The sequence below is a fragment of the Neomonachus schauinslandi genome, chromosome 4 (genome assembly GCF_002201575.2).
Source record: "Neomonachus schauinslandi chromosome 4, ASM220157v2, whole genome shotgun sequence".
NCBI lineage: Eukaryota > Metazoa > Chordata > Mammalia > Carnivora > Phocidae > Neomonachus > Neomonachus schauinslandi.
The window spans coordinates 139,777,543-139,849,631 of record NC_058406.1 but is presented as its reverse complement, the minus strand read 5'-3'; the positions used below and the strand labels follow the sequence as shown (position 1 = coordinate 139,849,631).

General features: G+C 37.6%; 1 pseudogene; it reads left to right on the top strand.

Moving 5' to 3' along the window:
- The first annotated feature begins 47,856 nt into the window (after window positions 1-47,856).
- On the top strand, window positions 47,857-54,665 carry LOC110578850 (annotated as a pseudogene).
- Window positions 54,666-72,089: the final 17,424 nt, after the last annotated feature.

The window sequence follows — 72,089 nt, the reverse complement described above, 5'->3', positions numbered from 1 at the left end:
TAATGAAATCATATTCTGTAGTAGTCAATAGTCAGTTTCAGATTAAATGGTAATTAGTAGAAGAGATAACTGCTCATGAAGATTAAGATCTTCTGTCCCGCAGACATCAACCCATCTCCTATCATTTTCAGTATTTTGTCTTCATTCTTATGAGACTGGAAAGCTTTTTTTATTCAAAGGCTTGAATAGATAGGAATATTTGACAGGAAAAGAATAGGATCAATGGATTCCTAATTATAGAAAGATAAATGTGCAAAAATCTAGAGGCCTGAAAAAAGATATTTGGGAAAAGTGATTTTATTAAGTGATGACTCAAGAATAATTTAATGGTTAGTATTTGTTATATGCGTATTATATACCAGACATTATGAGAAGAACTTTACATGGACTATTATCATGTTTAATCTTTATATAAATCCAACTTTTATTTATTTTTTTAAAGATTTTTATTTATTTATTTGACAGAGAGAGACACAGCGAGAGAGGGAACACAAGTAGTGGGAGTGGGAGACGGAGAAGCAGGCTCCCCGCTGAGCAGGGAGCCCGATGTGGGGCTCGATCCCAGGACCCTGGGATCATGACCTGAGCCTAAGGCAGCCGCTTAACTGACTGAGCCAGCCAGGCAGCCCTAAATCCAACTTTTAAAGATGATCCCCTTTCAAAGTGAAGAAAAATAATCTTAGAAATGTGGAGGTTTGAACCAACAAATCCTTTGGGCTTTGCCTTCAAAATATCTCCAGAATTGGGCCACTTTTACCACATACATCACTGTTGTCTAAACCATCTTCATTTTCCACCTGACCATTGCAGTAGCTTTCAAACTGGTCTCTCTGTTTCTATTTTTGCCGTTTTATAAACCATTCTTCACATTGCATTCAGAAAAATATTTTTACAATTGATATAAGATCAGGTCACGCTTTTGCTCAAAACTCCCCAAAGATTTTCCATCTAAAATAAAATCTGAACTCTTTACCAAAGCCTACAAGGCACTACATGGTTCTATGCTTTAGAGGTGCCCCCATATTACAAAAGCACAAAAATAGATTTCTAAAAGGACATACAGGTAATCTTTATCACCGAAGAGCCATTTCTCAGCACCAGCACAACACAGTCCCATCCTAAACATACACCCTTAAAACTTACATGTTCAAGCCCCAGGGAAATGTCTTTCCACATTTTTTACCTATGTCTTCAAAATAAAAGGCAACTTGTATACTGTGAGTGCTGCAAATATTTGCGGATTGTGCCGTTGCCAACATCTGAGATTGACGTGACTTCAAAACGCAGTGGGAGAACTTTAAGACTCAGTAACTTCTCAAATCCTTTCTCTCAGATAGCGTGAATACAATAAATTCTTGCATAATGAAACACTACCTCCCAATAGTGCCCTGCATCTTTTTTCTGTTCCAATTTATGGTTCAGAAAAATGACATGTGGGACCTGAGGAACAATAATTGCATGTGGGTCCTGAGAGATATTTTGCAATATTAAACAATTTATATTTACTCCTATATTTGTATATAGAACTAAACATAATTTACAAAGCGTGATACTAGTTCTTTACATTGGCATTAGACACAAAATGTAAAATTGCAAAGTTTTCTTTCTTTGACAAAAATTTAATAAGATTTCATTAAAACTTTGAAAAGTAAAATTCAAATGTTAGCTTTATTTATGTAATATTAATTAAAAATTTTATATTCATAACCACAATTTTGAATTTTGCCTTTTAATGTTAATGGGTAATTCTAAACATTTTAGAAAAACTAGAACACTTTTGAAAAGATGAATGAAAATAATTTTAATTTTTATATTTATTATATTTTTGGATAAAATATAAATTCAAATTATGAGTACATTGAATACAATTAAATATTTTTTATTCTTTAGGTCTTTAAGAATGAGGACAAGTTGAAAGCATGGTAGAAATTCAAAAATACAAAACCGATCCCTCAAAATAAAAGGAAACTGAGAAGAAAAATGAAATAGGAAAACTCCAAAAAAGTAGACTGCTTAAATTTTTTTTTTTAAGATTTTATTTATTTATTTGTCAGAGAGAGACAGATCACAAGCAGGGAGAGCGGCAGGCAGAGGGAGAAGCAGGCTCCCCGCTGAACAGGGAGCCCGATGCGGGGCTCGACCCCAGGACCCTGGGATCATGACCTGAGCCGAAGGCAGCCGCTTAACCGACTGAGCCACCCAGGCGTCCCAGGACTGCTTATATTTTTAAAAACTAGAAACAATGAGTCAAGTATAACCTACATAAAATTTATAAAAACACATTACAAATTATTTAAGAAAGATTTAATTAATGATCAAAACAATAAAAAAAAGGAAAATTATTCTTATCAAATTCACATCTTATAAATGTCATTAATCTGTGCAACTTCATATTCTTTGCTAAATGAAGGTTTAATTACTAATTAAAACAAAGACAATATAGGTGAGCCTCCCTTTGTACTCTTGCTACGGTTTCATAAATGTTCATAAAAATGGGTTCATAAATGTTCATAAAGGCTAGTGAAATATTTGTTCTTTTTCTTCACTGAACTTATCATGGAATGGCATATTATATGACTATTTATTTGCTTATGGTATGTTTCCTGGTTGATTTTAAGTTCAACAAGAGCAAGAAATTTGTTTTCTTCATATTGCCATCTATTCACAAGTCCAAAACAATGTCTGTCACAAAGTTTGGGTTCAAGAAATTTTTGTTTAATGTAGAACAGTCTTAACTACTAGATATCCTGCATTCCTTGGAGAGAGCTGTGTAAACGTCTGGGAAGATTTTGGGGAAAAGGAAAACAAAGTTCAAATTCAAATTGTGATTTGAATATTAGCTGGTATTACAGCAAACATTTTAGCCTAACCTTCTAATGTTATTATTAAAACTCAGTGATCACTAACTGCTTATTTAGTTTTATCATTAACCTAGTCCTAACTATTTGCAAAATATTGTCTTGGGTGGCATGAATTTAAAGAGAAGTAAGACATGAGACACATTATTGTTGATTGTATTAGTGTCAAAATACTTGCTGTCCCTCCTTACTGGATCTATCTTGACAGGTGAAGTATACTTCCCAAAACACTGACCTTATGCTTGCTCAAGTGATGTGCTTTGGCCAATAAAACGTGGGTAGCTGTGACTTATGTCAATTCCGAGCAGAATCATTGAGTCATCCGATGGCTCCACTCTTACTCTTTTCCCTCTACCACTAATTGGCCTGTTCCAAATAAAGGCAGCTCTTTCAGCCTATATCCTGGAATGAAAATGACCTTAGGTAGAATTGAAGCTGAACTGCAAAAAGTATGTACCGTGAGCAAGAAATATCCCTTTGTTGTTTAAAGGCAGAGGTGTGCTAGAGTTGGCTTGTACTGGCTTGTGGGAAATGAATGTACTCATCTCCTCCCAATTCTGCATTTGGTGATGCCATATTAGTAGCTTAAAACTGGCCAAGGTAAGAGTACTTACATTATGGAAATTGTCAAATACTACACATCAAGACTTTTATTCCTGGAGAGCTTGTTGTTAAATATTTATCAATACCAATGTTTAGTCACTAATAGTTGAGGTTGTTTGTTACCACTTCACAACTTTGCCTAAGTTGTCTGATACATTGTTCTCAAACAGTTTATAACCTGTGGCAGATATTAATAGGCCAAAATAGAATAACATTATAGTAAGAGCTACCTTAAAGAGGCAAGAACAAGATTTTGTGGGTGTCAGAAACCGTGAATGCCCTGAGATTTTACCCTTCTTGCAAACTCACAAGTTAGCCTGCCAATTTCATGGATGTTGGCAGAGGACATGGGACTCCTGGATCAGAGACAAAGACTATTACTCATAGCAAAAAACGCAGCTTAAGCTTCATGCTCATGTCTGTTTCCCTTGTTCCCAAAGTCACAAGGGAAGTGGGACAGCCCAGGTAGATGCTGTACATGCAATGAGTTTTTGTCAGTGCTGAGGAAACCCAAATCTTTTAAATGCACTGCAAACAAACCTTCCCAACTTTTGTACTGAGGGAAACATTGTCTTTATTATATTTGACAATAAACAAACCTGCCTCCTCTAGAGGAAGACACCATTTCTATCTTCCAAGGCTGTTTGCTCTACAAAATTCTTGAAAGACCAACCAGAACAAAACCCATGAGTGGCTCTGCACACAAGTGCAAAAATATGAGAGACCCCTAGAGAATTGTCTCCCTGAATGGATACAATTCCTGAAGAGCACCTAACTTTGACAGGAAGGTTTTCATTGTCCCCCATTTTAGCGTATTTCTAGGGTCTCTCTTTAAGAATAACACATGGTATTTTTCTTCCCCCTCTTTTCTTTGCTTTTCTGTGTCCTGGACCTTTGTCAGATTATCAAACTGAACCAGTCATTGAACTTAGTGAAATAAAAATTGAGGTGTTAGGGCACCTGGGTGGCTCAGTCGTTAAGCATCTGCCTTCAGCTCAGGTCATGATCCCAGGGTCCTGGGATTGAGTCCCACATCGGGCTCCCTGCTCCGCGGGAAGCCTGCTTCTCCCTCTCCCACTCCCCCTGCTTGTGTTCCCTCTCGCAGTCTCTCTCTCTCTCTGTTGAAAAATAAATAAAATCTTTAAAAAAAAAATTGAGGTGTTAATAATGGACTCTGTGTGTGTGTGTGCGTGTGTGTGTGTGTGTGTTTATTGAGCGATAGTAAGGTTTATTGAATAATAGAGTACAAAGCTCCTGAAGAGGGAGGGGACCCAAGAGGTTTGCTCATGGATGGTGTTTTTGTTGTTTCTCTGAGTGACAGTATAAATAGGGCTAAGTAACTGCTCAGACTCTGCTGTCAGTCCCACCTGAGGAAAATCCCAGACTTTTCACTCACTAGCCGTTAAAACCATGGACAATTTTAAGTAAAATAATACCTGTGTAGTGGAAGAATCCTTGTCTAGTATTAACAGAGGCATCCTGGGATTTACTTACTTGCCCTGGGCTTCCCCCTTAGAGTCAACATAGAGATGGAGGATTCAGCCTGGATTTACAAGATATTGCTTAACTTTAAGTTTCCAAATGGCCAGTTAAAGTCTATAATAGAGACAATAACCTGACAGCCTGAAAACCAGCCTAGAGAAACTGTACTTTCACAGTGGAGGCCTTTGAGCACCACAAAAAGGCATTGAGTTGGGCCTATCCTCATCTCACACCACTAATGGAGAAAAGATGAAATCAAGGGGGAGGTTGAAAGGTTATATTGACTGAGATTAAATTCTGAATTTACTTCTTTTAAAATTAGAAGTGCCTGGAATTACTTTGATTGGGCATGTTTATATTTTTCCTCAATTAATGAACATAGGTGCTTACAGACTGATTTGTATTCAATTCTAGAAAAATAAATGAAACATTTTTGGAGCATCTGAGGGCATTTTGACTGGTAAATTTCAAATCTGCTACCCACATGAGGGGTTGGTATATTGCCCATAGAATGTGTTCAATTAGTATATTTATTGTTACTAACAGTATTATGCACGTACATTTACAAAGCCTTGGGAACAGCTGACAAGTATTTGAAATCTGGCTTAGGTGTACCCTGCTTAGTGCTTTCCTTTAGTGTTGCTTCAGACCTCTCACTCCCTTATTTAGTAACTAACACTCTCTAAAGTGTTAATTGACAGATTTACTCTTCCCAGGAATGTTTTCCAGTTGCATAAGACAATAAAACACAAAAGGCCTTCAGGACCCAGAAAGATTGCACATCTAATTATGGGGTGCAAAATCTGAGACTAGCCTTGGAGATATTTTGGGGTAGAGGAAAGGGCTTGCTTTTCTCAAATTATATGTCAGAAGTGTCTGCCTACTTTGTTGTTTTTTTTTTCCTCCCAAGCTGCACAGTTAAGTGCAGGATTCTCAAAGTGCCATATCAAAGGAGAGAGTAATAGTGGAGATTTATGTATTTATGTTTCTGCTGGCAGACTTTAAGGAGAATTATTTTGGCCAGGTTTCCAAATTTCCTCTCTACACTCCACCCTTTCACAGGCCTGAAATTATACCATTTGGTGTCGATCTTGTTCAACTGTGAGTAACAATAGACACAAATATATTACTTGTGTTTTTCATCATTGATGCTTTCCTGCCTTGAGATTCGTCCAATGAAACATATTGATACTTATACTGGTTCTGCAGGAACTCTCACAAATGATCATTCTACTTTCGTCGGCAAAATGTTTAGCCTTATTGTCGTAGTTCCAAAAGAGGAACACTGCTTCATCAATCTAATTCTTAAATGTTAATGTTTGGACCAATAGTCTTTAAAAAATAACTTATAATGTCTCTTTGAAAATTGGTCTTAGCTAACAACTTAATATTAGCTCATTTCCCCCCCATTAAATCATTTGCTATTTCCTATATCTTTAGGAGAGGATACATAAAAAGGTATCTGGATTTTGATAAGCATTTTTTAAAAACTGTTTTTATTCTATTGGTGAAAATGATTTAATTTCTGCTTGACTTTGATCCTTAATGATCAAGTCTCCATAGATACATTTTAATCTTTGTTTTTCTCCTTTTTCTAGAATTTTTTTTTTTTTTGTAGTTTACTTGAAGTGTTTTCAATTTCATTCTACTGCATTTGGGAAAATCACTTAATATTTAAAATTATATTCAATGCTTCCCTCTCTGAAGTGTCTGGAAATGGATTCTCCAAATTCTACATAAAGATAAATCCTTGGTGAAACCATTGGTGTGAAAGTTCTACACACCTTTTTTTTTTTAAAGAGTGAGATCATATATATATATATATATATATATATGATCTCATATATATATATGATCATATATATGATATATATATATATATATATACCTAAATATTGTTAAACAGTAAAATTCAACTGAGTACATTTGAAGATCTAATAGATCTAATTGGAAGGTCTAATTTATTCAGTGATTCATGAATTGGGCAACATACCATCCAGCAAATAGAAAGGAGCTCTAAGGAGCTGTACAAAATGGAAGCCTTTTATAGGCAGAAGGGGGTGGGAAAAGGAGTTTCTGGCACAAAGTGGATTGACTGTTTCAGGCAAGGTCACCTTCCTACTGGGGACAGCAGTGGTCTACCCAGCATATTACCTCACTAGTGCTGACCAGGTAATTCCAGACTGACTAGTTAAAGGTTACATTCCTGGGAGAGGCAGAAACTCAATTAAGTTAGGTAATAATTCTTTGTTTGCTGACATGGGGCTTAGGACAAGTGACTCCATTTGGAGCCTGTGGTCCTTTTTTGTTTTAACAATATATAGTGCCAAGCATATGGTGGTAACCGGTATATTTTTAAAAACTGCCCAGAATTTAAACTTCAAAAGCACTTCCTTTTGTTAAAATGAAAATCAAATGCCTTTATTCACAGGACTGCTTCTTAAGGGTGTGCAGGTTAGTGGGGGTTGTAATCCAAAGAGCTGGCACGTACATTTGCTTTGTTGCGCAGAAGCGGAGGCTGTATTTGCCCAGAAAGGGTGCTTCTCTTATGGTGCAGGCCTTCCATTTTCATATCTTGGTAAATTATAACCTGCCTCTCCCACTCATCTGTTCTTTCTGTTCTCTTGCCCATCTCTATTAATAATCTATACAACACTCTTAATAAAAGTTACTGAAAATAAAATCTTTTTCTCTTTCCTAAAACCTATTTTGGGCCTTGATTTCAAGTTAAGAGGACAACTTCATTTGCTCTGTTGGCTTGTTAAATTTCTGGTACCACCATTTTAAACCTTAATTTATTTTGTTCTGTGTGTATTTCCTGGTATTCTTAAATGTCTGAGAAAAGCATTACTATGTGTTTGTACAATTATAAATAAGATACATACTTAGAGCTATTTTATCCTTATAGATTAATAACTTTAAGCCCAAAATTATTTCGTATGATATAAGCTACATAGTTGCTCCCATTAATTCAACATCAGTTTCAGATTCAGATGTGGGAGGTATTTAAATAACAAACAAGAAGAGTTAGAGTGAAAGCATCTCAGAATGAGGAGGATGGTTACACTTCTATAGCATGCCTAGCTTGTATAGTCCCAGTGATGGGGAATTCTCTATTTTCAGAAAATTATGAAAGCTCGTAGCTTTCACATTTCAAATTGGTGATAAGTTGGTGAGGTCTAATGACTCTTTTATTTAAATAGTTGAAGGCAATCATTGTCATGCTCCTTAGTCCACGTTTCTCTAGGCTAATCATTCCAAATTTCTCTGTAAAATGTCTACTTTTGATCTGATCAACCTGCTCAATTTTCTTTACTTTACACACTTTTTAAATGTGTCACGCCCAAGAATGGATGCAGTTCCTTCAGATATAGTCTGACAACGGAGGTGAAGAGCAGGACTGTCTCTTTGCTAATTCTGGATATTAAGGGTTTTGACCCTCAGTTCATGTATAGGTTCATGGATTTCATAAATCTTTTACCAAATCTATAGCCTGATTATTAAATTGATCAAAGTTAGTAAATAAGGCCTCCCATGGAATATCTTCTTTCAGAAAAATAGAGAAAGAACTTAGATAATTATGTCAGAAAAGAGAAATATAAAATTAGTCTTGGAGGGAAGTAAAGAAAATTTGCAATATGAATTGCCTGTTTTATTTTAAAATAAGACCTTACAGAAAATTTGTTCAGTAAATTTGTTGTCTTCAAATTCTTTCTGTACAGATTCTGAACATTCATGTTTGTTCAGGGAGCCATGATTATGTTGAGTGGTGTGAGGTTTGGAGCCAGGTTTTTAAATATGTATCCCCTTGAGGACCTGAGGGAAGAGATTTAATTGCTACACTTTCCAAGATGGGGCTAATAGCATTTCCAGCAATACCCATATTTGTTGTGTAGATTACTCCACTGATGTGCATACCATGCTTTGAAGATAAAATGTAACAGACAGCCTGACTCTGGGGTAAAGTATATCTTTAATGACTGGTTTGTCAACATGTAATAAAAAAAAAAAATGGAGGTTATGTCTTGTGAGCTTACAGTTCAATATTGGTTTAAAATTGTCCGGGGAGAACAGAATTGGGTTTTCCAAGTTTTTCATTTAAATTCCTCATTTGTTGTTGTGAATCCCCTGGTGTCACAGATGCTTGCCTTCATAGGCAGAAACTCATTGACACAACAGAGTTTGGACTATAAGCGAAGTAAAAGATTTTAGACTCAGACCTAATAAAGGAGTATTATTACACACTCTTATCTGTTAGCATGATTTGATGGCAGCCAACAGAAATTAACCCCAGTTAACTTAAGCAAAGGCAACTTATTGGAAAGATATAGGACATTATTCTGAAGAACTAGACTTGAGAATGGGCAAGAACTGAGGCCCCACATCAGTGGGCTCGTGGCAGGAATTGTCTTGTCAGGTTGCTATTGACCCAATGGGATGCATTCTCTTCATTTTCAGAGTCTATGATCCTCTGCTCAAGATTCTGTTTGGTTAAGCTTGTTTATGGAAGAAGTAGGACTCTGATCACTATCCTCTAGATCAATGGTTCTCAAGTTTTTGTTCTTAAGAACTCTTTACACTCTTACAGATTATTGAGGACTCCAAAGAACTTTTGTTAACATGGGTTATATCTATTTATATTTATTGTATTATAAGCTAAAAGTGAGACATTTTAAAACATTCATTTATTACTTTGTTTAAAATATCAGTAATAGGCTTATTACATGTTAACACAGATAGCATACTCTTATGAAAAACAATTATATTGTCCCAAACAACAAACTGGTAATGTTTGGTTTGATAGAAAACAGATGAATTCTCATATCTATTCTGTATTCAGTCTTTTGCAGTATACTGTTTCAATTGAAGTATATGAAGAAAATTTGGTTTCTCACAAACAGTTAAAAAAACAGAGGAGTATTTTTAAAGCCTTTTCCAGTTAATTGTGGAAAAATTATGTAAAGCTGTATAGTAGAGACAATACTCTGAAAGCCTGAAGACTGATCTAGTGAAGCTATACCTCAGTGGAGACCTTTGAGGATCAGAAGAAGGCATTGGGATGGGAAACCTGCCCCTCATGCCCCTTCTGCATAAAGCTATATAAAGCATCCCCTTTTACCCATCACCATCTTTCTCACACCATTACTGGGAACAACATAAAACCAAAGTAAAGTTGAGAGTCTTGCACTGGCTGAGATTAAATTTTGAATTTACTTCCTTTAAAATCAGAAGTATCTGAAATTGAACATCGTCACATGGAGGGTTTTCCAGTCTTACATAGTGAACACATTTTAGTGTGTCCACTTCTCTTTCAATACCTTCTTCCATTAAAATGACATGGCAGATCTGGCATCTTTAGTTTGTTTAATATAGGACATCTTTTTTTTTTCTATGCTACCAGGAACTATACCAATAGCATACTGAGCACTTACCCATGGCCCTGACCAAGATGTTTAGTCCTACATTATGAAAGAATATCCCCCATATTGACAAACACCCTTATTCAGTTTTATATTCCATCTCTCTTGATCCAACATTCTCCAGATACACTCACTTTCTCAGTTCCTGCTGGAACATATTAGCCAGGTCTTATAGCCATTTCAGCATACACTCTCTCTCCACCCTCAGCAGGCCCTGCACTTCTCCAATCTGGTTATATATAACAATTCATTCTAATCTTTTCATCTGCTGTTTCTCTAATGCCTCTCAAATACCCAAAACATAGCACCAGCTTTCATATGCCCTTACAAGTCTTTACATTTTACCAAAGGTGACACTTAACAATTGCAGAGCTATAGCAAGCTGGTGACTGAACACTTCCCATGTTATCCAGGATGTGTCCTCATTGCCTTTCAGCAGGGAAGTGGTCCAACTCAAGAATCTCATCCTTAGAGGCTGCTTCTTAGGACCATATCCTAGAACACAGAGCCTGAGTCTGAGGATCTGATGTGATTTACTGTAGGAATATGCTCAGAATAAGGGGAAGGAAGGAAGCAGGATAGGGCAGGGGATAAAAAGCAAAGCAAAATTGTGGTTTCAGCTTCAGTATCCCCTAGGGGAGCTCTAGAGCAGAAATTGTGTCACAATGTCTCCTTTTTAAAAATATCTTTCTAGGCAAGGTGGCTCTAGTTTGGCTGAGGGCAATGCTCTGGAGAAGGAGACAGCCATGAGTTGTTATCATCCAGTAACAAAAATTAAAACAGTTATTGGCAACAATATTTACAAGTGCTTAGAAGGCACAATACTGCTGAAACCAATTATGGAGAGGAAAAACCTCTCTCTGGTTTTCTATGCATTACAATTTTTTGAAAAGTCATCATATTTGAGATCTCCTTCTGCTTCTCTATTTATTTTATTTCCCCCACTCTTCATCGCTGTTATGAACACTTCTACAAAAAAAACTGAGCAAACTAAATGTGTTATTTTATAAACATTCACAGTATTATTTTTTTGCACATCGGCCACTTTCACCAAAACATTGTTATCAACCCATACAAACACTTCCACTCTGGAAGAACTCCATGAGCTTTTATTAGTAACATTAAAGAAAGAAGAAAAAAATATTTAATAGACTTTTTCTCTCTCACTCTTCTAACCTACTCCTTTCTTCTTTTTTTCCTACTCTCTCTCCTCTCTTTTCTTTTTTCCTTCCCTTCACTCTCTTTTTCCTTTTCTTCCTTCCTTTATTCTTCTATCTTAACCTCTAACTTTTAGTCTTGCTTTTACTTGGTTCATTCTATGATGCAATGTGGCCATTTTCCATATATAAATGTTTTCCCCCCAGCTGTTTTCTTACCGGCACCATCTGTCTTTGCACCAGATAGGTATTTCTCTCATGATTTAAGAGCTCTTACCAGCATGCTATGAAACAGGTGAAATAACAGAAGAATTTCCAGATTTTCAACTTCTAACCACTTTCTTTGAATATCTCTACTGGAGAAAATGAATTCTTTTTTGGAGCATATGCTAACTATTATAATCGTAAATTTTTAGTCCAAGTCAAAAGGAAGGGATAAGAAGAAATAAGGTAATTAACTTTTATCATTTAGAAATATATTTTCTGTAATTAAATAGTATCAATACCTTATATTTTAATCCCATGGTACTGTACTGGTTTGCTACTCTGCCATAACAAAGCACCACAGACTGGGTTGTTGAAACAACAGAAATAAATTTAACCAAGGAGGTAATAGATCTATCTGTACACTGAGAACTGTAAAATATTGATGAAAAAAATTGAAGAAGACACAAATAAATGTAAATCTATTCCGTGCTAATGGATCGGAAGAATTAATATTGTTAAAATGTCCATACTACATTAAATGCAATCTATATCAAAATTCCAAAGATATTACTGTAGAACAAATAACCCTAAAATTTGTATGCAGCTTAAAATGACCCTGAAAAGCCAAAGCAATACTGAGAAAGAAGAACAAAGCTTGAGGCATATTTCTTGATTTCAAACTATATTACAAAGCTACAGTAACCAAAATAGTGTGGTGCTGGCATCAAAAAAACCCACATAGATCAATGGAGCAGAAGAAAGAGCCCAGAAAGGAACCCATGCATATATGGTTAATTAATTCTCAACAAAGGAGTCAAGAATATATAATAGAGAAAGAATAGTCTTTAATAAATAGTGTTGGGAAAACTGGATAGCCACATGCGGAATGATGAAATTGGAGCCCCATTTTACATCATACACAAAAATTAATTCAAAAGTTATTAAAGACTTGGATATAAGACCTGAAACCATAAAACATTTTTTAAAATTTTTTGTTTCATAAAACTTTTAGAAGAAAACATAGAGGGTCAGCTCCTTGACATTGATCCAAGCAATGATTTTTTTTGGATTTGACACCAGAAACAAAGGGGAACAAAAGCAAACATAAGCAAGTGGGACTACCTCAGACTACATATCTTCTGCACAGAAAAAGAAACCAGCAACAACATGAAAAGACAACCTGTATAATGGGAGAAAATATTTATAAACCACTAATTCAATAAGGGGGTTAATATCCAAAATATACAAGGAAATCATACAACTTGATAGCAAAAACCAAATAACCTAATTTTAAAAAGGGGCAAAGGATTTGAATAGACATACAAATGGCCAACAAGTATATGAAAAGGTGTTCCCAACATCACTGATCTTCAGAAGAATGCAAATCAAAGCCACAATGAGGTATTACCTCATACCTGTTATGATATCTAGTATAAAAAAAAGACAAATAATGATAAACGTAAGGATGTAGAGAAAAAGGACCTCTTGTGTGCTGGTGAAATGAAAACTGCTGCTACTACGTGGGTGCAACCAATGTAAATTGGTGCAGTATGAAGTTTCCTCAAGAAACTAAAAGTAAAACTGCCATATGATCCAGAATCCCACTTCTGGATATATAACCAAAGGAAATGAAACCATTATCTTGACAAGATATCTGTACTCCCATGTTCCTGGTAGCATTTTCACAACAGCCAAGGAAACAACCTAAGTGTTCACCAACAGATGAATGAATACGTAAAATTTGGTATATATACAATGGAATATTCTTTAACCTTAAAAAAGAAAGAAATCTTGGCTGTGCCCTTCTGAGAGGTAGGATGGGCCTTACCTACTCTTAGATCCCATTTTTCAGCATCATTTTGTCTTCTTGCTGCACCCACAGGGAAAGGGAGACCCAGCTTTCCATTTCCACCATCTTCCACTTGCTTCCATGGCTGCCCAAGTCTCTGAGGAAAGCCAAACAATATATCACTTTGCCATCTGTATTTTGGACACTTTCTCATAATGGAGTTCCCTGCTTTGAGAAAGCATTGCTTAAAAAAATAAAACAAACAAAAAAACACCAAAAACTAAACACAAACAATAAGTACAACAAGCAGCTAGGATGTTCAGGTCCCAGCCCACTTTGTAACAATTCACAGTAAGGTCTGAGGATCTAATGTATAACATGGTAAGCATAGTTAATACTGTATTGTATAATAGAAATTTTCTAAGGAGAACTTTCATGTTCTCACTAAAAAAAAAAAAAAAGTGAAACAAATTACTATGGACATTCATAGAAATAATGTTCACTTCCATTTGGAGAAGGCTTTGTGGAGAAGGTGACAGCCTGAGCTGAGTTTTGAAAAATGATCTTGAAGAGATCATTTTAGCCAGAGCAAACAATAGAAGTGAGGCTGTGGAGACAGGAAAAAAACAAAACAAAACAACATGATGTGTACTGAAATTGGCATTTAATCCAAGCAGGCTATAATCTAGGATATCTATAACGCCATGGAAATGACTAAAATCTTGAAGGAAGTGTGCAATGAAGGAGACAAAGGGAAGATGACATTGGCTAGGGAATGCCTACTCTTAAGATACAGGTCCAGTCGAGACACTAGACAATTATGTTCAGAGAGAACTAGTCTAGTTCCATTAAGGAAGGTCAAAGGAGTCATATGCCACAGAGAAATTAAAGAGGCTGAAGTAGGTGGAGGGCATTTGGGATTGCTTTGAGATTACTAGTGATCTCTGAGAACAAAGGAGAAGGAAGTCACATTGCATGGATTACATGGTAGAAAGAGGGAGTTATTTTTGTGACATTTGTGATGAAAGAAAGGCATGATAGGATGGTAATTTGAGGGGAGAACAGAATGAAGAAAACTTCCATAATAGTAAATCTTTCTGGCTGCAATCAGAGCCAATTTCTTCTTGTTCCACTGCTAGATGGAGCAGAATGGAAGTCAAAATCACTTTTTCTAAAGACCGTTTTAGAAAAGTTATTAACAGGCAAGATATCCTCTAGTCTGTTCCCCACTACTGCTATTTCAGTAGGAATGAATCTGTCAGAGAGCCGCAGTTGGAAAAATGTCAGTATTCACTGTTGACATAGGCATCATTGTTCATTTGAAATAAAATGTTTCCTGTACAAGGGTAATGTAAAGGCAGTTTGGATTGAAATAAAAAACAAACAAACAAACATATATTCTATTGTCCCTTAGGTTCAAGCTCTAAGAAGATAATGTTTTATTCCCTTTTATTAACAACAGTTCTAAGTTATTTCTTCTTACAAGTTTGCTCTTGAGGGACGCCTGGGTGGCTCAGTCGGTTAAGCGTCTGCCTTCGGCTCAGGTCATGATCCCAGGGTCCTGGGATCGAGTCCCGCATCGGGCTCCTTGCTCAGCAGGGAGCCTGCTTCTCCCTCTGCTTGCAGCTCCCCCTGCTTGTACTCTCGCTCACTCTCTCTCACCTATGCTCTCTCTCTAGCAAATAAATAAATAAAATCTTTAAAAAAAAACAAAACAAGTTTGCTCTTGAAAGATATATACTGAAGATTAATAGAAACACATGTAAAAAAATCAGTAACTCCTGATATTCTTGTGGGTATTTAATGAAAAGTCAGTTTGAAAATAAGTCTTTAAGATAATGACAATTGGATAGAGCAGTGTTTTAGAGTCCATGTTAAGTAGAGAAAATGGACAAAAAATAAGAATGTGCACCACAAAAATCTCAAAGGTAAGAACATTTATTAAGAATAGGAGTGACATATCTGAGGAAGATAAGGAAATTTTGGAAAAGAGAGGGCGCTAAGGAGGTAGGAAATTAGTAATTTCCTAAATAAAACACTAAACCTCATTTACTTATCTACTCTAAACACCGAAAGCAAATTCCTTTGAATACATGACTATTACCTCTTCAGTGAATGTTTAAGAGGTTTGAGAAAGTTTATGTGAGACTCTATTAAAGGTGTTTAGTTTTGTCTCTGTTCTTAAATTGTGTGAAGAGTAGAAGATGTTGGATTTTAATGATCTAGCCATGCTAGGAACATGTTCAACTAGACAAAAGCAGGATTGATTTTTCTGGTAACAAAATTTGAAGGCATTTATGTATGAATAATTATCAATTGACTTTCAAGAGAATGAATTGTGACTAGAAAGTAATTTTTACATAAGAGTTTTATTTGGATGTGGAAACCATATAAAGTATAGTGAATAAGATATGACCTACATTATTTTTGTTTAAAATGCCTACTCTTAGACCAATTTTGGCCATAGCTAAATTTAAATTGGTTAAGCGTCAGTCTTTGGCTCAGGTCATACCTAATCTATGGGGTGTAAGAAACAATTTCCTTGTTCTCATGTAATATTATTTTTATTTTAATAACACAGGATCAATATAAAGAAGTAAAATAATGCCAAAAGTTAAAAAAAGTTAAAAAAATTACTGCCAAACCCACTGTATAAAAATAACTTCAGCCCAGATGTCTTTCTACACATATATATACAGATGGAAACATAGGTATATAAATTGGTGAAAGCAACTTTTTAATGAGATTATAGTCTAAATTAAAATATTAAATTTAGATTATTTTTATTTATTTATTTATTTTTAAAAAGATTTTATTTATTTATTTTTTAGAGAGTGAGCGAGAGAGAAACAGCATGAGAGGGGAGAGGGTCAGAGGGAGAAGCAGGCTCCCCGCTGAGCGGGGAGCCCGATGTGGGACTCAATCCCAGGACCCTGGGATCATGACCTGAGCCGAAGGCAGACGCTTAACCATCTGAGCCACCCAGGCGCCCCTATTAAATTTAGATTTATTTGAGTTCAAGAGAAATGAAATTGCTGGGATATTATATTCTAAAAGATCTCTCTAAGCTTACAAAAGATAATAAAACACATTAAGAAGTTGGAGTCATTCTTAAAAATTACTTATTTCCATTTTAAGCAGTATCGACTGAAGTCCTTGCTATGGGAAATGAGGTCATTACTAACAATAGCTAACACTTACTGAGTGATTACAATGTGCAAGCACTATCCTACATGCCTTAAGTGTATTAAATCACATCATCCCTAAAACAAACCCATGAGGTAGAGATATCATCCCCATTTTTAACATGAGAAAACTAAGCTAAGAAAAATTCAAATAATTGCCCAGGGCCACACTACTAAGAAAGCAGCAAGGCTAGAATTCAGATCTGAGCCCAGAGCCCTGGGTCCTAACTCCCACTTGTCTCCTTTCACATTGGTGCCTGCATCCCCCCTGGTTAGTGGAACTCTGTTTTGCACAGATTGTATATTACTTCTACTGTTTTGCCTGCCATTGCTTTTTGACCACATTAGTTTAGTATTTATTCTGGAGTTACGTGGATTTCATCCCAACCCCAGGCTCTTTACATGGATTTTCCATTTCTGAGTTCAGTAATTTGATTTTTTTTTTTTTGCTTTTCCTCCTCCTCCTTCTTCTTCTCCCTCTTCTCCTCTTCCTCCTCCTCCTCCTTCTTCTTCTTTTCTCCCAGTAAGAACCCAGGACTTCTATATTCCTAGAATTCCTTCAAATTTGTATGGTCTGTTTGATGTTCTGACATCTTGGTTGAGTGTAATCTCCTTGGGCTGTATGGGTTTTTTTTTCCTTTAGAAATTTTGTTCATATATTTCTCCCCTATGTTTTGGCTTGGGTCATGCTGTCCCTCATTTTTTTTTTCTTTTTCCTTTTCAGAGATTTTTTTTTTTGTTTTCTGCCTGAGGCTTAAAAAATTTCTTCTTTTCCTTTCTTTGTTTCTCTTTCTCTATTCCCCCTTTTTTTCTTCTGTGTTCTTTATTTTTAAAATATAATGATTGTACTAAGCTATGGCTTGATTAGTGTTACTCATGTGTGTTCAGTGTGCTGAAATCATTCTTTATTTGAGGGTTATTTGTTGGTAGTAGTTCTTTGAAGGCTTTTAGTTTCATTTGTTAAGTTCTCTAGGGTCAGGAGCCCTTCTGTTGAATTGTGGATGTTTATGCTCCTTACCTATTTGTTTATATTTGATTGTTTCAATACCCACCACCCCTTTCTTATTTTTTTTATCTAGTGATTGATTTTACTGGTGACTTGTTCAAATTTTTTGTCTATTTCAGTAATTCAATTTTCATCTCTGTCTATTCTATTTCTAATTTATTTGCTTTTCTGTAAAGATGCTGTTTTGGCCCACAATTAAATTCTTATAATCTCTTGTTTATTCTCCTATTCTTTTCTTATCATTTTGTTTTTAGTTCTTATTTTATTTATTAACATCATAGACTGTCTTTCCACTTCTTTTCACCTTTCTCTTGTTTAGGTAGTATTATTCAGAACTTGTCTTTGCTCTATTATATTTAATTCTTGATTCTCTTTCCACTGTCCCTAAGAGGAGTTGACTTTCTTTTCTGTGATACAATTTAAAGATGTTTTCTACAGCACATGGCATGCTATGAGAAAGGGATTATGCAGAGGAAATGGTATCCAGTATTTGTAACAATGCCTAGGCTGTGCTCTCATATCTTAGGTTTTCTTAATGTTCTGTACTGGGCTTATCTATTAGGATAAGCTATCTGCTATAAGAAGTAATAAAAGTTTATAATAGTTCACTTATGTTCTAGTACAATGAGGATATTGTGGGGAAGAGGACCATAGTCATTCAGGGACTAAACTCCTTTTATCTTGTGAGGCTATCATCTTCAACCTGTGACTTTTATGGTCATTAGGGAAAGGGAAGAGAAGGTAGAGGATCTCACATGGGTCTGGAAGTGGCATTTGTAACTTTTGCCCACATTCCATGGGCTGAATCTCAGTTTCATGGCCCCAAGGTAGTTGCAAAGTGGCTTGGAGATGCAGAGAAAATGTGTGTTCCAGAGGAACAGTAGGTGGATTTGGTGAACACAGGTTCACTCCCTGCTTTGGTAATCATAAAATAATTGTAAAGAGTGAGTACCATCAGGCTGCTGATCCATTCTTCAATCTGGTGTGACTCATCTTGGTTAGTTTCCCCTATGGAACCAGTTTCTCCCATCACTCATTTCTACGACAAAATAAGATGACTCACTTAGCTTTACTCCAAAAGCTAAGTATTGGAATATTACAGAGAATTCTCAGGGATTTGTGGACTCAATAGTATAGAGGGGTAAGACGGCTAGTTCCCCTCTCAGCTGGACCAGCTGCACCACACCTAGTCATCAACCTAATGAATTTTACTTCCATGTTAGTCTGCAAAATTTTTGAAACAAGCCAATCACATCCTCCAGTGTGAAGCAGAAGGCACCTCATCCACTTGTTACTACAAAGCCTGACTTCCATAGCTCTTGTTGGCTCACTCTGCTCCTGAGCGTAATCCCCGTGTGACCCTGCAAGGCATACGGTGTCCTCCTCCCCTGGGGTGTGAGTTACATGACTAATGAACTGCTCTCATTCTTATCTCTCCAGTGTTTGGTGTCATGTGTTCAGCCATCTCACACTATTTAGGGTGAAGGATCCCTCCTTTACTAATGAGATGAATAGGAAATGGTCAGTACAGGAGGGTTAGGAACCTTACGACACAGGTTTGCCCATTTTTGCTTCAGCATCTTGTGGTTTTTTTCCTTCTCATCATTTTTGTTAAGAACACAATATTAGATGGCACCTGTTTCATTGTCTGGGTTTTTGTTTTGTTTTGTTTTGTTTCAGCTAGTCAAACGTTGGGGAGACACAGTTTTGAAACTACTTTGTTTTGTTTCAAAATTCTTTATACACAGTGATTTTGCAGAAAAGTGTAAGACAATGTGTAGAAGTAAGGGTGTCCAGGGGCAACCAGCGTCAATATCATTATTGGACATGAACAGTAAGTGAGAAAGGAGGAAACTCTAAGAATGAGATTATTTGTATGCTGCATTAGAAAGAGAACAAAAACACCTCATAAACATAACATAAACATAAACACTTTAAAAACTGAACTCAGTGAAGCTATTAAAGTGTCTGAACCATATGATGTCATTTTAATTTCATCATGCTGAAAATTTTTACATTTTTATGAAAGGACAATATGTTGATGCCATCAAAGACAAACTAGGGCTACTGAATTCCTCAGAGCACAAGACAGAGCAAACACAGCCCCAGGGAAACTGTATCCTAGGATTTAACTCTGCTCCTGAACAGTTATGCAGCTAGTCATGCATAGACGCTTGAAACGTATGATTGGATCACTCTTGAATTAGCACCCTGTATTCCTTCTCAATCATATAGCAAGTAGAATAGGCACCTTCTTAAATGGTGCTCTGAGAACTCTTACCCCAAAAGGTCAACCTACCAACTTATAATTTCCATCTTAGCCTTCTTACCTTAGGGTCTGCAAAAACTGTTTGGTCTTCAGTGCCTCAAAGGATAAGGAGGATTTCAACAGAAAGAATGAGTGGGTAACCATGCCTTTATTATGGAGAATTATTGGTTAAAAAGTTCTTGACTTAAACTAGTTAGGGCAAGAAGCTCTAATTATAAGCTTGTATCAAGTACCAATAACAATAATAATAGCCAAGATGTATGAAGCAATTACAAAATATTAGGTTTATTGCTAAGAATTTAGCATAAAGGGTGCCTGGGTGGCTCAGTCGTTAAGCGTCTGCCTTCGGCTCAGGTCATGGTCCCAGGGTCCTGGGATCGAGTCCCACATCGGGCTCCCTGCTCGGCGGGAAGCCTGCTTCTCCCTCTCCCACTCCCCCTGCTTGTGTTCCTGCTCTCGCTATCTCTCTCTCTCTGTCAAATAAATAAATAAAATCTTTAAAAAAAATAAAAAAAATAAACAATAAAAAAAGAATTTAACATAAATTATCATATCTAATACATAGGCAAAAATATAGATGCTTTTATTATCTTTATTTTGCAGATAAAGAAACTGAGGCGTAGAGAAGTTGAGTAAAAGGCCATGGGCATACAACTAACAAGTTCTGTGACTGAAAATCTAACCTTAGATTTCTGACTCTGCTGTCAGAGCTCTCAACCTATGCTCTCTGAGTATTCTGGGCTGTAGGAAAGAACATCTGGAACAAAGATTACTTGGGATGTCTGCTTCAAAAATGGTTTATCCCAAATTCTAACTTAATTGCTAGTTGAGTCATCCAACCTTGGTCTTGGGACTGTGTTAGATATTGTGAATATAAACATGAATGGGAGAGAATCCCTTCCATCAAGTCGTTCATGGCCCAATGGAATGGTTAGAAAATAAAGAATTGAAAATACAGCATGGTAAGGACTATGTAGGGACAAGCAAAGAATGCTAGGTACCCTACCGCTAGCACTGTGAGGTTTCTATGACTGGCAGTGGGAGCACCACACTATGATTTGTCCTTCTTTAGAAATTCTAAGAGGTACAGTATTGTCTCTCCCTTTCTTCTTCGCTATTCTTTGTCCCATTCCTTCATCAAAGAGTGAACACAATTAAATAAAAATAACCAGGAAAGCCACACAATTGTTAAGAGTCAAGTTCACATTGATTTGGACACATCTGCCCCAAATTTCAAGTGTTCATAGAAAATGAAAATATTAGGAAATCCAATTTTTTCCCTTAGGAGCAGGAAGAAAACGTATCCCTAAAGATTGTTAGCAAGCGGAAGGTAGGGACAACTTGGATTTGGATCTTCTTTTAGTTGAAATGAGGCCTTTAAGAAACTTTTGACAGCCACAGAAAATAGTTTCATCTAAATAGCGTCACTGTCTGTCCCCTGTTTTTCAAAGAAAAAAAAATCATCCCTACAATCACTTCTTGGAATTGTCTTATTTTTCAGCAATTTAAACTCTAATGAAGTCCTGTGTAGAGAATTTGGCTATAGTTTGAGTGTATATGTGTGTAGGTGCTGATAATTTTGCATTTTCTTTGGGGGTGAAAAAGGAAAACAATTCAAGCTGAGAAAATTTTGAAGTAGTCATTTTTAGAAATTTTATTAGAGAATTTTGTTAACCCATTGTCAAAAAAATACTGTGTGACTTTGGTCTAGTTACTTAACCTCTCAGAACCTCATGTTTTCTCACTTGTACTTCTTAGGTTTGCTCTGAATATTAAATGAGATAGTGACATTGTTTTCTAACCATATTTCCCTTTATTTTCCACATAGCTTTTACCACCTATTGATATATTGTTTATCAGCTTGTTTGGTTCTCCCCTCTAGTATATACATTATATCCAGGAAAGCCTGGATCCTATCTACTCTCTTCATCACCATAACCCATGTACAAAGAATAGTATTGGGCACTTAGTAATTGAATAAATGAATAAATGACAGCAAAGCACATAGTACAGTGTCTAGCTCATAGTACACATTCAATAAAGATGAGCTTTTATGATTATCATTATTACCTGACATAATTTGCATTTTAAAAGCAGCAAAACTAGCCTTAGTTATGAGGGAGAATTGGCTAACCTTTGTCTTGTGTGTCCTTGTTATCTTCTGCCGGTCCTGTTTCTTTGTTAGTCTTAGTTTTTGACTGCCCTAAAACGTATTAGGTGAAAGATTTACCTGAAACAGTGGCTCCCCCCTTTTGGGGGAGGGGAAGTAAGAAAGCTCAGAACTGGCTGAGGGAATTGTTGGTGCAAGCATCTCTTTATTCTTCACCCCCCACCACACATCTCTTAAATCATACCAGTAACCTGCTACATTCGGACTGTCACACAGCTGGATGATGTCTTCTAGGCTTATAACCTGAACGCTTTCTAGCATGAGATTTGATTACTTGTGTTGCCTTGAACCAAATCTCCTTAAGCAGATGTTGGTTAGGGCAGCGAGTGGTCATAATCCTGACACATACATGGGGTTTGATGACTCACGAGTGCTCCTTCCCTTTAACCAAAATTCTGACAAAGCTGCCCTCTGAAATCATCTCCTTTTTTAAAAAAATTTTTTATTGTTATGTTAATCACCATACATTACATTGTTAGTTTCTGATGTAGTGTTCCATGATTCATTGTTTGTGCGTAACACCCGGTGCTCCATGCAGAACGTGCCCTCTTCAATACCCATCACCAGGCTAACCCATCCTCCCAACCCCCTCCCCTCTAGAACCCTCAGTTTGTTTCAGAGTCCATCGTCTCTCATGGTTCGTCTCCCCCTCCGATTCCCCCCCTTCATTTTTCCCTTCCTACTACCTTCTTTTTTTTTTTTTTAACATATAATGTATTATTTGTTTCAGAGGTACAGGTCTGTGATTCAACAGTCTTACACAATTCACAGCGCTCACCATAGCACATACCCTCCACAGTGTCTATCACCCAGCCACCCCATCCCTCCCACCCCACCCCCCACCACTCCAGCAACCCTCAGTTTGTTTCCTGAGATTAAGAATTCCTCATATCAGTGAGGTCATTGAAATCATCTCCTTTTATTCAGTTTCATTGTACAACCTCAGAGGTAGTTTAAGTTCCTTTAGGTCATTAACCCAGATGCTGTTTTCTGTTTCGTCAGAGAAATATGCAGGTATCTTTTTATGGGTTTTCATATCTAAACTATTCATCTATTTTGTTTTAGATACCAATGATCATGTCTCCATGTGATCTATGTATAATATTTTCCCTACGGGATATGTCTCATTTACTTTCAGTATTCTTTCAATTACATTTCATTTTGTTTTGATGAAAATCATTGATTTATAATTGCTATCAAAGGCTTCTTTATCTGATGTAGCTGACGAATTGCTACCAGAGCAGGAAGCTATAAAACAACAACAACACAGCTTTGTGAGGATGGTCCATGTTCCCAATAAAGATTAAATGTCTGCTAAATTAATAATGGGGAAAACACTAGAATACATTATTTCTGAAATGAGATGCTATGTAAATGTGTCTAAATTCACACTTCCTCTATTGCAGGCTCGTATTATTTTAAACAGTATGTATCTCTTTAATATTGATCTGCATGATGGTTTCATTAAATAAAAGAGTCATCCATATTTGGTCCTTTCTTCCTGTACTTTCTCTATTGCATTTGTAAATTATTTTCAATTAAGAGGAAATAATCGCAATAAAATAAAATGCTCTCTTCAGCTTTCCTGAATATTTCTACTGATACTATTTTGAAGATGAGGGTAATGCCATTTGCCCGATCAACATTTTTTCTCTATTTTAGTCCTGGGAGAAGGCTGATATATTAGGATATTTACCTCTATTTTTTTCCTGTGTGCATTAAAAAAAAAATTCTCAAAAGAAACAATGTTATTTTGTGTGTGATTGAGTTTAAAATAACACTTATATCTATTTCCTGTTCAAGTACCATAATTATATGGCAAAATTTGATTTTTGTGATTTAAAGTTTGTTGTTGTTATCCCCATTTTTGCAGATTCAGTCTCACGGCTTCGAATTCACAATGTCTGGCAGCTATTTAAATAACAAATGAGAATAATCATAGAGCAGGATTGTCATCTCTTCAATTCCAGATATCAAACTTCCCTTAATTGCTTTAGAAGCCACATAAACCATTGAGTCTCATGTAACATTGTTTTACAATTAAAACACATTAGTCTTCTACATAAAATTGTTGTTCTCTCTCTCAGATCACTTGCTCTGGGGGAGCTGGCTGCCACGTCCTGAGGAATCTTCAGAGTCTCTATGGAGAAGCCTACATGGTGAGGAACAGAAGTCTTTGGCCGATAGCCAGTGAGGACTGAGGCCTGCTGCCAACAGTGACATGAGTGACCTTGGAAGTGAGTCTGCTAGCCCCAGCCAAACTTTCAGATAACTGCAGCCCTACTGACATTTTTTTTTTAAGATTATTTATTTATTTATTTGAGACAGAGAGAATGAGAGACAGAGAGCATGAGAGGGAGGAGGGTCAGAAGGAGAAGCAGGCTCCTCGCTGAGCAGGGAGCCCGATGCGGGACTCGATCCCGGGACTCCAGGATCATGACCTGAGCCAAAGGCAGACGCTTAACCAACTGAGCCACCCAGGCGCCCCCTATTGACATCTTGATGGCAGCTTCATGAGAGACCCTGACCAACAACCACCCAGCTAAGTTGCTCTTGAATTCCTGACCAACAAACAGAAAGTGAGATAATACATATTTGTTGTTTTAAACCACTAAGTGTTGGGGTAATAAGTTATGCAGCAATAGATGACTAATGTCGTCTAGCACCAAGAGGTGCTAGCTTTGATAGCAATGATGGTGTGGCATGTTTGAGCAAAAAAGAGCATGGGCTAGTTCACCCCCATGCCCAAATCTTTTTGTTTAGGAACTAAGATCTGAGAAAGGAGCCCAGGGCTAAGGTGATGGAGCCTGTAGTAGGGTCTGCAGGGTGGACTAGCCATGCTAAGGCAACAGACTCCATGTTACACCAGCTGAGGACAATATGGGAGACAGTGGAGATACAGGTAATGCCCAAGGTCAAGTAGCCCAAGCTTTACCCTAACTGTAGTCATACCTAAGAGAGCTCAGAACACCCTTCCTCTCCCACAGGCACAAGACAAATATCTCAGGAGCTTATAAAATCTCAAAAATTTTACACAGGGGTGGGAGCCTTGGGGGGCACAGTTGGGTGAGCATCCAACTCTTGGTTTCATATCAGGTCATGATCTTGGGGCCATAGGATTGAACCCTGCGTCGGGCTCTGCGATCAGCGTGAAGTTTGCTTGAGATTCTCTCATCCTCTCCCTCTACCCCTTCCTGCCCCCTTTTAAATCTTAAAAAAAAAAACTTTACACAAGGGTATAAGGGGGCAAAGGAGAAGAGAGAGTTGAGAGTCATAAGAGATTGAGTTTTAAACTGAAAGTGATTAAGTTACCTTGAATTGGCAAGAATGAACTTTTCACCAAAGAAGCAAATTAGGGCTTTAGAATAAAATTAATTTCAGTTGTGGAGAAATAAAAGTTACTTACAGACTTTTGCCATATTTGCAGTTACAAATCTTTACACCCCCTATTTCACAATTGATAGGGACACCTTTATCCCAGAGCAAGATAAAAGAAATAGATCATTGGTATCACAGAAGAGCAACGCCAATTTTCTTTGTTCAGAGAGAAATGTATTTTAATTATTTTTGGGAAATAAGTAATTTTGGAGAACACGATCTCTTGCTTTGTGCTAATGATGGCTAATACTTGTGATGTATTCACAATGTTCCAGAGAGTTGTTCTCACCATTTTACAAACACTAAACTCATTCTGTACTAACAGCAAATCTATTCTGTGCTTATTACTATCAGCCCCATTTTAAAATGGGGAAACTAAGGCACAAGAAGAGCAAGGAAACTGCCAAGGGTCATAGCCAGTCTGGTTCTGGAGTATATGAACTTAACCACTGCCTTCTCATGCTCCTCAGGATGTCTCTTATATTTCTTCAAAGACTATTTCCAGGACATCAAGTTTATGCTGAGCATTTTGACTAAGTTGGAAAAATGAAAGATTTGAACTCAGATTTAATGTGGATCCTCCTGATGACACTAGACAAAGAGCTTATTGGCTGGTCTCTAAAATAGGATTAATTGCACTCATCTACATGCACAGATATTTATGGAGATTATTCCATTAGTATCTGGATTTCACTTTAAAGGTGAATAGCATTAGGTGTCCTGGCTGTGGAGTGAAGAGCCACACAGATCTTTAAGGACTGGCTTGTAAACATGTAATCAGAAGATCTGGTGCTGCCTGAGAATCCAGAGCAGGTTTTAAATAGCTTACAGAGAGCTCAGCTGGTCTTTCCAAGTCCAAGTTATCAAAAATAGTTTCCTAGTTTATGTGTGTGACCTTCCCTGGCCACAGACACAGAGCCATAAAAACTATTCTGCCTTTGCCTGTCTCTGGAGGCCAGAACAAACTCATGACTTTTTCAATATGAGCTATACTTTAAAAATCGAGGTTATCATAAACATGGTGTGAGCATACAGCCCTGTGAGGCCCATGGATTTCCCTGAATTCAGTGGAATCACTCTTTCTACAAAACACCTCTAAGGTGAAGAACAAGGCCTCATTGGCCAGGCTCTGCCTCCATCAGAATATTCAGCCAGAAACAGAGACAGTCATGGAGAGAGGCCTGAAGATTCATCTATAGACAACTCGAGAATCTCTAATATTGTTCATTAATTCGTTTTACCTAACTTGTCTAATAATTTCCTGGAAGAAGCATTAATATGATCCAATTGCTTTGCTCCTTTCTTGTTAGGCCTGGAAGATAGGTTCCAACATTTCTAAGTCTATTTTTATGAACTTTCTCCCTGAGAAATCTGTATGTGAAGCCAGTGGAGAAGAAGAGAAATGATTGCAATGCTGAGGTATCTTCTAGAATGCTAGTCATGTGGAAATGTTGTAAAACACGAAAAAGAAATGAAATAAAACTAGAGGATAAATATTCAAAATACTTAGGGAGCCACACTTTGGCACTATTCTCCACTTAAAAAATGATGCTACTTTGGTCCAGAAAAAAAATATATTTCAGTATTCTTTTCTGTAAAGGGATTTCTGGTAGAACTTGGTATATTCATATGAAATGCTGGGTTTTGATCTTCTAATAACATTGTTAATCAGCAAGGGAATTGATTTAATTTTCTAGGTGAGTTGGTTGGAATTTAACACTGTTTATTTTGCCAGTAGATATTTTCCTGGTAGACACAGATGCTGAAGGAAAGCAAGTTCTCCTAGAAAGAGGTTTGCAACACTAGGTATGATTGGCATTTTGGGTACACTACAAAGTAGGAACCTAAAGGTTAACCTACTTCCTTGAATATTTAGTTCTTTTGAAATAAGCTTCTTATAATTTATTATGGAGCTCTTGAACTTGATTTACTTCATAATTAGGATCTTAGGACAAAGAATTAAAAACAGATCTTAAAAAACTATTGCTGACAAAAAAAAAAAACCACCAAACTATTGCTGACAACTGTTGGCTGGCTGACCCAACAGTTTTTCCTACCCATGGATCTGGAGAATTTTCATAATTTTCTTGATTCTCTGCCATAGGAAACATGCGAGGCAGCACTGCCATTCTCCTCTTCCTGTTGCCCTGGTTGCAGGTGTTTTGCCAACGCTCTAGAAGCCATCTTGTGACTGTTAGGAACCTTAATGGAGGTAAGCCACAGAACTGATATCTACCTCAGTTTTCCTCTGATGCAAGAAAAAAGATGACTATGTTTTTAAAGGCCACCCAGATTTCTTATAAGTTGATTTGTATGTAGTCCTAACTCATACAATAAAATATAATTATACCCAATATGGTTATACCAAAGACTTAGAGGAGGATGATATTGAAGCCAAACTGGACATTGTCCCATTTTTTCAACGCAGTGAAAACTTTCAAGACCAATTTCAAAATTGAAAAGTGCATTTACTAGTTTGTTATTTCCCCTTTCCATTTACCATCTTTGCCTTTATAAGTCTAATTGTAAGTACCACCTCATATGATCAGGACAAATTGTATTTATTTTACACAAAAGGTCATCTTTATAAATTCATTTCCCTTAAAACATTACTATAGATCAATATAAAAACTTCTACTTTGAAAGAACTCTTGAGATTTGAATAGTACAATTTAATGAATAGCAAAAGGATAAATTAGATCTTTCTTCCCCCATCCTTTCTTCTCTATTTCATTCTCTCCAACTCTTTCTTTCCTCTCAGTGTTTTTCTTTATTTAGTCTTCTCATTATCCATGTTTCTATCTTTCTTACATTAACAGTGTAATGTGATATATTTTTCATAAAAAATATTGATATTTTTCTTAGTATTTATGTATTTTTGTGGCAGACATTTTTTTCCTTATGCATTTTGTGGGGGATTTTGCCAACATGTAACACAACAGAGCCAGTAGTGGAAACATTTTTAAAATTTTTAGTTTCAAATAATTATCCCCCATTTTTTTTCTGTAGAAATACAATCCTTGTTTGAAGTACATGCCGTTATGTCACCGTTGTGGATTTTTGGTCCAAGCCAAAATATGAGATCACAAATGATAATTACATTGGATTATTTGCCAATATTTTTCCACTCACGTGTACAAAAATACTGTGTATTTTAATGTTATACCTACTGGCTAAATTATGTAACTCTGTCAGTGTCTGAGAAACAAGATAGGATTAAGTAACATAATTTGGTATGTTTAAATGTTTTTTTTTTTTAAAGATTTTATTTATTTATTTGAGACAGAGAGAATGAGAGAGAGAGAGCACATGAGAGGGGGGAGGGTCAGAGGCAGAAGCAGGCTCCTGCCGAGCAGGGAGTCTGATGCGGGACTCGATCCCGGGACTCCAGGATCACGACCTGAGCTGAAGGCAGTCACTTAACCAACTGAGCCACCCAGGCGCCCGGTATGTTTAAATGTTTTAAACTGAACAGGATCAGAAAACATGCTTAATGCTGAGTAAAACATATTGAAAGCAAGCCTATACCATTTCCTTGCATAAGAATGGTCACTTATGGGGCGCCTGGGTGGTTCAGTTGGTTAAGCAACTGCCTTCGGCTCAGGTCATGATCCTGGAGTCCCGGGATCGAGTCCCACGTCGGGCTCCCTGCTCAGCAGGGAGTCTGCCTCTGTCTCTGACCCTCCCCCCTCTCACGCTCTCTATCTCATTCTCTCTCTCAAATAAATAAATAAAATCTTTAAAAAAAAAAAGGTCACTTAGACGGTATATTAATAAGAGAAACAAAACAGAACACGTTTTCCAGTTTTCCCTAAATTCAAGAAAACTTAGAATATATGCATTGAAACAATGTTTCTCTGCCCATATTAGTCTGAAAACCTGAACAGACATTACTTAACCAGAATCCAAAGTTCAGGGGCAAGATTGTTGAAAGATCTCTAATTTTAAAATCACTGTTTGTAGAAGTAAACCTTTGTTCCCAGTCTGTAAATTATTAAAATGAGTATATAATGAGTTCCCAGGTCTCCTCATTAAATCTTCTTGTACATGCAATGAGCTGTTTCCCAGTGCGTCTCACTCTCTGGTACTTCATTACTAGTGATGGTGTTGGCACTTTTAGATTTATTTGCAAATGATACACAGGGATTCAATGACTGCCAGCACTTATCTTCATGTAAATTACAGGCCAACTGTTCTGCCACGTTCTCTGAAAGTTAAAGTTTGAGAACCTCAGTGGAAGGCAGAGTTCTTGCTTTAGAAGTTCCTCATCCATCCATTCCTTTATTGTCTATATAATTCACTTTGATTTTTGTGTCAAAGTTCTTATTTTACCTGAGGCCAAAATCTTAGTTTAGTCATTTTGAGGTAAAAATAAATTCAGTTATTTTTCAGTATTTAATTTTGAAATTTATATTATATTCAGGAGCCCCGCCCCCCACTGCCAATTCAGTCTTTTTTGCTATACTTTTCCCTGGGTGGATTTTTCAATTTTAGGGGCTTATGCATCTGGCACTGTGGGTGGTGTGTGAGAGGCCTGATCTCATCCAGGTCTTGATTTGTTCACTCCCAAAGTGGACCCTTACTTTCTATATAATTTATCCTATCAGATTCATGGCAAAAGCAAAGAATGATGCTTTCTCAAACAGCAACCTGGGTAGAATGTGGCCTTATCTTGGCATCTGCTCTGCTTCATAGCCCTGGCAATTCCTTGAGCCCATTCTTACCACTTCTCTTTTGAGGATGGTCCACATAGGCTCTGTTGGATATGCCTCTCTTCATCCCAATTTTGGACATCCACAAAGATAACCATGAGTTAGCTTCCATGCCACATGTGGGGCCCAAAGGAACTTTTAGACCCCCTTCTGCACCCTACAGGTACCATAGGTGTCCTGGGATGGTGTGTAGGTCTCTTTTCACTCCTAAATATGTCACATTACCATGTCTAGTTCCCCACCCTTTCCTATCTCCTTGAGGGTGCATTATGCTCCTGTCTTTCAGAAATCCCAAGTAGAAACCAGGACGCATGTTTCTTTTATTCTTGGTTTCCCACCAACAGCCCTGCACCAAGCGCCCAGGATATGACTCAGAAGGTGTGAACTAAAAGTAGGGTGACCAAATCTCCATATTTGAGAATGAAAGAGTTTCCAGGATGCAGGACTTTCAGTATGAAAACACAGAAAGTCCTGGAGCTGGTCACCTTACAAGAGGCATGTCTACTACAGTGTGTATAATCTCTTTTTCCCCTCCGAGGTCTCCTCCTTTCTGCTCAGAAGATTCCTTATCTAATGGGGGCTTGTTCAGATCACTTTTTCTCCTTTAAAATATTTTCTGTCTGGAAAGGGTCTTTGAAGCTTAGAAATGAAGAATTTGGCATCCATTTTTTCCCCTTCATCTTTGAAATCACTTGAAGAAATACATACTTTTTTTCTGCACGTAGTTATATTTGAGAGGATCAATAGGAAGCCAGGAGGGGTAAGGAAAAATACCAACTAATCCTTCACATATCATGTTACCATACTTTGGGGTTTTTTTTTAATTTTATTGAGGTATGTTTTACATATTATAAAATTCATCCATTTCAAGTGTACAATTCAATGGCTTTTAGCCAATTTACCAAATAGTATTACCATTCCCATAAAACAGTTACAGAACATGTTCCTTTCCTCCAGTAAGATCCCTCATGCTTATTTACAGTTCATTCTTTTTCCTGCCCTTAGCCCCAGAAAAGCACTAATCTACTCTATATGTCTTTAAATTTGTCTTTTCTAGACATTTCATGTAAAGAGTCATATGATATGTAGTTTTTTTGGTTTAGCATTTCATTTAGCATAATGTTTTTGAGGCCCATCCATGATGGACCATGTGTTGGTAGGTTGTCCTCTTTGTTGGTAAATAGTATTTCATTGTATGGATGCACCACATTTTTTCCCTACATACCAGTTGATGGACACTTAAATTGTTTCCAAGTTTTGGTTATTATAAATGATGTTGCTATAAACATTTTTGTGCAAGTCCTTGTGCAGATATATATTTTCATTTCTCTTGGGTTTAGGAGTAGAATTCCTGGGTGAAATGGTAGTTTAATGTTTAACATTTTGAGAAATGACCAAACTGTTTTCCAAAATGAATACATTATTTTACATTTTCATCAGCAATGTAGGAGGGTTCCTGTTTATCTACATCCTTGCCAATGCTTGTAACTGCCTGCCTGATTTAGTATAGCCATTCCGATAGGTGTGAATTGATCTCATTGTGATTTTAATTTGCATTTCCTTAATAATTAATATTATCGAGTATCTTTGTGCCATTTTTACATTAACCATTCATGGATCTTCTTTTGTAAATGTCTGTCCACATGTCTGTTCAGTTTTGATGGACTACCTTCTTATTGAGTTGCAAACATTCTTTGTAAATTCTGGGTGCAAGTCCTTATTGGGTATGTGTTTTGAAAATATTTGCTTGCTCTCTATTGCTTGTCTTTTCGTTTCGTTAATGGTGCCTTTGAAGAACGAAAGGTTTAATCTTTGGTGAGGTCCATTTTAACAATTTTTTCTTTTATGAACCATGCTTTTGGTCATTGTCTAATGACCAATGTCTTGAAGATTTTCTTCTATATATTCTTCTAAATGTTTTATTATTTTAATTCCTACATTCAAATGTATGGTCCATTTTGAGTTATTTTTGTGTATGGTCTGAGATGAAGGTCTAAGTCAATCTTTTTGTATGTGGATATCTAATGGTCCCAGAACCATTTGTTGAACAGACTATCCTTTCACTCAATGAATTGCTTTGGCACCTTTGTAAAAAAAAAATCAGTTGACTAAAATAAAAAGCTTTTGGGGCGCCTGGGTGCCTCAGATGGTTAAGTGTCTGCCTTTCACTCAGGTCATGATCCCAGGGTCCTGGGATTGAGCCCCACATCGGGCTCCCTGCTCAGCAGGGAGCCTGCTTCTCCCCCTCCCTCTGCTTCTCCCCCTGCTCATGTTCTCTCTCTCTCTATCTGTGTCTCGAATGAATAAATAAAAATCTTAAAAAAAGAAAAATAAAATAAAATAAAAAGCTTTATTTTGGGGCTCTCAATTCTGTTACTATAATTTGTATAATTATATGTCTATATACCAGTACCGGACTATCTTGATTACTCTAAACTTTGAGATTAGGAAGTGAAAGTCCTCCAACTTGGTTCCTATTTTTCAAAATTACTTTGACTATTTTAGGTGTTTTGCCTTTTCATACAAATTTTAGGATTTGTCAATTTCTTTTTTTTTAAGGATTTATTTATTTATTTACTTGGGGGTGGGGTGGGAGAGAGAGAGAGAATCTTGAGCAGACTCCCAGCTGAGTGCAGAGCCAGTGGTGGGGCTTGATCCCATGATCCATGAGATCGTGACTTGAGTTGAAACCAAGAGTGGGAAGCTTAACTGAGAGAGCCACCCAGGTGCCCCTGTTTGTCAAGTTCTGGAAAAAAAAAAAAGCCCACCAGCAATTTTTTTTTATTGATATATATTTGACATATAATATTCTGTAAATTTAAGGTATGCAACATGTTAATTTGATACATTTAAATATTGTAATATGGTTATCATTGTAGTGATTATTAGCATCTCTATCACATTACAAAATTTTGATAGGAATTTTGTTGAAACTATAGATCAATTTGGGAGAGAATTGCCATCTTAACAATATTGACTCTTCTAATTCTAAATACAAAATGCCTCTTTCTATTTACTTAGGTCTTCTTTAATTTACTTCAGCAAAATTTTATAGTTTTCAGTGTATGTTTTGCACTTTTATAAAGTTTATTCTTAAATATTTTGTTCTTTTTAGTGCTATGGTGAATGAAATTATATTCTTTTTTTTAAGATTGAAATTATATTCTTAATTTTGTTCATATATAGAAATACAACTGATTTTTGTATATTGATCTTCTTCCCAGTGATTTTGCCATACTTTATTTTTAATTAATACAGTTTATTTTTTTATTTTATTATGTTATGTTAATCACCATACATTACATCATTAGTTTTTGATGTAGTGTTCCATGACTCATTGTTTGCATATAACACCCAGTGCTCCATTCAGTACGTGCTCCATTCAGTACTTGTCCTCTTTACATGTCTTTACGTGTCCATCACCAGGCTAACCCATCCCCTACTCCCCTCCCCTCAGTTTATTTCTCAGAGTCCATAGTCTCTCATGGTTCATCTTCCCCGCTGATTTCCCCCCCTTCATTTTTCCATTCCTATTATCTTCTTTTTTTTTTTTAACATATAATGTATTATTCCTTTCAGAGGTACAGGTCTGTGATTCAACAGTCTTACACAATTCACAGTACTCACCATAGCACATACCCTCACCAATGTCTATCACCCAGCCACCCCATCCTTCCCACCCCCCACCACTCCAGCAACCCTCAGTTTGTTTCCTGAGATTAAGAATTCTTCATATCAGTGAGATCATATGATAATTGTCTTTCTCTGATTGACTTATTTCGCTCAGCATAATCCCTCCAGTTCTATCCACGTTGTTGCAAATGGCAAGATATCATTCCTTTTGATGGCTGCATAATATTCCATTGTATATATATACACCATATCTTCTTTATCCATTCATCTGTTGATGGACATCTTGGCTCTTTCCATAGTTTGGCTATTGTGGACATTGCTGCTATAAACATCGGGGTGCACCTACCCCTTTGGATCCCTACATTTGTATCTTTGGGGTAAATGCCCAGTAGTGCAAATGCTGGATCCTATGGTAGCTCTATTTTCAACTTTTTGAGGCACCTCCATACTGTTTTCCAGAGTGGCTGCACCAGCTTGCATTCCCAGCAACAGTGTAGGAGGGTTCCCCTTTCTCCACATCCCTGCCAACATCTGTCGTTTCCTGACTTACTAGTTTTAGCCATTCTGACTGGTGTGAGGTGATATCTCATTGAGGTTTTGATTTGGATTTGGATTTCCCTGATGCCGAGCGATGTTGAGCACTTTTTCACGTGTCTGTTGGCCATTTGGATGTCCATTTGGATGGCCATTGTTGAAGAGACTGTCTTTTTTCCATTGGACATTCTTTCCTGCTTTGTCGAAGATTGGTTGACCATAGAGTTGAGGGTCCATTTCTGGGCTCTCTATTCTGTTCCATTGATCTATGTGTCTGTTTTTGTGCCAGTACCATACTGTCCGGATGATGACAGCTTTGTAATAGAGCTTGAAGTCTGGAATTGTGATGCCACTAGCTTTGCTTTTCTTTTTCAACATTCCTCTGGCTATTCGGGGTCTTTTCTGGTTCCATACAAATTTTAGGATTATTTGTTCCATTTCGTTGAAAAAAGTGGATGGTATTTTGATAGGGATTGCATTGAATGTGTAGATTGCTCTAAGCAGCATCGACATCTTCACAATATTTGTTCTTCCAATCCATAAGCATGGAACGTTTTTCCATTTCTTTGTGTCTTCCTCATTTTCTTTCATGAGTATTTTATAGTTTTCTGAGTACAGATCCTTTGCCTCTTTGGTTAGATTTATTCCTAGGTATCTTATGGTTTTGGGTGCAATTGTAAATGGGATTGACTCCTTAATTTCTCTTTCTTCTGTCTTGTTGGTGGTGTATAGGAATGCCACTGATTTCTGTGCATTGATTTTATATCCCGCCACTTTACTGAATTCCTGTATGAGTTCTAGCAGTTTTGGGGTGGAGTCTTTGGGTTTTCCACATAAAGTATCATATCATCTGCAAAGAGTGAGAGTTTAACTTCTTCTTTGCCGATTTGGATGCCTTTTATTTCTTTTTGGTGCCTGATTGCTGTGGCTAGGACTTCTAGTACTATATTGAATAGCAGTGGTGATAGTGGACATCCCCTGCTGTGTTCCTGACCTTAGGGGGAAAGCTCTCAGTTTTTCCCCATTGAGAATGATATTCGCTGTGGGTTTTTCATAGATGGCTTTTATGATATTGAGGTATGTACCCTCTATCCTTATACTCTGAAGAGTTTTGATCAAGAAAGGATGCTGTAATTTGTTAAGTGCTTTTTCTGCATCTATTGAGAGGATCATATGGTTCTTGTTCTTTCTTTTATTAATGTATTGTATCACATTGATTGATTTGTGGATGTTGAACCAACCTTGCAGCCCAGGAATAAATCCCACTTGGTCGTGGTGAATAATCCTTTTAATGTACTCTTGTATTTTGCTGAGAATTTTTGCATCCATGTTCATCAGGGATATTGGTCTGTAATTCTCCTTTTTGATGGGGTCTTTGTCTGGGTTTGGGATCAAGGTAATGGTGGCCTCATTAAACGAGTTTAGTTTTCCTTCCACTTCCATCCATTTTTTGGAACAGTTTCAGAAGAATAGGTATTAATTCTTCTTGAAATGTTTGGTAGAATTCCCCTGGGAAGCCATCTGGCCCTGGGCTCTTGTCTGTTGGGAGATTTTTGATTACTGCTTCAATTTCCTTGGTGGTTATAGGTCTGTTCAGGTTTTCTATTTCTTCCTGGTTCCGTTTTGGTAGTTTATACATCTCTAGGAATGCATCCACTTCTTCCAAATTATCTAATTTGCTGGCATATAGTTGCTCATAATATGTTCTTATAACTGTTTGTATTTCTTTGGTGTTGGTTGTGATCTCTCCTCTTTCATTCATGATTTTATTTATTTGGGCCTTTCTCTTTTCTTTTTGATAAGTCTGGCCAGGGGCTTATCAATCTTATTAATTTTTTCAAAGAACCAGCTCCTAGTTTTGTTGATCTGTTCTACTGTTCTTTTGGTTTCTATTTCATTGATTTCTGCTCTGATCTTTATTATTTCTCTTCTCCTGCTAGAACTCAATCACAAGAGAAAAGTCAGAAAGAACTCAAATACATAGAGGCTAAAGAACATCCTACTACCCCACCTCCCCTCTGGCTGCTACTCTCTGCTATTCCCCTGTCCTAATCACCCCAGGTCCCTACACGCCCCCACTGAAATAATTCAAACTGGCCAATTCTAAACCTGCCTACCCTCCTTCGTCTGTTCTTTTCCATATAGAAACCACAATAAAGGCTTTTGCCCACATTTTCCTCCCACCTCTTTAGCCTCCTGACCAACCCTGGTGCTTCCCCCATGTGGCGCTGCCTGGCCGGGCATGGCATGCGTGCACCTCAGGAACAGTGCGTAACAAGCTCTCTTTTCAGTGGCAATCATCTCTTGATGTCACCATACCTAAACAGTAAATAAAACCTACATTTTAAAACAGAGGCAAAGAAAACAAGGTAGGGTATGGAGCAGGGAGCAGCTACCATTCTCTCGCCGGCGGAGACCCAGGTGAAGTTGAGCTTCTTTTTTTTTTTTTTAAAGATTTATTTATTTATTAGAGAGAGAGAGAGACAGCAAGAGAGCGAATACAGGCAGAGTGAGTGGGAGAGGGAGAAGCCTGATGCGGGACTCGATCCCAGGACTCTGGGATCATGACCTGAGCTGAAGGCAGACACCTAACGACTGAGCCACCCAGGTGCCCCGAGGATGAGCTTCTCCTCCTGGACTTGTGCGGTGGGAACAAACTTCCTTCCCTTGTCCTAGACCATCTTTCCCTCACCTCATCCATGTAAGGACAGAACTGGCCAAGGCAGAGCGGGGGTGTCAAAGAGACAGAAGTCAAGGGCAATGGCTATACTTCAAGCCTGAGGGTTGTACCATTGATAGATAAGGGAAATCAGGAGATTTGGCTTTTTGATGGGAAGAATCTAGATACCACATCTACCAGCAGAGAAAACGCTTTTAAGAACCTTTAGCAAACCTTTAAGCAGATACTTGAGAAATCACATCAGATGACTAACCTTAGTAAAATAGAGGGATGGATAACTAGTTTTAAATCAGAAAGTTTAGCTGTTTGGGTATAGTCAGGATAACTTCTGAAGAGAAGGAAGAAGGGACTTCATTTGTACTGTTAATGCTGATTTCCTCAGCTAGGTGGTGGTTACGTGTGTATTCCTTATGTTAACATTTGTAATATTTTGAATGTCTTGAATATTTCCTAATGATTTAAAAAAGTGTATTGGGAGATTGTTGGGCAAGGAAGTAGTGTGAATAATTATGTAGGCAATTAATAATAATAAATCTCTCCATAATTGTCCACAAAACATTTACAAAAATAGGGATTTTTTAATTAACAAAATACTATCTATGCATATTTTTAAAAGCCAAACAGTACTATTAGGTTTATAAGGAAAAACAGTTATCCCTACGTCCATGACCTGCTGTCCAAAGGGAACTATTATTAAGTCTTTTGGCTATTTTGGTGTTACCCTGAATGTTTCTAAGAAGAATGTTTCTACAGTGCTGTTTATTCTTGATTTTTCATTTTTAGGTAATCATATATTGGCTTTTGCTATGGAGGATAAGCATTTTTACCTCTCTCAACCTTCCCATATGTATCTTCTCCCCAACCTTTCCAATAAACTGATATCACAAGGAAAAAAAAAAAGAGCATCCTACTAAAGAATGAATGGGTCAACCAGGAAATTAAAGAAGAATTAAAGAATTCATGGAAAGAAATGAAAATGAAAACACAACCCTTCAAAATCTTTGGGATGCAGCAAAGGCAGTCCCAAGAGGAAAGTATATAACAATACAAGACTTTCTCAAGAAACAAAGGTCTCAAATGCACAACCTAACCCTACACCTAAAGGAGCTGGAGAAAGAACAGCAAATAAAGCCTAAACCCAGCAGGAGAAGAGAAATACAGTTTATTTTTTAGAGCAGTTTTAGGTTTACTGAAAATTGAGCTGAAAGTACAGTTCCCATATACCTCCTCTACCTATCACCTCCTCACCCTTCCTACACAGTTTCCCCTATTATTAACATCTTGTATTAGTGTGATACATTTGTTACACTTGATGAACCAATATTGATGCATTATTATTAACTAAGGGCCATAGTTTATATTAGGGTTCACTTTGTGTTGTATGTCCTATGTTTTTTGGCTTTTGTTTTTTTAACTGAAGTATAGCTGACATACAATGTTACATTAGTTTCAGGTATCCTATGGGTTTTTACAAATACATCTATCATTACAGTGTCATACAAATAGTTTTACTCCTCTAAAATATCCCATGCTACAGCCTTCTCCTTCCAAATTCCTGGAAGACACTTTTCTTTTCACTGTCTCAGTAATTTTGTCTTTTCCAGGATCTTTGTTGTGACTTTGTAAAATTAGCATTTGTTAAGTATAGTCCCAGAGTGTCAAATGGTGGGCCCTGGTTCAACTAAAGACCACAAGGGAATTCAAATAGAGAAATGCATTACTCATAGGTCATGGAGGAAGTGCACAGCATACCTTGAGGAGCCACATGGAGTGGTCAAGGCAGACTACAGGTGGAGAGTGCCAGGATCTAAGGCACATGTTTATATTAAGGTCCAGAGGTGGAGTACTTTGGGGTTCCCAGATTATAGTCAGATTGGTCAATTCACACCAGAACAGCAGGGTTTTGATAAGATACACTGTGTCTCATCTCAGGGGTACACAAGGGGAGGGCCTTGACAGGCAGGGGAGACTTTATCACAAGGGCTATTGGGGAAGCCGTTTCAGGAACTTACATTTACTTGTGACTCTGCAGGCTGTTATCTGGGGCATGTGCTTCCATGAGGGGCTAATGTCAGTTTAAGGCCCCTGAAGGCCACTTGGCCAAACAAAATGGATGCTAAGGCAGCCATACCGTGGAGCAGCTTAGTTCAATTCTCAGCAGTCATATAGTTGGAATCATGCAGTATGTAGTCTTTTTAGGCAGGCTTCTTTCACTTAGTAATATTCATTAAGGCTTCTTCATGTCTTATTTCTTTTAATCACAAGATAATATTCCACTGTATTAATATACTACAGTTTGTTTATTCCTTCACCTATTGAAGGATATTTTGGTAGCTTCCAAGTTATAGTAAGTTATGACTAAACCTTCGTGTATAGGTTTTTGTGTGAGGTAAGATTTCAACTCATTTGGGTAAATACCAAGGAATTCAATTTTTGGATCATATGGTAGGCCAATGTTTAGTTTTTTAAGAAACTGTCAAGCTGTCAAACTGTCTTCCAATGGGGCTGTACCATTTTTTGCATTCTCACCAGCAGTGAATGAGAGTTCCTCTTGCCCCATATCCTTACCAGTGTTTGGTATTGTCAGTGCTCTGGATTTTCACCATTCTAAGAGGTATGTAGTGTTGTTTTAATTTGCAATTCCCAAATCACATATGATGTGAAGCATCTTTTCATATGCTTATTTGCCATGTGTATATCTTATTTGATAAGATATCTAATCAGTTCTTTTCTTATTTTTTAATTGGGTTGATTGTTTTCTTATTGATGAGTTTAAAGAGTTCTTTGTATATATATATATTTTAAAGATTTTATTTATTTATTTGACAGAGAGAGACACAGCGAGAGAGGGAACACAAGCAGGGGGAGTGGGAGAGGGAGAAGCAGGCTTTCCGCTGAGCAGAGAGCCGGATGCGGGGCTCAATCCCAGGACCCTAAGATCATGACCTGAGCCGAAGGCAGACGCTTAACGACTGAACCACCCAGACACCCCAGTTCTTTGTATATTTTAGATACAAGTTCCTTATTGGATGTGTGTTTTGCAAATATTTTCTCCTTAAGTTAATTTTTGTGAAAGGTGTATAGTCTGTCTGGATTCTTTTTTTTTTTCATTTGGATATCTAGTTGTTCCAACTCTATTTTTGAAAAGATTCTATTTTCTCTATTGAATTGCTCTTGTTTCTTTGTCAAATCTCAGTTGATTGTATTTGTGTGGGTCTATTTCTGGACTCCATTCTGCTTTTTTGATCTATTTGTCTATTCTTTTGCCAGTACCACACAGTCTTGATTACTGTAGCTTCTTTCTGTTTTTGATTTCTAATTTAACCCCATTTGTATGACTTAAATCCTTTTTAATTAATTAGTTAATTAATTAATTAACTTATTTCATGGCTTAACATATGATCTATCCTGGAGAATGTTCCAAATGTGGTTGAAAAGAATTTATATTCTGCTGTTAATGGGTGTTAGGTCAAATGGGTTGATAATATTTTTTAAGCTGTATATATTCTTGCTGATTTTCTTTCTAGTTTTTCTATCAATTTTTGAAAGCAGAGTATTGAACTCTACAACTGTTGTTGAATTTTCTGTTTCTACCTCCAATCTTGTCAATTTTAGTTTCATATATTTGGGACTCGATTGCTGGGTGTTTATAGCTTGTAATTATTTGTTTCTGCTAAGTCGATCCTTTCATCATTATAAAATGTCTCTCCTATCTAGTGGCAAGTTTTCCTTAAAGTCTGTTTTGTCTTTTACTAGTATAGCTTCTCCAGCTCTTTTTGGGTACTATTTGTATTACATGTTTTTTTCTATCTTTTTATTTTTAACCTATTTTTTTAAATTTAAGCAGTCTTTTATAAACTGCATATAATTGGATCATGGTTTTTTTTTTAATTAATCCATCCTACCTGTTTCTGCAATTTGGATCAGAGCATTTAATTATTTACATTCAATGTACTACTGATAAGGTAGGATTTATACCTGCCATTTGTTGTTTGTTTTCTGTATGCCTTTTTTATCCCTGTTCCTCCATTACTTCCTTCTATGGTGTTAAATAGATACTTTCCAGTGTACCACTTAAATTCCCTTTTGTTTTTTTAAATATTTCACCAGGCACCCGTATGTGTGTGTAGCACATCTGGTGGGTCTCTACCATCCTCTGGGTCAATGCCCTGCAGAGGTCCCTGGTGCTGGGAAAGAGCCAGAGCTGTGTGCTTGGAGGATCTGTGGTGGGCTGGGACACGCGGATGCCCAGGAGCTGAATACACACTACCCTACGACCTCTTCTGTGGTCTCTGTTCCATTGCTGCTTTCCTGGGCTCCCTGGCGTAGCCTCCATTCACTGGACCATTAGAGGAGTTGCAGCTCAAGCTGGCTTCAAGGGAAGAGGACAGAGGAAACTGCAAGGTCAGCTTCCCCTATTCCACCCTTGCTCAGACACCAGGGTCACACTGTGCCTCTTTTTTCTTTTTTCTTTTTTTTTAAAGATTTTATTTATTTATTTGACAGAGAGAGACACAGCGAGAGAGGGAACACAAGCAGGGGGAGTGGGAGAGGGAGAAGCAGGCTTCCCGTGGAGCAGGGAGCCCGATGCGGGGCTCGATCCCAGGACCCTGGGATCATGACCTGAGCCGAAGGCAGACGCTTAACCAACTGAGCCACCCAGGTGCCCCTGTGCCTCTTTTTTCTTAAAGTTACTTTCTTAGTGGTTGCCTTGGGTATGATAACTAGCATCCTAATTTAAAGTGATCCAGCTTAGGGGTGCCTGGGTGGCTCAGTCGGTTAAGTGTCTGCCTTTGGCTCAGGTCCTGATCCCAGGGTCCCGAGATTGAGCCCTGCATCGGGCTCTCTTCTCAGTGTGGAGCCTGTTTCTCCCTCTGCCTGCCTGTGCTCTCTCTTGCTCTCTCTCAAATAAATAAATAAAATCTTTCTAAAAAATGTAATCTACCTTAGATTAATATTAGCTTAATTTCAATAGTATACAGAAACTTTGCTTTAATACAGCTCCATTCCCTCCCTTCTCTTATGTGGTATTATTGTTATACAAATTACATCTTTATACATTATAAGACCATCAATACAGGTTTATATTAATTGCTTTATATAGTTGTCTTTTAAATCAGATAGGAGAAAAAAAACCTACAAAATTTCATTTGTACTGTGTTTTATGTTTATCTGTATAGTTACCTGACGGATACTCTATTTCTTCATGCGAGTTTTAGTTACCCTCTAGTGTCTTCTCATTTTAGACTGAAAGCCTTCCATTAGGACAGAAGTGATGGTTGTGAATTCTTTTAGCTTTTGTTTACAGTCAATATCTTAATTTTTTCGTAATTCTGCAGAATAATTTTGCCGGATCTAGAATTCTTGGTTGGTGGTCTTCCCCTCAACCCCCACAGCACTTTAAATATGTCATCCCACTGCCTTTGGCCTCCATAGTTTCTGATGAAAAGTTAGCATTAATCTTACTGAGAATTTCTTATTCATGATAAGTTGTTTTTTTCTCTTGAGGCTTTCAAGAGTCTCTCTTTGTCTATGTCCTCCTACAGGCTGACTATGATGTGCTTAGGTGCAGATGTCTCAGCATATTCTATTTGGGGTTCATTTGTTTTTCATCAATTTGGGGAAGTTTTCAGTCATTATTTCTTTAAATATTCTTTCTGCCCATTTCTCCTCATTCTTTCTAGTACTTCCATTACATGCATATGTTAGTATGCTTACTGGTATCATACAGGTCTCTGAGGCTCTGTTCATTTTTTAAATTATTTTTTTTCCTCTTCAGGTTATATAATCCTAACTGATCTATTTTCTTTTTTCTTTTCTTTCCTTTTTTTTAAAAAATATTTTATTTATTTATTTGACAGAGAGAGACATAGTGAGAGAGGGATCACAAGCAGGGGAGTGGGAGAGGGAGAAGCAGGCCTCCCGCTGAGCAGGGAGCCTGATGAGGGGCTCGATCCCAGGACCCTGGGATCATGACCTGAGCCAAAGGCAGACGCTTAACGACTGAGCCACCCAGGTGCACCTAACTGATCTATTTTCAAGTGCACTGATTCTTTTTTCTGTCATTTTCATTTCACTTATTTTACTTTTCAACTACAGAATTTCTATTGGTTTTTTAATACTTTATATTTCCTTATTAATGTCCTTTATTTGATGAGATATTGTCATACTTTCTTTTCATTTTTTAGACTCAGTTTCTTTTATTTCTTTGAACATGTTTTTGAAAGCTGATTTAAAATGTTTGTCTGATGTGTCCAACATCTGGGCTTCTTCAGGGAGATTTTCTATTGACTGCTTATTTTCCTGTGTATGGCCATACTTTCTTGCTTCTTTTATGAGTCATATAGGTTTTTGTCAAAACAGGACATTTTAGATAATATAATGTGGCACCTCTGAAAATCAGATCCCCCATTCCCATAGTTTGTTGCTGTTATTGCTGCTGGTGCGTGTGTGTGTTTAATCACTTTCCTGGACTAATTCTATAAAATCTATATTATGGGTTGAATTGTGTACTTCAAAAAAGATATGTTTAAGTTCTAATACCTAATACCTCAGAATGTGACCTTATTTGAAAATAAAGTCCTTACAAAGGTAATCGATTTAAAATGAGGTCTTTAGGGTGGACTCTAATCCAATATGACTGGTATCCTTTGAAAAAAGGAAATTTAGACACAGAGACAGGCACAGAGGAGAGGCACTATGAAGATACACAGGGCAAAAAGAACATGTGACTGGAGTCTTGCATCTATAAATCAAGAAATGCTAAGGATTGCCAGAAATTACCAGAAGCTAGAGGCCAGCAGGAAGGATTCTTAACTAGAGCTGTCAGAGAGAATATGGCCCTGCTGAGATCTTGATTTTGGACTTTTAGCCTCTAGAACAATGAGACAGTGAATGTATATTGTTTTAAGACATTCAGATTTTGGTGCTTTATTACTATAGCCTTGGGAACCTGATACAGTCTATATTCCTTGTAGTGTGCAACCACTGAATTCTCTACAGTTCAGGCTCAGTAGTCAGCTAACAACTGATCTGAGGTTTCCATAAATGCTTGGAAACAGTAGTTCTTCCACTGTTTGCCAAGGAGCTCTGTGTGTGTGTTGAGGCTAAGGCAATTCACCAGTCGGCCTTAGGCTTCATTTCCTTTTTGCACTGCTTCAAGTTCAACCAGAGATAAGGAATTGGGGCCCTGTCAGGGCTTTCCTAGGCTTTGGATAGGCCTGAACATGTACATGGCCTTCTAGATATTCACGAATATGGGAGTACTTTTCAAAGGCACTTCTGGACATTTCTTCCTCCAGATCTGCCTTTTACATTTTAGGCTGGGATTTTTTTTTTCACTAAACTGACATTGCTGCCTTCGGCAGTTGTTGTGTTAATCAACTGCATTTGATAGTTTCAGACAAATGTCCTTCAGATAGGGATTTTCCCTGAGCAAGCTCTGAGTAATGTCAAAGCCCTGCAAATGGGACTTTTTCAAAGATAAGAGATATCACTCCAGCAACCCTCAGTTTGTTTCCTGAGATTAAGAATTCCTCATGAGGGACGATGGACTCTGAAAAACAAACTGAGGGTTCTAGAGGGGAGGGGTGTGGGGGGATGGGTTAGCCTGGTGATGGGTATTAAAGAGGGCACACTCTGCATGGAGCACTGGGTGTTATACACAAACAATGAATCATGGAACACTACATCAAAAAACTAACGATATAATATATGGTGATTAACATAACAATAAAAAATTAAAAAAAAACAAAGATAAGAGATATGTCGGATGAGAAGAATGCATTGGAGATGGTGCCCTTCGAGGTGCTCTTAGTTTGTCCCTTTTCAGGGGCTGCAGTACTGCTGGTTTTCACAGCTACCATGATATCAGGGCTGCTGGTTTTCAAGGCTACGCTGGAGCTGGGGAAAGGAGGATGGGAGTAGGCCAAGTTAAAAAACTCATAAAGTTCAGACATTATTCTTTTTTTTTAAATTTTAACTTTTATTAATTTTTATTTTTTAAAAAGATTTTAGTTATTTATTTGAGAGAGAGAGAGTGAGCATGAGTGGGAAGAGGGGCAGAGGGAGAGGGAGAGAATCTCAACCCCGATCATGACCTGAGCTGAAACCAAGAGTTAGACGCTTAACCAACTGAGCCACCCAGGTGCCCCTAGACATTTTTCTTGAGTAAATTCTCCTCAGATTGTTACAAGTCTTATATTAGCTTCTAAAGTAAAGTAAAGGTTGATTTTGATAAACTTTCCAGCATTTTGCTGCTTTTATTGAGGAGCAGGCAAGTGGGGATCCTCAATCTGCCATTGTGGCTATCAAAGTTATTTTTTAAGTCAGTGCTACAAAAAGTAGAGTTTAAACATTAAAATCATGGACTCTGGAATAAGATATAACTAGAGGCACATGAATTGGACACATTCCTGAACTTCTACAAGGCTTTTTTGGCGTATCTGTATAATTGAGTTAATGATATACGTACACTCAATAAGATTGACACCTTTTGACCTGCCATCATGACAGATCTTCTCTTAGTAGATCACTTATAGAAAAAGAAAAATAAAGATAAAAAGGAATAATGCTGCAAACCCTTGAGGGTGGCATGTCACTGTAAAATTTGATGTCCTTCAAAATGTCTCCTCTGCGGATCCCCGTCTCCCGTTTCTTAAGTTATGTGTAAGAAGGCGCAGGCATGGCATTTTCTCATTTAGCCTTCTCATTTAGCCTTCTAGAGTTTCTGTCCAATGGCTGAGCTTGCCTATATATATGCTGTGTGGAAGATATTCCTTTGGGCTCTGTAGGAGCTATGTCAGTGAACCTAATACTGGATGATTTGCACATTTTCCCTTTTGATGTAATAGTACCACATAGTATTTTCAGGTAAATGCCCCTCAGACCAGGGATACTGTTTAGAGTGCTTCTCCTGAGTTTGGAGAATCTCTGATAGTCTTGAGAAAACCAAAATGGGTATTGATACCCCAGATCAAGTCTCTTTTTTCACATTCTTCATTTTCAGAATCACAGACATACCTGAATACTACAGGATTCCAGGGATGTATGAGATGGCATAGTCTTTTGCTTTTGTATCAATCAGAGCAGCAGAACCACTAGGAAATCTGTATCTATATCTTTGTCTATTTACCTATATCTATATCTACATCTACTTATATATCTATTTATCTTTATATCTTTAGCTGTGTCTAGATCTAAATCTTTATCTAATTACATACCTCTATAATTACAAGGATTTTTTGTTATAGAGATCTGACATTATGCAGTCATGGAAACTGATTAATTAGTCTCTATTAAGGCTATTGTCTTCAAGTCTGCTGCTGGGAAGTTGAAGTTCAAGTAATCCAGAAGGAGTGACAGGTGTAAAAGAGGGAAGAACAAGAATAGGCTGGAACCTATAGGGATTCTCTTAGATCCCACAAGAATGAACTGAAATCTGTGTCAGTTCTCATTATCACTATCCTTGATGGTGTGGCTATATTGCAGAAGTTGGGGCCCTTCATCATAGAGCTAAACACACACTTGACCCTGAACTTGACTGTGGATTAATAACTCTTCATTTTCCTCTCAGCCCCTGGTAATCACCATTCCAGTCCTTGATTTTATAAATTTGACTATTTTAGATTCCTCGTATAAGTGAAATCATGTAGTACTTGTCTCTCTGTGTCTGGTTTACTTCCCATACTTTGTTTCTATCTTAAGGTGAGCTTTCTGGTCTCCTTCCCCCACTCCCAGGTCTTTGCTCTCTGGGATGGGATGAGAGGCATGGTTTCATTTGAGAGAGGACCTGGTCATGTTTACTGAGATCTATACAATATTTTCTGTGGATTTCCTTGGATGCAATCTGCCAGAAAATAGCCACAACCAGAACAAAAACATAAACAATTTTGTTTTCATTCACTCTTAAAGGATAATTTGGAAATAACTTACTTCTGAGGCTGGTGGTGTGCCCCAGGCTTATAAGGCTTTGTCGACACTCAGAGCAATGCTTTGCACTGTAAAGTCAAAATATATAAGAGCTACTAAGGCCCAGGCCTTGCTCAGATGTTCAGAAACTTCCTTACCTCTGTCTGTGGGGTCAAGCTTTCTCCTGTACTTCAGGTTCACATCTTTCTGCATGTGACCCAGGCTACCGGAATGATGGCTGGTTAAGGGACAGTCTTATGTTGCAGGGTATTTCACTCTCCCACCTTATTAATTGGCTTCCATGAGCCTGATGGAAAGTAAATACTTTGTTTCTTGAGAGCTTGATGATAAAAAATGGGAGGAAGAAGAAGTAGGTTAAGTAAGAGGAAAGTAAGCGAGTTGATTCCTCAGTGTTTATGGGAGGAAGTCAATAGATGCTTTCCAAAGTTGAGATATTTATGAATAAAAGTCTTTTCATATTATTTAGAGTTATGGAGGCAACTACCACAAGGAACTAAAACCATACATAAATGGTTTGTTTCCAGAGAAAAGAACCAGAATGTGTTTGGGAAGGAGTGAAATAGAGTAAGAAATTCCTGTGTTTTGTTGTAATACCCTGTTTTTTAAGATTCCTTTTTTCCAGCTGAATGTATTATTTTGATAATAATTAAGAAACAAGTTAAACTGCACCCTTCCAAGTAACTTTACACTTTTTTGCTTGGATGCATCACATATATTTTGTCAGTGATTGAAAATAGGCTATATTTAACAAGGTGGAGCAAAAAGGACATCCTTTTCAGCAATATGGGCAAAAAAATTCAGAAATTATGATTTATACACATTTTAAAAAATATTTTAATTACAATGGATAAAGGGAAGAAGATGCAACTCAAGAGAATGTTTGGATATTGCTGGGGCACAAGTTTTTTAATCATTAATATAATTGGTATAGGACTTTTTGTGGCCCCCAAAGGGATATTGAAGTACTTTTGCATGAATGTGGGGCTCTCCCTGTGTATTTGGGCTGCTTGTGCCCTGTTGTCAATGATGACCACTCTCTGCTCAGCAGAGATAGGTATAACCTTCCCACACAGCAGAGCTCACTACTATTTTCTCAAAAGATGTTTCGGCAACTTGATCTCTTTCCTGAATCTCTGGACAGCTTGTTTCTGGGGCCAGGGTTAGCTGCCAGCCAAGCCCTACTCCTCGCTGAGTATAGCACTGAACCTTTTTATCCCAGCTGCTCTGCTCCAAAGCTGCCAAAGAAATGTCTGGCGCTAGCCATGTTGCGGACTGTGGGAATTCTGAATTCTCGCGGTGTGAAAGAGGTGACTTGGCTTCAGACAGCCAGCCTACTGCTGAAAATGGCCCCACTAGGCCTTATTTCCCTGAGTGGAGAGGTACTGCTGTTGAGAGGAAGGAAGAGCTTTCAGAACTCTTGATACTGAGTTTCCAGAAGCGTCTGGTTTATAGACGCTGTTTTCCAAGGATATTTTGCGTTCTCAGGCGGGGGATGTTTTACATTTATAGCAGTAATTACCAATTCATTGAGAAAGAAAATCTCAAGTCATGACTTATTGCATGCAATGTGAAATGTACATCTTCTTTTTTATATTTTGAATTTTATTTTAAATACGTGATGATTCAGTGTTTGTTCTTCTTTCTTACTTTCTAAATTGAGTCAGAATATGGCAGTCTTGCACTTATCACCCAGTCTTAATGTTTTCCCCCATTCATTCCAAAGTGCTTATTTTATTGAACGACTTCTCTTTTTCAGCTTTCTTTCCTGGGACCACAGATATGGGATCTCCATGTTAATCTAGTTTCCTTTCTGTTAATGGATGAATTCTGGGGTTGTGGACATGTTCCTCAGGAGTGATCCAATGCCAGACTGTGTTTGTGTTGTGAGTGGTTGTGACACACTTATGTTCTGAAGTACTTTTCGAGAGAAGAGAATCATAAGTATAATTGCTCAGAGGCTGGATTTAACACTCTTCCCTTCAATGTCAAGACAAAAGATTTCTCTCTTCATTTTTGAAATCAGTCTCTTCTTTTGAACCCTATTCTTTCTCTTTCACCTCCTCAGGGATCTTCCTTATTCGTTTATTTAATTTTTTTCAACTTCAACCTTTTTACCAGTTCTTTTCCTTGACATTTCAACATGAAGTAGGCTTTACTCTTAAAACGCATATTTCTTTTAATCATAGGACCCCCTGAGTCACTGATGTGTCCCTTATGCATTAAATAATTTGGTCAGCAAATATCTTTTTAAACACTGACCATTTTTGAAACACTGTAGTAGTTCCTTAAGATGAATAAGATATTCTTTACCCTAAAGAGGCTAACAGTCTAATGGAAAAGGCAGTATCTAAATTTTGGTCTGACCTCTGCCACTTATGAGCTGTGGCAAGTATCTTCACTTCTTTGGACTTACTTTTTTTTTTTTCTCCTTCATCTGAAAAATGATCATTATGGTTTAAGATCAGTATAATTCTGTGCTTCTAAACCATGGAATGATGGTATTTAATAAGTGGTAATAAGAGAACAATGTGATTATTGTGAGAATCCAGTAGATGGTAAGATCACCTTTTATTGTGTTATCAGAAAGGTGGCAACTTTCACTGAACTCAAAAAATTCCAGCAGCGGGATGCCTGGGTGGCTCAGTTGGTTAAGTGTCTGCCCTCGGCTCAGGTCAGGATTCCAGGGTCCTGGGATCCAACCTTGGCATCGGGCTCCCTGCTCAGCAGGAAGCCTGCTTCTCCCTCTGCCTGCCGCTCCCCTGGCTTGTGCTCTCTCTCTCTCTGTTGAATAAATAAATACAATCTTAAAAAAAATTCCAGCAGTAAAATAATATGAGTGAAGCCATGGAGACCAGAAATATGCAGGTGCATGTAAGACACAGCATATAACCTTGGGTGATTGCAAAATGGTTTCCATCTGATGAGCTGGTTAATAGATAGGATTACTAAGGCAAGTACATAGAGAGAAGTAGAATAAAACGGCATAGAGTTGGAGACTGGAGAAGGCCAACTTTTAGGGGGTAGGTGGAGAAAGAAGATGCAATGAAGAAGCCAGAGGAGGTTGAGAGAATTATAAAAGAAAATCACTCTATGTTCCAAAAAGAGGGTGTAATCAACATGGTGAAGGGCTTCAGAAGTTGAGAAGTGTGAGAATTGAGCAGAAGCCATTTCACTAAGTAAGAAGTCATTGGCAAACTTTGGACATGAGAGGAAAATCAGTCCGCATTGAGTTAAACAGGGAAGTATTGAGAAAAGAAAGTTTGTGATTAAATGTACCACTGCAATTTGAGAGGCTAGCATAATCCACTTGACTTTCCCTCTCTCTCTCACTTTTATCACTCTCTCTTATCGGGATAGAAGAGGTATCTCTGGCTTCTGTTTTATTCATCTTGTTCCAAAGCCAGAGATGTTTCACTGCTAGATAATTTTTCTCTGCTGAAGATAGATTTACAGAATTTACTAACCTATAAACTCTTCACAAGCACCTGGCAGTAAACAAAATTTTTCAGGAGGAATTTCAGAGTATGCTAGCATTGTTAATTTACTTAATAAGCTTTAAGTACAGCTAAGTTCTAAGTAACACTTTTACCTGTAAAATGGTGATATATAGGCAGCTGACTTAGCATATTGTAGGAACATCTATCTTCCAAGTTCAAGACCAAGGATATTCACTCTCTGGCTATTATAACCTTGAATTGTTATGTTATGTTATGTTATGTTATGTTATGTTATGTTATGTTATATTCCTTCCTCTCTATAAATCTAATACATAATAAGAAAGAGTAAAAGGCCCAGAGGAAAGTGTAGTTAATCCTAAAAGTTGCCTTTTTGCTTGTTCAAAACCTTTGATTAATAACCATAGTCATTAATAACTTATTAAGTGCTAGGCATTTGATTGGAATTTTATTGTCCCCATATTTTCCATTCTCCCCAATATACAGGTAAGGAAATTGAAACCTTAACAGTCAATAAATTGTCCAGAATCCCACAACTAGTAAATGGTTCAGGCATCATTTAGCTGAGAACATTGGAATTCTTTACTCTTTAAGTGCTTAATCAGCTTATATTAGTGTATACCATGGACATTACATTCTACCTGTGGGCAGATGCAGATAAAACAGATTTGACATATGTCCAAGGACAGATATTTATTAGTCAGAGGGATTAGGTTTTAAGTAACAGAAACCCACACACATTGGCTTAAGCAGTAAAAGAAGAACTTGCTGGAAGAATAATGCTGTATTTCAAGGAAAACATGAGCAACCAATCTTCAGGAGCAATAGGACTTAGGGAAGCTCCAGGACTTAAAAACTAGACTTATCAGCCACCTTTCTTTTTTGCTACTGTTATGTTGTTTTTTTCTTCTTTCTCTCGGTTTTGTTGACATTTGGTTCAAATTCTTAAGAGGAATCTTCTTGTATACTGGCAGGGATTGGCTTTCAGTGAGTCAGAGGTCTGTACTCGGTTCTATTACCAGTAGCCAGGGCACAGGGTCACATTATATACACGTAACTATAATGTTAATTCTTTATGTCAGGGATAATTTTCAGAGAATGGCAAAACTGGGGAAAATGGTGTGACAAATGGAACAATATTTGAGAACAAGACTGTCCTAGAAAATCTATTACCTATGATGCTAAATCATGACCCCTTTTCTTTTTTGCACTTAATAGTGACGTTAAGGGAAGGCAAAGAGCCTACAGGAAAAGAGAATTTATGACTTATTCTTTTACTCTTTTCATATATGCTATGAAAATGTATACTAGGACAGTTTTGCTAGTCAAGGAGACCTTCCTCTTCTATGTTCCCAGGAGAAGTTATGATTTTGCCGAGATCTGAAGGGAGAGTGTCAGCTCAGCAACTAGGAAAGGAAAGAACATTCCACATGAGAGAATGGGTATAGAGGCCATGACACTTTTGAGAAACTGAAGAAAAGCCCATGGGCCTATGACACAGATAGCAAACGGGATCATCAAATTATCATATAATATATCCTCAAAGCACTTTATCTCTTTTCATGTGGATATTTACCACAGTCACTATTATCACTTTTATTTATGTGATTATTTAATTCATGCATAGCTCTTCTTGAGGTTAGGCTTCCTGTTTGTTTTCACCCACTATCATATTCCACTACCCAGACTAAATGCCTTGTACCGAATAGATGAGGCTGAAGACACAGGTAGGCTCCAAACCATACAGGGTCCTATGGGCTCAGCTTTGATTTTTACTCTTGTGACTCTCTGCAGAAATGTTACCATCTCTAAGGAAAATGAAGAAAATTCCCCCCTTTTTCTGCATTATCACCGAGCTCAGAAAGGCAATAGTCGTGTAGTAGTTCACCAATGTGTTTGTGTGTATGTGTGTTAGTAAGTGTGGTGGTGCCCTGGGCACATTGGAAGAATTCAGCCCAATAGTTAATGCATGAAGTAGTTTTAAAGATAAATTTAAGACATAATTTTTACCCATTGTGATTTTGCTTTTTTATGTGTTATAGGGGAGCTGAAGAAACCCAGAAAGACAATTCCAAGATGCATTTTTACTGCTTTACCTCTGGTGACTGTCATTTATCTACTGGTTACTATTTCCTACCTGCCTGTTCTGACACCCAAGGAAATTCTCTCTTCAGGTTTGTATGCAAATGACTAAGGCAATAAATAATAATGACCGTTCTGGACATCAGTATCACTTTACCAATTGTACTGCGGTTTGTTTTTCATTATTTTATATAGAGAATCAACTTGTAATTCTCAAAAATAACAAAGGGGCCAAAGAGTATGATTTGGCTTAGGAAAGAGTTTTATAGTTAAGCATAATAATATGGAAAACCATATTTCTGATGATGCGGAAAAATATATATAATGCTGACATACGATGCGGACTAGGTTCACTAGGTTCAAAATATTTGTATTCCTTTCATGATCTTTCCTCACCAGAGTGACATTATGTAATCAGTGCTTAGGTCTACTAAAACTTTTACCATGTTGATTTTCTTTTTTTTTTTTAAAGATTTTATTTATTTGTTTGACAGAGAGAGACACAGCGAGAGAGGGAACACAAGCAGGGGGAGTGGGAGAGGGAGAAGCAGGCCTCCCACCGAGCAGGGAGCCAGATGTGGGACTCCATCCCAGGACCCTGGGATCATGACCTGAGCCGAAGGCAGATGCTTAATGACTGAGCCACCCAGGCGCCCCTACCATGTTGATTTTCTAAATGTTCTTCTACGTGACATAAAGAATGATAAACTTCAAATGTGGGATATTGGCAGTTAAAAGAGTAGATGTTAATGGCCAATTGATGGATATAATTAACAGTATTAATATGTAATATAATGTTGTTTATTATAAATGACTCTAAAATTTACGGTGACAAAGGGGCCCTGAACATATTGGAAATAAGAAACTTCTGAGATAAACTAGCATCCAGTACCATAAGGACTAATCTCTTTTGAGTAGCTATTACCATTTTGGTAGATCTTTGAGGCACTGGAGGTAAATCTAAGAGAGGTTTAATATAAAAGTCCTAACACACCTCGCCTCCATTCTTGCTTTACTGCCGTGCCGGATGCTGCCATATGCATTGTATCTGTATTGATTCACAATGGTCTAGCTCACTTAGGGACCTGTAAACTAGATATGATCAAGATTCGGAGCATTTGTGGGAACAAACCAAACACTAAATTGCATGAGAACAAGCAGTGATTTATTAACTACTTTGATTATGTAAAGAATAAATTTACAAAATTAATTATGGGTGTGGTCAGGACTGCTGATCAGCTGACCCAGACATTATGGTTCATTGAATCTGGCATCTGTTATGACTTCCAGTGCTCTGGTCTTACTGGTTGTTAAAAACTATGATTATCTTGTCTGGTGTGTCCTAATAGTTGCAGCAATTTTATGGGTGGTGAAATTGTTCCACACGTGTGGAAGATCCATGAAGTGTTTTGACCATAATGCTTGTAATTTGGTTTTTAATGCTTACTCTTCTTGGTATATAATCCTTAGACAGTGTTTAGATTCTGAAATAATTTTCTTGAATTCAAATATCCATCTTTTATTGTATTAGGAATTTAAATGAAGACAATAATCAGAGCGGGGGCCTGGGTGGCTCAGTCGGTTGAACGTCTGCCTCGGCTCAGGTCATGATCCTGCAGTCCCGGGAGTTCCTACAGGTGGGAAATAGAAGAGGCAAGTGCTTCTGTGGGGTCACAAGTGAGAGCATTTCCTGTCCTGAAACATCAGCTCAATTTGATAATCAACAAATTCCATCCTTTCTACTTTACTTACTTTAAACTTACTTTGTGTCTGGATGAGGAAGATTTGCTTTTTTGTTGTTTTGTTTTGTTTTTTGTTTTCTTTACAGGAGAGCCCTTTAACCATAGAAAAGGAAATAAGCAAAACCTTGGCGGTATAAGGATACTATTGGAGAAAAGTGGCCTTGATGCTCTGATTATCAGAATATCTGGACAGCCAGGTGAACCAAAATCATACATGATGAATATTGCTGGCATTATCACATTTAATCCTCTCAGTAAGACAAAAGTCGGATACTACTCTTATCCCCATTTTATAGATGAGGAAACTGGTTTAGAAAAGTTGTTACTCGCCCAAGTTTGCACAGCATGGAGTAGAGCCAAGATTGAAATCTAGGCAATCTCTTTGGAGTGTTTGCCTTTTAGCCCAAACAAACAAATATAAGAAATATAAAATATAAGAAATTTAAAAAAGAACACAGGGAAGGGGCACCTGGGTGGTTCAGTCAGTTAAGTGTTTGACTCTTAGTTACTTATGGCTCAGGTCATGATCTCAGCGTTGTGAAATGGAGCCCTGTCAGCTCTGCACTCAGCGGGGAGTCTGCTTGGATTCTCTCCCTTTCCCTCCCCCTCTGCCTCTTCCCCTGCTTTCTCTCTCTCTCTAAAATAAGTAAATAAAATCTTAAAAAAAAAGGAAGAACATAGGGAAAAAGAAAGCAATGTTCTAACCATCAACCTTGGTTGACTTAAAACCATCCTTCCTTTTCAGTCCTCCCTTCTTCTTCTTCCATCCAGCCATCCCCTAAATGTTGCATATTTGAGTATCAGTTATTGAGAGCAACTACATTTTAAGTACCTTACTAGGTATTCTGGGTGCAGAAAGGAGTAAGACGTGGCTCCTGCCCTTAGGCAGGGTATAATCTATCTGGACAGTCAGGTGAACCAAAAATCATAGTGTGATTATTGCCACATGGTGACCTCCAGAAGGTGTTCAGAAAATACATGGGGAAGGAGAAATCATCTTGTTAAACTTCTGATTCTCAGTTTCTTCAGATCTAAAATGGGAATAAATAATACCTACCTCCTAGGAATATGAAATGTATTAAATGAACTAAGACATGCAAACAATCCAGAGTCTGACATTGACAGTTATTATGATTTATATTATTATTTGATACACACTTGCATCAAGCAGAACGGCAAGGGCAACCATAAGTATAAGTAGTTAATGTTTGTCTTGAATGCCACATGAATGCTCTTTTCTCTTCTCTCAGTTATTTGATAATTGATATTGAGCTGTGAGATGACAAGTTATCTTTTTCAGGGGTGTTTTACAAATTAAGAGGAGATTCTCTCTCTCTCTCTTTTTTTTAATATAAGCTCTGCACCCAGCATGGGGCTTGAACTCACCATCCTGAGATCAAGGGTCTCATGCTCTACTGACTGAGCCAGCCAGGTGCCCCAAGAGGAAATTCTTAATAAATTCCCAAAGGGAATGACTTTCTAATTAAAGGGTTTCATAAATATGAATATAGCTATACTTTGGGGGTATAGATTTATATCTATTTATTAAAGATGTATCAAAAGTGACTGCCTATTGAACTTTCTCCCTAGGTTGGGTAATGTTTGGTGCAGGACACTTAACAATCCTAATGCGGAGCAGGTACCAAGAATAGGGCTTCAAGTTTTTTGGCTAAAACAAAAACAAAAACCAAAAACCCACCAAAAATAGGGAGAATTGTCTTGGCCAAAGTTTTTTGTTTTGATTTTTTTTAATAGACTGAGCCTATAAAGTTATAATATTTACCTGTCGATATCTGCCTGAATAACAGGGGGTCTGAGGATACTCTGTGTTTTTGACATGAATTTCCTACTGCTTTGAGATATTTTCCCAGGAAAGTTGTAACTTTCTTTGAGCCCTACGAACTCCCTCTTAAGGAATTCATTCCACCTAGATCAGAAGATGATCATGATTATTTCCACTGGTGAACAGTCAAACACTAGATGCTCATTCCCTTCAACCAATAATACCCTGACAATAAAAGTCTTAAACATTCTAACTACTAAGCCAGATTTATCTAAACTCAGATAATTTAGCCTATTTTCTATCATTAGTTTATATCTCATTTTTTGTTTGTATAAGTACTCAGATACATTATATGGGTTTTCATATCTTATTGTTTGAATTTTGCCTCTTTTTTCAGGTGTCTTTTCCATTACCATTGGTAACAATGGCCATCAGCCTATGTTTGGCTTTGATCCCTTTCGTGAAGTCTCCATATATGCATTATATCTATGTGTGTCGCTTTGTTCTCAGTGGACTTCTGTTTTACATACCTTTAATATATTTTAGATTGAGCCTGGTTTGGTTTGAAAAGATGAGACGCTATTAACAATTGCAGTTTAATATTTGCATCCCTGATGTGTCTGAAGAACAGATGTCAGAAGTAGAAACTGTTAAAAAAAAATAGCCTTTTAAACAAAGATTTTAAAAAAAGATCATGGAACAGTAATGATGAAATGCCCATGGTAACTTTCTTTCTCCAATGAATAGTGTATAGAGAGGTGCCCATGATAGTACCTAGCTTTAAAAACCATGCAGAAATCATTTTATAACTAAAGGTCTGTTTTGGTTTGCACTGCTTGATACATTGGTGATATTTTTCCCTCTTCCATTTTTTTTTCATCATTCTTGAGTCCTTCTATTGGTGCTGATTTGAAGATAAAAGAATAACACTATTTGTCTTATTAGCTTTTCCCTACCAGTAGTATTTTTTCAACATAAAAGCTATTTTGAAGCATGTGTTTTAGGTTATTTTCCTTTGTACTCCTTCCTCTAAATTCTGAGGAGCCTTAGAAGAACAAGTTTACTATGTCTTCATTTGATTAAAATGTGACTTATTTACAGCTATGTAGTTGTATGTATAAAGTGTGTGTAACAGATGGCAGAGTGGACAGTATCCCAGTCATGGCTGATTTATCTCAGCTGATTCATGTACCCTATTCTTTTTTTTTTTTTGAGAGAGAGAGAGAGAGAGAGTGAGTGAGCATGAGTGAGAGGGGCAGAGGGCAAAGGAGAGAGAAACTCAGATTCCACACTGAGCATGTGGAGCCCGACATGGGGCTCGATCTCACAACCCTGAAATCATGACGTGTGCCAAAACCAAGAGTCGGAAGCTTAACCAACTGCACCACCCTTCCAAAACATTTCTTAATAAGAAGCTGAAATGTGGTTTCTACCTATCAAGTGAAATCCTCTTTTGCATTACACCCTTTCAGGTATTTGGTGATAGCTATCTCATGGATCTGAATCTTCCCCTCTCTAGATTTAACACCCCTCCCACCCCGCCCCGTATTCAAGAGTTGCTGCTTTTGAAAGCCTTGATTCCTTCACCCCTCCTTGCTAGGATTTTTTTATGTTAAGAAATCCTTAATTTTTTATGTTGTAAACAATATAGACTTTCTAGATATGGTCTGATTGTGGCAGGGTAGAACACATCTATCATGTCCCTTGTTCTAGACATTATAGTTTTGTTCGCTGTTTTGGCACCAAAGTCTTTCCTATAAATTATGGCTTGAGACATGCCTATTCTAAGACTGTGTGGAATAGATACCCTCTGTGCAAGTCTGTCAGGTCAATAAAATTTCTCAGGGAAACTTTTGTTTCACAACAAGGTGACAAGAAATAGGCTGATGGTAGCAAAAGCCAGGGTTTTAACATTTGTCTTTCAAGGAAGATTGCAGCATGAATTTTATATGGTTTTTATATATGCATACTATATATATATTATATATATAGTATACATATATATGTTTTTATATATGTAATATATACATTATACATATATATGTTTATATGTAGGAAATGAGTCCTTCTAGAATCATTGTATAACAAATCTGCTTTCCAATTCCTTTTGTACCACTCCTGACCATGAGTGCTTTACTTTCCTGTCATATTTACTTTAAGTGGAGTCTGTTTTGAAGCCAATCTGTCAAGAATTCCTTTGATGACATTAAGCAAGGGGCTTATTTGCTATACTCTGAAGTGCAGTTAATGACACTTACCCATTTGACCCAAGTGTACTGTGGAAATTAATAAGTTGTGTATGACTGTACTTTGAAGTTTAAAAGTGATCTCATCTCTATTGTGTAAATAGGGCCTTTGAGATATTAACTCTTGTTTGCATCATGAAATCGGCAAAGCAGATAACATCTGAGGAATTTTCACTTCCTCTCTAGCCAGAGCAGGTTTAGAATAGCTCTGAGAGGGTGAATTAATTTCCTAAGGTTGGTTACCATAACAAATTATCACAAATTTGGTGGCTTAAAAAACCAGAAATTTATTCTCTCACAGTTTTGGAGGCTAGAAGTCCAAAATCCAGGTGTTGGCAAGATTGGCTCTTTTTGGAGGTCCTCAGGGAGGATCAGATGGTCCATGCCTTTCTCCTAGCTCCTAATGATGTCTGGAATCCTTCACTTTCCTTGGCTTTTAGCCGCATCACTCCGGTATCTGCCTCTGTCTTCTCCCCTGTGTCTCTTTGTATGTCAAATCTCCTTCTTTTTTCTCTTGTAAGGGCACTCATCCTAAATCCAGGACGATTTCATCTTGAGATCTTTAATTACATCACAAAGGCCCTTATTCCAAATAAGATCCTATTCTGATGTTCCAAGTGAGTATTTTTTAGGGGAGCCACTATTCAACCTACTAAGCTAGGTCTTCCTACTTATCAAATTCGATTCCCTATTTGTGTGGTAACCTCTTACCATACAGGCTGATTCATGTAGGCCACCCTCTTTTTACTTCTTTCTGTGGGTGCCAATTCATCTGCATGCTGGAGTTGGAGCTATAATATATAATCTGGAAGGATCTTAAACTCCATCTCAGGATGTAGTACTGTGAGCCTCTCCATATTAGCAATGTGTCCTGAAAGGATAGAATCAGTATTTCAAAAGAGATCATAAACTAGACTTGAGGATCATATCCAGGTAATCTCTAGAGCTGGATTATTATGATCCTGATGTCAGAGACCCTAGAAGACAAAGAGAGTACCCTGGGAATTCTTGACAAGCAAGAATCTTGATGTTGTGGGCACCTGGGTGGCTCAGATGGTTAAGCGTCTGCCTTCGGCTCAGGTCATGATCCCAGGGTCCTGGGATCGAGTCCCGCGTCGGGCTCTCTGCTCCTTGGGAGCCTGCTTCTCCCTCTGCCTCTCTCTCTGTCTCTCATGAATAAATAAATAAAATCTTTAAAAAAAAAGAATCTTGATGTTGCTATTTATGCCACTTTTTCTTGTCTAGGCTAATGATGAGGTTGTAAAGAAAATAATTGTGCTTCGGTGGCACTGTTCGTGTCTTTCCATTAGACCTAGAAGATGGAGTTCTTGGAGATGACATCTTTTGTTCAATTTGCTTAAGTGTCAACTCTATGCCAATGGGTTAGGCATGTTGGGATATTTCCCAGCATATAGATGTGTGCTCATTTAGAAGCGTGGGAAACAAACTACCTGAATATAGAGAAGTCACGCAGTAAATTTGTAGAAAAGAAAGCTTCAGTCTTATATTTCTAAACAAGGTACTTCTGTAACTTTGAGATGAGAGAAAATATTAAGCTTCCCTTTACTTTCACCTGTGGTGTTGGGCCTTCGATGAGCCTTTTCAATATAGAAAATATTCTCTTTTGGTTTTGGGGAAATTTTCTTGAATCATTTCATTGATAAGTTCCTTCTCTCTATTTCTGTTGTTTTGTTTTTCCAGAATTTTTATTATTTTGATGTTGGACCTCCTGGACTGGTCTCATGATTTTATCTTTTCTTTCCTATTTTTAATCTTTGTTTTTACTTCTATTTTTTTTCTCATGCTTCCCTCTTTCTTCATTCTAATTATTATATTTTTAATTTTCAAGGTCTCATTTGTATTTCTTTTTAATAACATTGCTTTTGGCTCAAAGATTCAATATCTGCACTTGTATTTGTATTGTCCATGTTGAATTAGGGTTTTCTCAGATGTCTTGTAAGCCTTAATTGTCTCCTTATGATTAATGAGCCAAAAAGTTGATGGGAATTCTGAATGTATGCATAAGGTTTATGAAATTGAAAATTGACTGTAGTTGTTCCTCTTTATCCATAGTTTCATTTTCTGCAGTTTCAGTTACCTACAGTCAATTGTGGTCTGGAAGCAGATGACTGTCCTACATCTTGTCAGAAGGTCAGTAGTAGCCTCACGCTAAGTCACAATGTCTGTGTCACTGACCTTACTTCATCTTATCATGTAGGCATTTTATCTTCTCACATCACAAGAAGAAGGGTCAGTATAGCACAGTAAGATACTTTGAGAAAGAAAGAGGGACCACATTCACATAACTTTTATTACAGTATATTGTTAAAATCATTCCATTTTATTATTAGTTATTGTTGTTAACCTCTTACTGTGCCTAATTTACAGATTAAACTTTATCATAGGTAGGTGTACATAGGAAAAAACAGTATATGTAGAGTTGGGTACTATCTTTGGTTTCAGGCAGCCAGTGGGAGTTTTGGAATGAATAATCCATGGATTAGGAGTGACTACTGTATATGGTGATATGGGTGGACTAATTATTAAGAACCCCCCAAAGATAAAATCGGTGTATCTGTCATCTTGGGTTGGTCAGGTTCCTCAGAGAAATCTTCTAATCTTCTCTCTGAAGGGCAAGGCTCTGACTGCTGTAATGTTACTGGGGGCTGAGCTGGAACAGGACTAGAGAGCACAGTCTCAGCACTTAGTAATCAGTATATTTATAATCACATTTAGATCCCTTATTTCCACATGGTACCTAGAACTCCGACTGTGCTGAGGTCTCCCAGAAATAAATCTCTGGTTCTCCGTTCTTTGCTGTGGTAGCACAGGATAGGAGCAGTTACTAGGGGTGAAGAGTAGAATGGAGACTCTAGAAGTTATTTCCACTTAATCCTCCTTATTTAGGTGCTGCCACTTCCCCCCTTCTCCAGTCATGAATAATTGCATGACTTTATATGAGGCTCTGAGCATTCTGTAGTACACATCAAATTGTTTCTCAGCTTCTCCCACTTTTAGTTTAGGGACCCACTGTCTTGAGTCTGCTAGTCAGTCACCTTTCATGAATTCACTTTCCAGTTTCCAATATTTTATTGCTCTCCTCTTTCCCCCTTCTTCATGGGGTTATTTTAAAATTTCCTCTACTGTAGTTTTAGTTGGATTCCAGAAGAGGGGCTGAAATAGATGTTTTTTCAGTCTGCCATCCTAACTTGGAAGCCTAAGTTTCAGTACATTTAAGAATGTTAAAATATGTGTTGCAAAGATTTTTTAAATAAATACTATGTGTGTCAAGAAATCTGAATTGAAGGAGCGGGTAGCAGGAAGCAAAAAAAAAATTCTGAATTGATAAGACTACTCTTAATAAATTTCAAAGGAGAGGTATTGAAAGAGATTTGACTTATAAATCTTTGTCTCAATGGCATAAATTATTTTAAAACAAAAATGTAATTTCCTCATTGTGTTTCATTGGTATAATGCAATACCTTCTTTCTTTTCAATGGCTGACCCCATTCACAGCTTAAAATTCACAGCACAAAATCTTCCAAGATGTCCTGTATTGTTACTACTCTCCAGTCCTACGTTTTTAGGTTAATTGCTAATTCAAAATTTCTGTGTATGTTAGTCTTATGGAGGATGACGTGTCTTGTGGCAAGCCAGAAAAGTCTTCATTACATAGAATCTATGTGCACTTTAGTATATGAGGAAGATCCTATTGGTTGTCTCCTTCTCCCCTGCTAAGCAAAAACCAATTTTATTTAAGTAAAAAGCAAAATCATTCCCAGCTTCAGGGGATAAATTATAATTGATCTTAGCTAATCACTATAATCCCATGCTCCCAGGCTGTGATTAGTTTAGGGGTAGGCATGTGATCCAGTTTTTGTCAATGAAATGTAAGGGAGAGTCTGATGTAGAATTTATAAGAAATATTGTTCTCCCTGATTAAAAGACAGAAACCAGAAAAAGTTCCCTATCCTTTCCTTTCATGAATTTTGTCATGTAAAGATGTGATACTTGAAGTTGTGCTGGCTGTCTTGTGGACCTGAGGTGAAAGTTAGGAGAACCATGGAGAAACAGATAGAACCCTCATATCATTAACCTGAAAATTTAACCATCCCTGGAACTGCTTGCCTCTAAACTTCTTACTTTGTGACTTAATTGAATATGCTTATGATTTAAGGCACTTTTACCAGTTTTTCTACTTTAAGCTGAAAATATTTTAACTGGCAGGTGCCTGGGTGGCACAGTCAGTTAAGCCTCCAACTCTTGGTTTAGGCTCAGGTCATGATCTCAGGGTCCTGGGATCAAACCATGTTAAGCTCCACGCTCAGTGCAGAGTCTGCTTAGGATTCTCTCCCCCTCTCCCTCTGCCCCTCCCCCACCATGCTTTTTCTCTCTTTCTCTCTCTCTTTCTAAAATAAATAAATAAATCTTTAAAAAATATATTTTAACTGACAGAAGTGGTAAAATGCAGGGTGTTTGGTGGTGGTCACTAAGTGATGAGAGAGGGTAATCAATCTCTTTAAACCTGTTTTATTATTTAGAAATTGGAGTTAAACTTACCATGTAGGTTTGTATGGGAATTATATTAAAAATAAGATAAAGGGGCGCCTGGGTGGCTCAGTCGTTAAGCGTCTGCCTTCGGCTCAGGTCATGGTCCCAGGGTCCTGGGATCGAGCCCCATATCGGGCTCCCTGCTCTGCGGGAAGCCTGCTTCTCCCTCTCCCACTCCCGCTGCTTGTGTTCCCTCTCTCGCTGTCTCTCTCTGTCAAATAAATAAAGAAAATCTTTAAAAAAAAAAAAAAAAAAAAAGATAAAGTATTTTTCTCAGTGACTGGCATATGGCAAACTCTAAATAAATAGTGGTTAACACTATTTTAAATTAATTAAGACCTCTACCTTCTTTTACTTTAAAAACTGTCTTACTAATACTCATGATTTGGCCTAATGACACTATGCTAATTGGAGGCAGGCACAGCCTTATATATAAGTATTTTCATGTTCATTATGTGGCACATGGTAATGTTCCATAAAATTTATAAAACAAATGAACACAGTAGGTATGTAATACATTTTTATTAGAGGAACAAATAAATGAATAAATGAGTGAGTGAATGAATATCAATATCAATAGAAAAATATTAACTCTCCATAGAAGATTGTGTTGTGCCACTTACTGCAATAAAGTAATCCATTGCATCATGGGAAATTATCCTGGAGCTCCTCATGAGAAATCTCTTTGAACTGCGTTAAGGACAGACCTTGTCTCTCACCTTATCTGGGATTTTATCTGAAAATCTTACAGGCTTGTGTAGTATCAAATTTCAATTTATATAATATGCATTTAGCATTTTGCCATAAACAGAACTCATTAAAACAAACTGAGTGCATCAGAGAGGTTTCTACAGAACAAGGTGTTCCTTATAAAAGCCTGTGACCTCTATAATTCTCTTCCTCTTCTGAATTGATGGGCTCATTCTGGGCAGCAACCAGAGTTCCAACTTGAATTTCATCATCTGTTGGTCTCAATCTTATCACAGCAGTTTGTTCTTTTAAAAGACATACATAAAATTGAAAGATAATATTATTTTCTTTTGCTTACAGGAAACGCGTTGTGTTTCTCACTGAAAAATTCTGGCTCACATAACTCCTGATGTTACAACTGAACTCAAAGCCCATTCTTGGTTTGGAATTTTTTAAAAGCCTGATTGCAAGCTCTGCAGAAATCATAATTTAAGAAGTAAGAGCTCAGAACTTTGTGATGTTTTGTTGCTGGTTCAACAGCATCCAAGTTACCTCAGGTCAATATAAAGGAAATGACCTAAACCAATGATTAAATTTGTGTAAAGTCCGCTGGAGACAAGTAAATGATTTATGTCTAAATATTTTATGAGCCTAAAGGCAGAATCTGAGACATACAGTTTTGAAAAGCCAAAGCCATCGAAGAATTAATGCTGTAGTTTCTTTGGTCGCTCTTCTGGAAAGCCATCGAAAGATTATGGGCACACATCTGTGGCTGAGGGAAAAAAGCCACTAATGGGACAGTGCCATATGCTTTCTTCATCTTGTATATGAGCTGAAAAATGGCCTTTGTTGAGTCTCATGGGATAAGTAGTTTTCAAACCCCAGTCAGTGGAAGACTCAGCTTGTGGTCTGATGAGGGAAAATGTTCATTCACAAACTTATGAGTCAGTAATGACAGGAGGGACAGTGTAGTGGTTAGTTAGACCCTGACTACATTGAGGAGATTTTAGCTATGGTAAAACTAGTAAAATGAGGGCTCAGACTCCAGTGTGAGAGAATATTCAGCCGGAGTTTCTAAATTAGGGTATAGAAAAAGTTTGAGAATGACAATTATCACTCTCCATATTGGAGGAGGAGATTTTGTTTGCAGATTCATATTGATGATGGAGGTGTATGACCATATTCCATCCTCATAGGATTGTTGTGAGCCTTAAATAAAATTATGAATGTAAGTTGCAGAGCTTATAATAAGTACCCAGCAACTGTTATATATATATGCAGTAAAAAGAGCCATTTTAGGCAAATTATTTAGATTATTTTTAAACACTACTCCAAATCAGCCATTCGATCTCAGACATCCATGCTCTACTGATTCTTATTTTTATAACAAGATAGAATGGATGATAGAATTTCTGACACCTTAGGAGAGAATTACCTTTCATTCCACAAGTGTGAAGTCTCCTTAAACAGCACTAGGCGATTTCAGCAAAGTTGAAAACGATAATGCTGATTACTAGAACCAGAGCTCATTGCCAAATAGTGTGTCTGAGAGCCTACAGAAGTTACCTGCTAGCCTCATCTGCCTCAAAACCTCTCCTCTCCTCTCTCCCCCTTCCCACTACATCTTGCCAACTTTCTGTTTCTATTAGAAATGGTTGGCAACTTGAGAAAAAAGTTAAGTGTATTAAAGAACATGGTCAAGCTATGTGTTCTTTTCAAACTTTGAAGGGGTACATTTCAGAATACAGAAAATCAGAAAGAAGAGAAAACCTCATAAAGCTACTTGAAGGGGAAAGGAAGATATGAACCCATCTTCAGATATATGACTATAATTAGCATAGCACACACGCAAAAGTTTTCTCTCGCCTTTAGGTCAGTGAAAGACATTTTCTGGAAAGTGTCTAACGTTAAGTCTTTTAAGGATTCATTTATAATTTATATTTTCTTCTTATTTCTTCTATTGCTCAACTTACTTTCTTGGTAGTGAAAATTATTTCCAAATGTGTGAGTTTCTTTCAAAAGTTGGAGATAGGATATCAGGGGGAGAGGATAAAATGTCAACATGTCCCAAAGTTTCATGTGGGTTGATCCAATCTCAAAGGAGCAGTTCTTTCAATACAGTGTAAAATTGTTATGTAACTGTACCCTAATATTTTCATGTCCCTACTTGAGCTGTTGGACTAGAATCTTTTACTGATATTTCAAACTCAGCATGTATAAAATTGAACATCTTCCCTACCAAATCCACTCTACTTTTATTTCTCAGTAGGCAGCATCAATATCTTCCCAGCGGGCACCTGGGTGGCTCAGTTGGTTAAGCGACTGCCTTCGGCTCAGGTCATGATCCTGGAGTCCCTGGATCGAGTCCCGCATCAGGCTCCCTGCTCGGCAGGGAGTCTGCTTCTCCCTCTGACCCTGCCCCCTCTCATGTGCTCTCTCTCATTCTCTCTCAAATAAATAAATAAAATCTTTAAAAAAAAATATCTTCCCAGCAATGTAGACTCATACTTAAGAGTCATCTTTGAGTCCTCCTTTCCCTCACTTCCCCATATTTAATTGACCATCTACATTCTATTAATTCTACCTTGACAGTGTTTCTCACATTATTGCTTTTCTCTTTTCCATTGCTGCATCTACTTTTCTAGCACAAGTCCTTAACTTTTTTTTTTTTAAGATTTTATTTATTTATTTGACAGAGAGAGACACAGCGAGAGAGGGAACACAAGCAGGGGGAGTGGGAGAGGGAGAAGCAGGCTTCCCGCGAAGCAGGGAGCCCGATGCGGGGCTCGATCCCAGGACGCTGGGATCATGACCTGAGCCGAATGCAGACGCTTAAGGACTGAGCCACCCAGGCGCCCCTAGCACAAGTCCTTAACTTCTGACCATCAATTCTGGGGTTTTTCCAACACCAACAACCAATACTCTTTTTTTTTTCCCTATCACTTTCTGCAATACTCTCCTGTGATGTCATAGAAAGATATTTGGTCTTTGTCCCCCATTCTTGGCATTTTCCTAAACCCTTGGTATTTCCTGAGTGATAGGTGATAGGAGCTTCTTTTGTTCTAACAAAGTGACTCTTGGTAGGACCCTAGGTAGCTTCAGGATGGGGGCTGGCCATTGGAAACACCAAGTCTTAATTAGAATCTTAGACCTTTCAGCCTCACCTTCCCAATCTCTGGTGAGGGGAGATGGGCTGAAGATTAGGTTAGTCACTCATGGCCAATGATTTACTCAATTGTGCCTATGTAATGGAACCTCCATAGAAACCCCTACATGATGGAGTTCAGAGAGCTTCTAGGTTGATGAACACATCCACATGCCAGGAGGGTGGCACACTGCATCTCTAGGGTGACAGAAGCTCCTGGGAGCAGGACCCTTCCAGACCTTGCCCTATGTGTCTCGTTATCTGGCTATTCATTTGTATCCTTTAAAATGCCCTTAATAATACACCAGTAAGTATAAGTATGTTTCTCAGTTCTGCATGCTGTTCTAGCAAATTATCAGACCTGAAGAGGAGTATTGGGAACCATGGTTTTGTAGCCTGTCAGTCACAAGTATGGGGGAGGCTCAGGATTTGTGATTAGCATCTGAAGTGGGATCTTGTGGGACTGAGCCCTTAACCTGTGGAGTCTTCACTAACGTCAGTTAAGTAGAAGTATTGAATTGAATTGTTGAACATCCAGTTGGTGTTCAGAGAATCAGAGAATTGACTGCTTCATGTTTTGGAAAACACTCTAGAGTTGGTGTCAGAAGCGTTACATGAAAAAAACCCTTACCTTTTATTAATTTTTCAGCATCTAGTTGCATTCTTTTCCAATCTATCTACCTCATTGGTACGAATTGTCATCTTCCTGAAGGAGAGCTATGAACATGTCATTCCCTTGTTCAAAAATCCTACAGTATCTACCCTAAAAAGCTTTGGGTAATGTTTAAAGTTCTTCCATGATACTTACATATGGTTCTAATTTTTATTTTTTAATTTTTTTTTAAAGATTTTATTTGTTTATTTGTCAGAGAGAGAGAGAGAAAGACTGAGCAAGCAGGGTAAGCAGCAGGCAGAGGGAGAAGCAGGCTCCCTGCTGAGCAAGGATCCCGATGTGGGACTTGATCCCAGGACCGTGGGATCATGACCTGGGCAGAAGGCAGACGCTTAACCGACTAAGCCACCCAGGCGTCCATGGTTCTGATCTTTAAAATATGCATCATATATTGAGCTTCCATGTCAAGAACAGGTGGAGGCTTCACCTGTGTTATCTTTTGTTCTCATTATTAGGTCTGTGTGGTAAGACTCTACCAATGATTCCCCCACTCCTTGACTTGAGTGGGATGCGTGGGTGTATTCTGGTTATTGGGAAGATGCAGTTGTCATGGAGGCCTCCCATGCTGAATCAATGGAAGAGAGTTTTGAAATGCAACCAAGGAGAGAAGAAGCTCTTCTTTTAACACAAGGACTTGAAGTTATGCTAGTTGGAGAGATATGAATCTCTTCAGTAGCTGCAGGGAGGCTCTCTAACTTGTTTCATGTTTTTGAGGATAACCAAAGAAAAACAAACCAAAGACCCAAACTCCAGCTCACACTGGAGGATTATCTTCCTTTCCTCCCCCATCCCGAGGCTTGATGCTTACTCTTCTTCCCTCCCCAGCAGTGAAAACTGAGGGCAGGAAGGAAATGACTATGATTCACAACTTATGCTGGAAGAAAACAAAATTTCCCATGTGCTAAAGAAAGCTTATGAATAGCTAGCTGCTGGGGAAACTGCAGTGCCCAGGAAGTGGGGAAGGGGGAAGGCAACATGATGAAGAAAGTGGAGACTCTGGGGGGAGAGAAAGTGATAGGAGCATAAGAAATAGAGAGAGGGTCAGTACGGGAAAATCTCCTAACTTAGGAAGCGTTCGTTTGAGCTGGGCAGCTCAATTCTATATCGTTTTCTATTTACTGTGGTAAAATATATATAACATAAAATTTACCATTTTAATCATTTTAAAAATGTTTAGTTCTGAGGCATTAAGTACATTTCTCATTGTTTGCAGCCATTACCACCATCCATCTCCAGATTCTTTTCATCTTTCCCAGCTGAAACTCTGTACCTGTTAAACACTAGCTCCCCATTTCTCCTAATGCCCAGCTCCTGAAATCATCATTCTTCTTTGTGTCTCTATGAATTTGACTTCTCTAGTTACCTCATGTGAGCGGAATCACACAATATTTGTCCTTTTGTGACTGGCTTATTTCACTTAGCATAATGTCTTCAAGGTTCATCCATGTTGTAGCCTGTGTCAGAATTTTTCCTTTTTAGGACTGAATAATATGCTATTATATGTATATGCCATATTTTGTTTATCCATTCATCTGTGGATGGACATTTGGCCAACTCTTTATTTCTTTATAAGATAACTAGAATAGAGTATGAAATGCCACCCCTCTCCCTAAGTCTGTGTCATTTGGGTTTTATCCCTGGAACCTTGAGCATAGACAGGGCTTCTTGAACTTGGCTTGGAATATTCTGTGTGGGATGACAGAAACTCCTCACTATGCCTAGAGGCCAATTCAATAGTAGGTTACTGGGACTCCTTCATTTTTGTGTGAGAAAGCTGAGCTAGAAAAAAAAAATAATGCCAAGTCTCTTACGCATCTTCTCCTTCCCCGGCCTCCCTATCCCTCAGACTTGCCACCCTAAGGCCAGAAGTGAGGACCTTAAGACTCAGATGCAACTATTTTACAGAAGATCCTAAAGCTCTCAACACCAGAGTCAGTAAGTGGCAGAGTTAAGAGTTGAGCCGAAATCTGTCTGTGTCAACACTCATAATATTTCCATCATAGTATTACTTTTACCTTGAGGTGGCGAGACTCTAAATTAGAGAGGGGGTGTCTGGGCCAGGAAAGAGAGGTTACGCGGATGGCAGGGAGGGGGTGAAATGCACAAGGAAGGGGATGTGTTGTATATAAAAATGGCAGCACTTCTGACTTTTAAGTGTTCAGGCTACAGCTGCTTTCACATTTCTCCCTCTAATGTATTTCTATCTTAATCTTAAAAGTCATTATGAGAATATGGTACCTTAAAAACTGTGAAATACTATGAATTGTGGAGGGATGCCCAAAGGAAACAATTGTTCTTTCTCTCTTGCCTCTTCTCCTTTACTGGCTTTCATTTTACAACTCCTCTATGTACACCCATGCTCTCATTAAACTGACCTGGTTGCTGTTCCTTCAACATTCAATTTATTTTCTCTATCTCCATGTATTTGTTCGAAATATCTCTACCTAGAATGTTTTCCTTTATTTCTATCTTTGTCATCAGAATACATGGGCCTGAATCCTTGCTTGAAACCTCTGTGCTCCAAGTAAAAATAATCTCTCTAATGAACACACAATTCTTCTAGGGAATTTCCCAAAGTCTGACATGTATTATGGATATAGTACATATGTATATTTCCTCACTTCAGATTATAAGCGTCTAAAGGGCAGGGACATATTTCATTATGTTAAGGTATAATTTTAAAAATAGTGAAATAATGGCTCTTATACCAATGAAAAATGAACATGTACCAAAAATTATTTAAGTCATTAATGAGAGAACCAGTAAGATGTTAAAAGTGTTTCAAATAAGAATTAGATTTACAGAGATATAGGTTCTTCACAGGACAAAATTAATTTGTATTGGCAGGAACAGAAATTATTTACATTGTTATCAGTTTTCTATATCTTCACTTCTGTCTTCCCAGAGTTGCAAAACACTAGTCAACCAAAGAGAGTCAAAGGTCACAACTCTATACAATCAGATGACCCCTAGAGGGTCTTCCTGCTAATACCCAGGGCTCCCTTGAAAGGACACTCAGTAGTACCTCCCGGCCAACTCCAAGTCTTTGATAAATTTTCCTCATATTATCCATCTTCATTTCTCATAAAATGCCAAGAACCAGTGCCTTGTAAAGACCATACTAGAAAACAATAAATCACTGAATAAATATGATTACTGCGGTGTAGAAAATATAAAACAAAAAAGCCCCACAATTAGATAACTCCTTGAAGTATATTTATTATATTCTCTGATAAACCTAGGCCATATATTGAATTCTAAGCTTTAACTTTAAAGTTTAATTTATCAGGCCTTTAACTTGAGAATGATTTTTAGTAGTATTCGAAAACTCTTAGTTTGAAAACTGGGCATGGGTAAACCCAACTCATCTGGCTTTAATTACCTTAGCCAGGACATAGTGAATTATGATGGTCAATGAAAATTAACACTGATTTCTAGGGAATAAAAGAAATCATGCTCTGGGCAGTTGCAAAATATCTTATTTTGATCATTATAACTTTAAACAATCTAGTTCTCTCAACAGATTCAGTAAATAAGCTTCTCTGATGTTAGCTTACTTGTGGCTTCTCAAAAATATTTGATCACAGGAAGTCCTTTAATTGTACTACTTATTAAAACAAAATGGTACACAATTTGGAAAGCGTACACGTAAAATAAAAAAATGAAAAATATTTTGTCCTAGAAAGTATGAAACTAAGATGATTCTTTCATTTAAGGAATATTTATAGGCCTACTATTTGCCAGGCAAAAACTTTTTAAGACTTCAAATGTATTCTGAGGGTGGAAATGGGAAATAATCTGATAAATAGGAAGCTATAGTATCACGTCCCATCCAACATGATTAATCCTCTCTCCACAGTGTTGCTTTCCTGGTACGTGGAGAAAAATGCCATGAGTCAGTGTAGAATTTATATGATACAGTTTCAGTTGAGATTAAAGGCAGAGGTACCAAAGAGACCAGGTCAGCATTAAGCCTTATGTAGGACCAAACTAATTTCTACAATTAGTCCAGCTAAAAGTTACTTAACTCATGAGCAGAGAATCTAAGGTTATTGGCTCGAAGCTTAAGAGGAAAATTCAGATTAACTGGCTAAAGTTTCCAGAAACTTCTCACAACTGACTTCCTGCCAAATTGTGGGTGGATATGCAGATCTGGTCAGACACGAAAGTGGCGACTCCTCTGTGCAGCTAGGTTCACATCTCCCTGAGTGTTATCAGTGATGCCACTGCACTGATCTGTCCATCTAAGTAACCATTTTAGGAGCCAGAGAACTTTCCCAGGAGCTGGGGCCACGTGTCACCTTCACAAATGATAGTCTTGGGAGTTGTTTCTAGTTGATGGTGATGGTAGTGGTTGGGCAGGTGCTCCAGCCTGCAGCAAGCTAATCCGCTTCCAAACAGCCATAGAGGGGCAGCAGGCGAGGCCGTAGGTACAGCTTATTGTAGAAAGCCCTGGGAGAAGCCTTGAAGCAAAAGGAAGAGAAGTGCAGACAAATGAGGGGCAAATTCTGCTGTGGAAGCCTTGAGATTCATCATTGCCGCTGGAATTCTGCCATGGGGGAAAAGAAATCCATCTCTGCTGGATGAGAAGAAAATGTTGAATTTAACTCATCTTACATCCTAAATTACCATTAGCGTGGTCATCAACAGTGTGTAATTATTGAGTGTCTGCTGGATAGGTGCCCTTTAACTTGGGAATATGCAGCCTT